General features: G+C 33.0%; 1 non-coding gene and 1 pseudogene across 1 annotated transcript; both read right to left on the bottom strand.

Annotated features, from left to right (window-relative positions):
* Positions 1-7,899: 7,899 nt before the first annotated feature.
* On the bottom strand, positions 7,900-8,003 carry LOC130835439 (U6 spliceosomal RNA). Its single transcript, XR_009048923.1, has one exon. It is a non-coding gene; the product is annotated as a U6 spliceosomal RNA (small nuclear RNA).
* A 12,797-nt stretch (positions 8,004-20,800) lies between these two features.
* On the bottom strand, positions 20,801-21,262 carry LOC130835202 (ORM1-like protein 2; annotated as a pseudogene).
* Between the last annotated feature and the right edge of the window lie 50,827 nt (positions 21,263-72,089).

A 72,089-nucleotide genomic window follows, 5' to 3' on the forward strand; every position in this document is an offset into this window, starting at 1 on the left:
AAGGTTAAGATGTCAGAAACCTCTGCATATTTGACTCTTTTGACTAATTTTGCAGATTTTGGATCATTTAAACACAAATTATGCAAAAATGTTTAAATAGATATGAATTTTAAATGGCCTATGACATACTTAGGCAGTTTTACTTGTTCCCCCCAAATACTGGACAATACGCTTGTGAATTCATACCATGGCCTGATTTTTCTCAAAATAATTACCACACTGATGATAACAACAGCAACAACATCATCAATAACAAGAAGCCATGAAAATTAGAGGCACCTTTGTGATTTTCTATCTGTGAAGGACATGTGTGCATGGGTGTGGAGATGAAATAGAGGGAGGCTCATAAACAAATCCATCATAGCACAGTATCATAATTATGGATTTATTAAAATGAATTTAGTTTTTAATGGTCAGTCAATATGCCAAAGAGTAATTCTAATTATCCTGTAAATTGTTTGCATCTGTGACTAATCCTACTGTAATACATCTTTGCCAATCAACTCACACCATTTCTGAATACTGTTTATTTATATCTTTGTCATTCTTCAGTGTAATTTTACACTACACACACACATTTTTCTTCTTTGTAATTATTTTTCATCGACCCTACATACGTAGCTATTGTTTTTCTACCGAAAAATCATATAGGATTTGAGTCAGATTTTTATAAGCTCTGAAATAAAGTTATGTTGTGCTTAGTTTACTCTTGTTTTTAGCTTTGGAAGCATAAGTAGAGACCACTTATACATATAATTAAAATCCAAAAATATAATTAAAACAGCTATTAAAATGGGGAAGACTTGCACATTGTTACATCAGCATGTAAGGCAGCTGAACAACTCAAAGCTCTGAAATTTATCATCTTCTTTAAGGTTCAGCAATGCTTTCTTGGAAGACAGAGAAAGGCATTGCTGTAGATTAGCTCTCTAAGGTCTCCTGAAAACCTGAAACTCAAGAAAAGGAAAAGGAAATTTCAGTATTAATAAATAAACAAAACCTTCCTGTGGGTATTTCTGCTTTCAAGAAGGGAACAAGAGGATAGCTTTGTACCAAGCAAAATAAATCTATAAAGTGCTCTCTTATGCTTATAAAAAATGGTGGGGAAAGAAGCCACTCTTCACACTTGCTACTTACCAAGAGAAAGACATTTTTTTCAAAGTTTAGGCCTTTTCTTTTTTTTTCTGGCTACACCACGTGGCATGCAGAATGTTAGTTCCCAGACCAGGGATCGAACCCATAACCCCTGCAGTGGAAGTACAGAGTCTTAACCACTGAACCAGGGAAGTCCCTCTGCCATTTTTTTTTCTTTTGGTATTACTAATAGATAAAACTCCTTATGATCATGAGCAGAGAAATAAACTACAGTTACACTCCTTAATACTGTTTGGGATGTATAAAGGAAGGTCCAGAACTATGTGTGACAAAGGGAGAGAGAGACCAGAATAAATTAGGAAAGCTGGGGGGGGGGGGGGGGGCTTTCAACTTCTGGACACAACCAGAGTGAAACAGATGGAAAAAACAACAAAAAGAAATTTCCAAGTTAAACATACCCTGTAGCTGTCTATGTGGAGGGCCATGAGACTTTGAAGAACAAGGATATATATTATTCAATTTTACACTTTTAAAATCAGCTGTTTATGATACTATAACCCCTGTGTTCAGCCTGAATCTTAGCAAAGCTGTCCACAGAGAATAAGCCTTAGAAGTTATTTTGAAAGGACTGATTTCCATGGGCACAAGGAACTGACCAAAGAGCACATCTGGAAGTAAGCTACAATAAGTATGGAATATTTACTAGAAGTAGAAAATTAAAGCAGAAGTTACTCTGAGAAAAAGAAGTACTCTGAATATCTTTTAAAATATTGAAAGAAATATGGGCTTTCATTTAAAAAAGTAAAGCAAGCAGTCTCGTGACAATGGAGATAACGAGTGAGGTGATATCATCTTATAATTTTTAATCTGCCCTGAGCACAAATAAACATTTTTGGTTTCTATCTAAATAATTTGGATAGAGATTCACCAAGAAGCTACTCAGAAGCTTTCAAACTTGGGGGTATTGGTATTTCCCAATTATATATTCTTTTAGTTATGACATTCTGGAATAAGGTTGTAGAATAGATGCAAAGAAATTTCAATCCAAGAGAATATTTATAGTTAAGACAATTGTAACTAGTAGTGATTTCAAATAGTAAAGAGTTGTCTGTGAGTTCTAATCCTGTGACCTCGGGCCATCCTGCTCCATCCTGCTTTTGTCAAGCTGACTCGTTTCTTTTCTTAAGTCACAAGAATATGCACACCACCATGTCTTGATCAAAGCAAATCACAAGGTCAAGCCAGATAAAAATGTTACGGGAAAGAATACCCTTCTATGGTGGTGCAAAGGCGTGTTTGGTGAACAGCTATTTAGTCAACCTTCCAGTACAATCTAGGTTTGGGAATTTCCTTTTAACAACGTATAGCCTATACATTTTTTTGGTACATTTAATTTTGTGTCTCCCTGAAGGTTGAAGTTTTAGGAGGAGCTCTCATATCATTAACTTATTTACTCACCAGACCCATTCAGGAAGATTAAAGGTATTTACTTATCTACTTTTAGGCAGAAAAATTTTTACTTAATTGTTGTATCATAATTTGTGTTGTTGCTGATGATAAAAACACAAAATATTTCTGACTAATTACAAATTTTAATGTGAGCACACTTAATATCTATCTCCCTAAGTGGTTAATATGACTTTGTTTAACTGTTTCCTAAAAGAAATGTCCTGCAAATTTTTTTCTAAGAAAATTTCCACTCATAGGCTAATACCTATATTCATTTTACTGATAAGTTCAGATGATAACAAACAATGCTCAGAAATATCCTATTCAAACACAATATATCAATTTAATTTATACTACTAATACAAGTTATTATTACAGGAATAAATATACACATGCTCAGGATAGTAGAGGTTGACACAGTCAGTAAATCACAGATCTGGATTTACTTCTGCTCCCCAGACTAACTTTTTGCCCTGATGTAAGGCAACATAAAATTCTCAACAGCTAGTTGTCTTCGTTTATCTAATGGTAGTAAAAATAACTGTTTTATATTATTGTTGTGAGGAAAGAAAAGAGAAAAGGTTTTTAGCACAGTGTCTGACACAGGTGAATGATGCTGATGGCTTACATGGTCATGGTTATTATAATTACCACAATTAGCGTGTATTGATTCCTCAATTTTTGTTACGTACTCTGCTAAGCAACTTAATAAGTTAGTTTCATTTATGTACCACCCCTTCCCTCAATAAAACAAACACAAATCCTTAGGTAGGTACTAATAGTAGCCCCGTATTAAAAATAAACAGGCACAACAGAGTTAATTGGCCAAGTTTACATGGCTAGTTAATGATACAAGTGGGTTCCCTGATAGCCATCATTAAAATTTCTCCAGGGCATGGTGTATGAATATTTAGCTCAGGAACAGCCATGGCTCTACTTTGTGTCCTTGCCTATATCAGTAATTAGCCAAGGAGTGCTTATTCATTTAGCCTACACGTGCTGCAGGTCTTGTCAACCCAGGCCTCCAGGCAGCCACTACCAATTAATCAGGGTTTGTATTTAATTTGAAATATGTTTATCATCTGGCTCTGAAAGGATATAATTCTGTTAATTAACATTTTTGTATAACTAGTAACCAGCCCACTAGCTCCCGTCAATCCCATTTGTACTCTGCATTTGGACTAGTTCCAGATGGGATTTTACAAACTGGGTGTGAAGCGCTAGAAGAAAGAATCAGTTTGGTCATGCATCAGGGCAGTAAGATCAGTGCTCTCATATTTTAAAATAATGCTCTCTAGTCATTGATGTTAGGTGGAGCTCAGGTACCCTATGATCACTTTTGAATTAGAAAGATTTCTGGTGGGGGGAAAAAAAGCTGATTTTTTTTTTTTAAAGAGGTGGATTGTTTATGGAATTATTGTGTTAGTTAAAAGGACTAGAAGAAAAAAAGAGTAAGTCAATAACATCTATACACAGAAAATAAAGTTTTTTTTTTTTTTTTCAGACAATCAGAGAATTCTGGGTGGAAAGCATGACCTGCCAAACGTTGCAGAGGAAATGAATCTGTGCGATCTACCAAAGAAACTCTGACAACTGCAACCTTGTATGCATTTGTTCTTTTTTGTCCCACTTTATTCCTACTTTTTTGGATCATTTACCAAATAAGTTACCTACATCCGAATTAGGTACTGTTTTAGACCACAAACTAAATCAAATGATTGCATATTTACTTAGGTATCCATTGACTTTTTTTTTTTATAAATTGTTTGCTTAAGAACAAAATGAAAACTTTTACACCTTATTATCACTGATTTTTTTTCTAGTTTCTATCTCAAATTCGTATACCAATAAGTGCATGTAAATTGTTTTTTTTTCTATTAAACATCTTCATTTCAATACATGATGTACTAAAAGTAGAAAATATTGGGTTACATTTCTATATAACCTCTTCATTTCTCCACCCCTGTGCCAGCCCTCCATATGCTTACTTGTTCTATTGAACTACAAATGACTATATGGGCTTTACCTGAAACTTCTCCTATGCCCCTAAAGCACAGAAGAATTTCATATAACAGTGGACATGTGTGTGGTGTTCTAAAGATGCTTTCTTCATTAGGCAACATTATAACTTTGCAAAGAAAACATATATTTTCAATGTTTGGCTTCCACATGTTTTAGACGGGAATTGTCATCTGTTGGTCAGTTTCTGCCACTGGTCATGTACAGAGACCACAATCATGTGCAGAGCACATAGTACATTATTCTGTATCAGTAGTTGGCAAATGATGGTCTATGGACCAAATCTTGCCCACCACTGTTTTGGGAAAAGTTTTATTAGTACACAGTCCCATATGGTTATGTATTGTCTATGCTGCTTTTATACCACAAAGGCAGAGTGGGGTAGTTGTGACAAAGTGTGACATGAAAGCTAAACATTTACTATCAAGTTTTGTAAAGAAAAAGTTTGCTGACCTCTGCTCTACACTATAACTCTGAAATCTCTTTTGTTCCTTTTGCTTCTACTTGTCAATCTTTATGTTATATCACAGGGAGCTGTGGATTTATCTTTTATTCTCCAATTGCAAAACATAAAATCACTTTAATAATAACTTCCAGGATGGAAACTTTTGGACATGTATGAAAGAGAGGACATCAAGGACAGGAATAAACTGAGGCTTTTAACTATCTTTGCAGGTTTTACTATCCTTGTTACACAGTTCTGTGAATGCTCTGATGAGATCTCTCAAGAGAGAACCTGTTTCTAGGAGTGTGTTTAGCTGATACATGCTACATATTCAGGATCCAATAGAGCATCCAAGCCAAGCCCATGTGTTCTTCAGTCAATGACTGAAATCACGTGGGTACTCTGGCACTTCTCTTGGGACTGGGTGAGTGTTTCCCAGAATTTCCCTGCAATCTGAGTCACTTCCCATTCAGCCCTGTGTACCTCCCTCTGCCCTTTTACAGGAGCCAGACATGCATTGTTTTCTGAAAGTTGTCTCTGCCCAAAAGTGCTTCCTTTCCCCTTTATCTATAAAAAGCCTTTGCTCCCAACAAATATCTTGCATGTGTAATTCTGTCAACACCTATTTTTTAGAGAACCCAATCTTACATACCTGTTCTGTTCTTATTTCCATTCCACTCAAAGCAAACAAACAAATGAAAACAAAAGGAAAGTTATAAATATTAACAAAATAAAGCATACCTGGAGAGTGACAGTCTCTGAAAATTATTTATCAGATTATAACTTGGAAAATCTATTGGGAGATCATGTCCATTAGTCTCTTGCATTTCCACATATCTTACAAGCAGAGACTTTGCTCTCTTTTTCTGAACTACAGTTTCAAGGCTGAAAATAGGGATAGTTTCTTCCTGTGGGGTAGATAGTAATGTGATTGCTGTCCAGGATAATAATGATAATCTGTCCCTCCAGGGCACACATTAGACAGGTTTCTAATAGATGCTTTAAAAGATTGGGATTTCCTAAGCATATATTTCTCAGTTGTGATACAAACCACCTGTGTGGGCAGCATCTACCTGAGTGGCTCCACATTGCCCCGTAAGACACAGGAACAAAGAGAACTAATGGACACATGCAGCTCCTACTGTATGCTGTGCCATGAAGAACAAAATCTTCCATCCCTGACCTGGAGCCTCTTCTACATCCATGAAACTGTGACAGACTAACTTGTTAGCACACAGATGGCAAAATCTCAAACCCTTCCCAGTTCTTGAAAATGTCTAATCAAGAAATTTGAAGTAGGACTTCCTAGGTGGCACAGTGGTTAAGAATCCGCCTGCCAATGATGGGGACGCGGGTTCAATCCCTGCCCCAGGAAGATCCCACATGCCGTGGAACAACTAAGCCCATGTGCCACAACTACTGAGCCTGTGCTCTGGAGCCCGTGAGCCACAACTATTAAGCCCATGTGCCAAAACTACTGAAACCCATGCTCCTAGAGCCATGTTCCACAACAGGAGAGGCCACCACAATGAGGAGCCTGGGCACCACAATGAAGAGTAGCCCCTGCTCTCCGCAACTAGAGAAAGCCCGTGTGCTGCAACAAAGACCCAACATCAGCCAATAAATAGACTAATTTATTAAAAAAAAGGATTCCCTGTATTGACATTATAAAAAAAAGGAGGAAATTTAAAGTATAAAAAAAATTGGCAAAATGATTGAATGTGGAATAAATAACCATTGTCTCCTTCACCCAAATACAAGTTTTGATATCTTAACTCTGTGATAAGGTAAATACTCTTTTATTGCACATTAGACTTTAAAATTCAATAGATTTGTGAAAGCCATTTTGGGTCACTACTTGAGAATTCAGGAAGGAAAGAAAAAGAAAATTGCCAGCAAACATATAAAGACATCACTTAGGATTTCATAATATTTTTATCAAGCAGTGTGCCCATTGATTTAGGAAAATAGATCGCTTAAGTATTTTTATTCCTTCAAAATCCACACCATTACTTTAGATGGAAGCAGATTTCTGGTCTAAATTATGGCTCTATCAGGCATTGAAGAAATGAATGACAGGACTAAGCACCTCATGTAGGAGTCTCCTCGATTACCCTTCTGCAGTGTAGCTGTCTGTATGTTCAGCTCATGTTCAGCCATGATGATTATTTTATGCTAATAAAGTAATATTATGTAGTTTTTACCAAGACAGGAATAAGCAAAATGAGCCTGGAGAGGACTCTGCAGCTGTGTGGAAGGAATGTGTATGGTCCTTGGGGGATGTGATTATCCGACGACTGAATCATCATTAGGATAATTAGTGCACTTGGCAACTGCATTAGTGGAATTATTGTCATTGCTCACAGCTTGTCAGTGCAGTGTTTTTTGATTTGGTAACATTCATTTTTACAAATGCAACTGACCATGTGAATGAAATCAAGAGAAGTAAAAACTTTCATTATTTCTATTCAGTCAGTTACAGAACTAATAAATGAAAAGTGAATATATTTAAGCCTAAAGGGGGTATTTTTTGAAATTAAATGGTTAACTTGCAACTGTCCTGAATGTAAACTTAAATAATTAAAACAAAATCTAGTATTTTTTTATGAACCAATCATCTACTTAATTTTCATCATGACAATTCTTAAAAGATAGATACTGAGGCCATTTTTTTTTAATTGAAATATAGCTGATTTACAGTTCTGTGTTAGTTTCAGGTGTACAGCAAAGTAATTCAGTTATATATATATATATATATATATTCTTTTCCAGATTCTTTTCCCTCACAGGTCATTATGAAATATTTTGTATAGTTTCCTGTGCTATACGGTAGGTCCTTGTTGGTAATCTCTTTTACATATGGTAATGTGTGTATGTTAATCCCAAGCTCCAAAAATATGGAATGCTTCATGAATTTGAGTGTCATGCTCACACAGGAGCCATGCAAATCTTCTCTGTATCATTCCAATTTTTAGTATATGTGCTGTTAAAGCAAGCATGAGCCCATTCTTATATATCCATCTTAGTTATTAGTTAGTGGGATACTCTTTGGGCCTGCCATGACTGTTCACAGGTGGCTTCCACTCTGTAGATTCTATTTTGGAAGAAATTATACATTGAAAAAGTATAAAAAAAACTGTTCACATATCGTTAGTGCCATTTTGTTTTGTTTATTAAATAAGCTGAAGTTCTGTTTAAGGATAACTGATCTCTAATAATTCTGATGACCCAACCACAATGGAGCACTGACTATTCAGGTTTGACAAAACCATCTGTTCTACCCTAGAGAATGACAACTTTGATCCACATGGTGTTTATGACTGTTTTCATTAGACTGAACCTTGAAGCACAAGCTGTCCTGTTTATCATGTTTTGCTTCTTTCATGGGATTGATAGGGCGAGTACATACTATATGGAAACTCAGTTTTCCCAACTTCTATTGAAAAAGTTTATCTACCTTTTCTCAGTAAGAAAGTGAAGGACCACGTGTCTGTCCTTACTGAAAAACTATGAAATATTGCTGGAAATCATGTTATTTTTTGTCATGTATATTTGGGCCTTACATTGTTTTCTGGACCCTCTTTTCCTTCATTTTTTTTTTTTCCATTTCTCCTGTCCCCATAAGAGTAGTCAGTCTTGGCAAAAGTCACAGAACTGACTTGTGTTCAAGAATACAGGGAATGGGAAGAAGCTCCTTGACGTTGGTCTTGGCAATGATATTTTTGGAATTTGATACCAAAAGCAAAAACAACAAAAGCAAACATCAACAAATGGGACTACATCAAACTTAAAAGCTTCTACACAGCAAAAGAAACAGCTAACAAAAAAGCAACCTGTAGAATGGGAAAAAGCTTTTGTAAATCATATTTCAGCTAAGGGATTAATAACCAAAATATGTAAAGTACTTCTATGGCTCAATAACAACAAAAAATCCAATTAAAAAATGAGCAGAGGAACTAAATATGCATATTTCTAAAGAAGATATCCAAGTGGCCAATGGGTACATGAAAAGATGAAAATATCACTAATCATCAGGGAAATACACATCAAAACAACAATGATCTGTCACCTCATACCTATCAGAATAGCTATCATCAAACAGACAAGAGATAAAAGTGAGGATGTGAAAAAGGGGAACCCTTGTATATTGATGCTGGGAATAAAAAGTGGTGCAGCCACTATGGAAAACAACATGGAGTTTCCTCAAGAATTAAAAATAGAACTTCCATATGGTCTAGTCATTTCACTTCTGGGTATATATTCAAAGAAAATTAAAACAGTATAGCTAAGATATATTCATTCCCATGTTTATTTCAGCATTTATTATAATATCTGAGATATGGAAACAATCTAAATGCCCATGAACAGATGAATGGATAAAAGATGTGGTGTATATATATAGTTGACCCTTGAACCAATGGGGGTTAGAGATGCCAACTCTCCTCACAGTGGAGAAACAGAGTATAACTCTACAGATAGTCCTCTGTTTCCATGGTTTCATATCCTTAGGCTCAACCAAACTTGGATAATGTAGTATGTATGTATTTAGTGAAAAAAAATCTGTTTATAAGTGGACTCTGGCATCTCAGACACATGTTGTTCAAGTGTTCACTGTATATACATTGAAATATTATTCAGCCATGAGAAACAAAGACATACTACCTTTCCCAATAATGTGGATGGAACATGAGAACATTATTCTAAGTGAGATAAGTCAGACAGAGAAACACAAATACTGTTCCATCTCATTTATGTGTGGAATCTGAAAATGCCAAACTCATAAAAACAGTAAAATGGTGGTTCTAGGGCAGGGGGTAGTTGGATAGGACAAATGCGGTTTAAGTGTACAAACTTGAGAACAAGTGGTAAATAAACCCTAGAGATCTAAGGCAGAGTATCATGAGTATAGAGAATGATATTGTATTATAATCACCAAACTTGCTAAGACACTAGAACTTAATGATTTCAACCATTAAAATGAAATGATAATTATGTAATTTGATAGAGATTCTAATTATCACTAGAATGGTAATCACATTTCAATACTTTAATGTATCAAATTAATATGTTGTACACCTTATAGTGATACAATGTTATATGTCAAATAAATTTTAAAAATAAGTTAGTGGAAGCCGACAATGGGACACAGGAATATCAGAATCTGCTCCTCAAACTTCCTGTCTTTTTATGGAAGGTAAAAAATCACTTACTGGATTTTCTGCTTTAAAAGAGGATCCAGTATGTGTAGTTTGAAAAATATTAAAAAAATTTTACCCAACAAATAAAGATCAAAACCAACCAATGTATAAAAAGTTAAATATTTAGAGGACAAAATTCAGACATTTATAAAGGCTTGTAATAAGAAGTGATATTTTTCACTTGTGAGGAAAAATAAAAACAGAAATAAAACATTGAAAAACTGTTTAAAATATAACCCACAGATGATGAACATTACAACTCATAATAGGAATGGATTTGAAAGTGAGCATATAACATAATTCTGTGTCCCCAAACAGGGAAAGGGGTACATGCCTAAAGAAGACTATACTCCTCTCCCTGTTTATTCAGGGATTATTGAAATGAAGCACATTTTTACCTTCTCTTTTTAACTTCAGCTGCTTTCATGATACTCTATTGCATACAAAAAGAGCTTACTAGAGTCGAGACATTAAAAAACATTTAGTAAACAACTAGATGAATATAAGTAACTCTGGTTCGGTTCTATATAAATTAATTGTTAGCTCTGAAAATCCAACTGTAGCTAAAGTGCAGGCATTTTCCCAGCATGAGTCATTTTAGTAGGAATATCAATATTCAATGGTAAATGATTTGAAAATTATACTGACCATATCACTGCAGGCTACTAAATATTCTACTCAGAATGTCTACAATGTTTCATTTGAAACCATTCATACTTGTTACCATTTAGAGTCTGCTATTCAAGAAAAGTGTTTTTTCATTAGAGGGAATTAATCCTCTTGATAAATTCCTCCTATACGTCAGGTACTTGGGCACTGTAATTTTTATTTTACCTAATCTTTTCTTTATTGTAACTGTTATGTGTAATGGATGAGGTTAGTCTTTTTTCTTTGCCTTTAAGTCTGAGTGGATCTAGACACAATTACCACAAGTGAATGTGCAACAGATACTTTTGTATGTTACTTTATATACTGAGTTAGAATGTATGTACAAGAAATTTCACACATCCATAGTTAACTGTAAAATAAAATTTAGAGAGAGAATCACAAGTATCTATATTATCTATGAGCTTATGTTTTTTTTTTCAGTCACCCTGCGCAGCTTACAGGATCTCAGTTCCCTGACCGGGGATCAAACCCATGGTCCTAACCACTGGACTGAAAGGGAATTCCCTCTATGAGCTTATCTTGTTAGATATCATTGATGAATATGCTGGTATTGGTTGCATGCAGACTTGCTTTTTCTTTTCTTTTTTTTTTCTTTCTGAGAATGTTTTCACATCTGAATAGGTTCAAAATGCCTTGACACTTCTGGTATTTCCCTGAATGAGTTAGCTCTTCATCCTACAGCTTTCCCTATAGCCAAAACTCTGTCACCAGTGAATTCTTTAAATCCATAGACAAAGACAATAACATGCATCTGTATCTGAGACCTAGAGTACTAGTTATAGAAACCAAAGCCCTTATTTTTTTTTAAATTATGCATGTGGTTTCTATGGTTCCATTTTCTTAAATATTTGAGCCACATTCAGATTCACGATTGATTATAATCTTAGCCTTGATCTACAGATAGAGAAAATCTTAGACCTAACATTGCATAACATTTATTTTGCTTACGTACTCAGAGCCAGATATTTTATATATTATTTATTTATTCCTCCTGCACTACAGTATTATTATATCCATTTGTTCAGCTGAGGAAACAGTCTCAGAGATGCAAATGAGCTAATTTATGATCCTGCCGCTAAAATTGATAGGAATAGGATTTAACATTATTTCTGTCTGGCATCATAGTCCATGTTATATACATTTTGATATTAAACATGTACATGCTAGTACTGTAAAATAGATTGTGGTATCCATGAGACTGCACCTGGCAGACTGCAATTACAGTGAGTGTCATTGATCAAGGGTCCCAGTCACTGGGCTCTGAACCCACTGAGACATTTGCATGGAGGCCAGACTTTCCAGTCTAAGAATGAGCATGCCAGGGATACTGAGGTGAATCCACTTCTAGGAGACACAGTTCTTTTCTGAAGGCTGATATTGGCTTGAACACTCCCAGTGCCTTGTTGGACATTTCTTAGACTGCACAGCAACCTAGGACACATTCACCTCACCTTCTCTTCCTCTCCTTTCTTCAGTGTGACCTGCTTTGCTATCTTACTGGTGGCTCTCATACAGACATTTTCCCTAGTAAAATCCTTGCACATTAAAAAAAAAAAAAAGTAGCTAGCCATTTCCATGAAATTTTTAAAGTTCCAGTGATCAGAAGTTTGCTAAGTTATCCCCTCCAAAGTAAAAGACAAGGGCTCAATCTTGCATCCGCCATCAGAGATAGATGCACAGGGCCTGATGGGACATTTTTGGATTCTAGACCTCACCAAGTGCTTTGCCAATAGTTCTTAAAACTGTGTGACAGTCTAGGGAGTTTCTTCCCAAACTTCTGTCCTCTCCTTCACCTGGAATCACACTTATGTCACTATCTGAGACTCTTCCAGTCTTACTTGTTTTCTTCCCTAACTTGTCTCACAAAGGCATTTCTCCTAATATAAAACTTGTGCACTTTAATTCTGTCTTGGCATCTGCTTCTTAGGAGACCCTGACTTACATATATTCAATGTTAATTAAAAACTAGGTTAAAATTGTATGACTTTTACTGATGAAATGATTAGACTTGGCAATATAGGATGAACTATACTAATAAAAGAAATTTCCTATTTCATATGCTGGTTAAACTTTGTTATAAATGAGTTAAGTAAGATCACTAAAACCATGAAAGTGATGGATTAATGGGAAATCTGTTTGCCACAAATATAAAAACCAATGAAAAACACTGTTATTCAATAATCTACATAAAAATTGTGAGAACTACTATTAAAGTGTTTAAAATTTCTAAGCAAAGGAAATAACTTTCTTTTTTATTATGGGGGACCAATTCAACTCACTAGAAATAATTAAAGACATGAAGTAGGTCATATTAGAGATATGAAATAGGTTGTATAAATAATGAAAAGGTCAAGAGACAATTTGTTGGCAAACAGTTCATTTATTAACTTTCATTCCTGGCTAGCGTGCAGTGAAATGGATATTCTCATAATATTTGTCAGATCATACTTTCTCATTAATAATTTTCAAGCATTTATCAAGAACTATAAAAGATTCATACCATTTTCCCAACTATTTTTTCCTTGAAAATCCTTAGAAATTAATTAAAAAGGTTTATCTGAGTTTATAGATGCAGGTGTGTAATAATAATTATAATAATAATAATGTGTAATCAACATATTAGAAGCAAAATAGATGTCTCAGGAAAAAAAGTAATTGTATTGTTGACAACAGATTGTCAAGTGTAAAATTCATATAGGGCTTCAGGGTACATGAGGGTTTTATCTGTGCTTATTCACAACAGAACTACAGAATCTGAATTTTTATAAGCAATTAATAAATAATTAGGGAATAAATTTACAAATTGTTAATGACCAATTAATGAACATGAGATAATATAAATGGAAATAAATAATATGACTACTCCATGTTTAAGCATATAAATTAAAATGTGACATGCAGTAACCAAAAGTCATTATTCCAAAGTTACAACTTTTACTTTCTAATATACAGATTATTTGTGATAATTTCCTTTGCACTAGTCAGAATTTTTTTTCAATAAAATTGGGTTATCTTAATTGAACAATAACATATTGGTAAGGAATTAATTAAAGAGAAGGCTTGAGAAATAGCTTTTCGTGCAAAATCAGGAACAAAGAAACAGTCTGCTTAGAACACCAACATTGGCTCCTTTGTCAATGAGAGAAACCCCTTTACCCAAGCCCCTATAAAAAACTTTAATCCTGCCCGAGCCCCAAACATAAATGTCCTAACACTGAGGACTGTTCATTATATGATTTAAAATCCACTGTACTGTTAGTTCATCTGTATTAGTCTTCTAGGGTTGCCATAATAAAATACCAGAAGATCAGGCGCCTTAAACAACAGAAATTTATTTTTTCACTGTTCTAGAGGCTGGAAGTCTAAGATCAGGTGACAGATTTGGTTTCTCCTGAGGCCTCTCTCCTTGGCTTGTAAGTGGTCATCTTCTCACTTTGTCCTCACGTGGCCTTTTCTCTCTCCATGCACATCACTGGTATGTCTCCTTTTATAAGGATATCAGTTCTGTTAAATTTACAGTTCCACTCACGACCTCATTTAACCTAAATTGTCTCCTTAAAATCCTTATCTGCAATAAAGCCACATTGGGAGTAAGGACTTCAACATATGAATTTTGGGGGAAGACAATTCACTCCATAATAACTTCCAACTTCTGTTTTGTGTGATTCTGTATATAATCAAAGTTATTAATTCTTTGTGGAGCAACAATTCTGTGTGAAAGTGGGCCTCTTAAAATTTTTAATCCAAATTTCCTTTCATAACTACAATTCAAATGTTATGTAAAGTTTTAACCTGTCTATCCATAGTTCTCAATGCAAACTTTAAATTTTTGCCTATAGGACTCATTTTGCATTCTCAGCAATGACTTAATTTTGTATACAAATTTTAGAGACTCTGAAGGTTTATTTGACCCTAGTATGGTATTTTAGGTCACTGTATCATTTGATATTTTAAAAATTTGAGTAGACATTAGAGAAAATAAGCATTATTCCAGTTCTAAGACATTGTTGCCCTTGAGGATGAGAGACTTGAGTGAGGGAGAAGCTAAGGAGCTGATCATAGTATAATAGTGTCCTCAAATTCATGTTGGTCTGTGTAGGATTTAATAGCCTGAATTTTAATAATGTAGAACTATAGGCTCTAACTTACCACATCATAGGGACAAAACAACTTTCTCAGAGCAGTTTAATATTCTGAATTCTAGCATAATGAGCACAGATTACTATGCTACTATGCTATGGATTTCTTTGTCTCTTCAAGTCATCTAAGAGGATCCATAATAAAAACATAGCTTTATTATAATTATTATGTACATATATGCATATATATAAATAGATAAACAGATATAGAGACAGATAAATGATACAGAGATGGGAAGAATTTTTTCAACAGGATTTTTGCTTAATTGGGGCATAGTTGTTTTACAATGTTGTGTTAGTTTCTGCTGTACAACAAAGTGAATCAGCTATAGGTATATGTATATCCCCTCCCTCTTGGACCTCCTTCCTGCCCCTACCTCCCTCTCACCCATCTGGGTCACCACAGAGCACTGAGCTGAGGTCCCTGTGCTATACAGCAGGTTCCCATTAGCTGTCTGTTTTACACATGGTAGTGTATATATGTCAATCCCAATCTCCCAATTTATCTGACCTATCCCCCACCCTGACCATGTCCTGACTGACCTATCCCCCACCCCGCCGTGTCCATATGTTTTAGTTGGATTTTTGAAAAGTAAGAACTCATGTAAAACTCACAGGTAGCCACTAAACAGCAGAAAACTGGTGAGGAACTGCATGTTTCCTGAGTATATCTGCAAGAGTAGTGAGTAGTACAGTAATTGTAATGTGTGATGCTTCATTTTAATAGCCAATGAGATGGTTATTAGGGCATCATGTTGTTCAGTAACATCACTGCAATAGCGAAGGCTGTTTATGACAATTCTCTGATGAAAGCTGTCATTCTACTCAGTTTAGCAGCACGTGTTCCACCCCCCCACCCCACAATGGACCCTTTTATAACCTGTGAGAATTCTCAAAAGAACCATTGAATAAATATTTCAAAATAATGCATTTGTTCTCCATTGCATTATCCCATGTCTGTCCCTACACAATAAATGAATGAAAACCAAATCCAAATTAAAAAGTAGCCCAACTATATGTATCAAAAGAAAGCACATATACATCCAAAATATTTATTTTATGTGTATGTGAAAAGTTAATTATTATGTGGCTCTTCAAAATAAGTTAAAATATTAAGTACAGAAGTTATAGGCTAGCCAGTCCAGCTGTGTTATTTCGTCTTTATACAAGAGAAAACTAACAGCATAGAAAGAGATTCTCTCAAAGCTGTGATGAAAACAAGATGGAGGTTTAGAAATTTCATTAAATTAAGCAATCTCCTAAATACAAGCTAGAAATTTTAGTAGAGATGCTCAAGAAAAATGAACCGAGAAATGAAAAATGATACAGATTGGGGAAGAATTTTTTTCAAAGGAGAATCTGAAAGTTAAAAACAGATCAGTTGGACACATCAAGGGAAACACAGTTACTGTAAAATCAGCTAGCTGTTTACTTTAGATAAATGAAAACTTATGTTCACATAAAACTGGGCATGAATATATCTTAAAATCAGTATAAACCACTCACAAAACAAAAGTCCTTTAACAGGTGAGTGGATAGACAAACTGTTGTACATCTATACAATGGAATGATACCCAGAAAGAAAAAGGAACAAACTATTGATAAACCCAGTAATAGTGGTGACTCTCAAAGGCATTTTGCTGAGTGAAAGAAACCAACCCCAAATGTTACATACTATATGATGCCATTTTATATGATATTTTCAAGAAGGCAACACTGTAGGAACAGAGATCAGTGGATGTCAGAGGTTAGGTTTGGAGGGAGTGTTGAGGGCGATTATTTCAAAAATTGCAATGCCCCATGGACAACATGTGCATGAGCTTCATAAATTTTATATCATTAAAAATATTTTTATTGTTATAGCTTTGAAGATATAAGCAGTGGTGTTTTTTTGCTGTACCACTAGAGGCCATCATACCCTTTCTTAAACAAATAAGTGTGTATGCAAATCAAAAACTTAATTTTAGAGTCATTTATAAGTAATCTAGAAGAATTCATATGTTATATAACAGGATGGATGCCATGCAGATTCAGGGTGGATCATTCTCTACTCCACTGCTCTACATACTTGATTTGATTGCTAGCTATAACTGAAGGCAACTTGATTTTCTAGTAGAAAGACTGACTCTCATTATAGTAAATTCAAAGAAATAAAAAAAAATAAAAGTAAAAATAGCATGAGAGTATTTCAGAATTAACCAAAGATTTTGTCATATAAATTGTTTTTGGTTGCATTTTTTGTAATGTAACTGTTGTGTAACTTTGAAGAATAAAATTCCAATTGATTGAATGAAAAACATTAGACTTCTTGAGGTATATTACCTTATAGTGTGAAATGATGATAATTGACAAGTTATGGCATTTATTTCTCTTGGGAAAATCTGTGTGAGATATTTTTAAAGAAATATATAATGACATCATGCAAATATGAAGAAAAAAAAGTATTAAAATACTGAAATAATTCCAAAACTTCTCATGTGGATTTATCATAAAATTTCCATCTTATTTTTAATTTTAGTGAACTTAGATTTTATGGTTTGCATAATAGTCTCTCAAGCTGTTTTCCTGAGGTTAGAACACACAATCAAAATGTTTATTGCTATTGTGCCTTTATCATTAGGTGGTCTTCAAGAGCTAATCTAAGAGAAATTTATATTACTTATTTTTATGACACATCATTTATTTTTATTATGAAGTTAACTCTTCCCAAAAAATAGTAATGGGAAAACAACATTATTAAAATCAGTATCCATATTTACAGAGTATATATGGAGTATTTTTTGAAGATCAGATATAAGAATTAAACCATAAAATAATTCTTGTAATAATTACAGCTATCTTTTGAACATGATCTATATTATTGCCAAGCATAAAAATCATTTGAAATCATGCTATTATTTTTAGCAAAGAGTAGTGTTAAACCTTAATGACCCTGATTAAGTGATACAGAAAAATTAGTTACCTCCACCATAATTTTACATTTAATTTTATGTAGAACCACTAATATAAAATATCACTGAAACCTTCTTAGATAATTATAGGAGGGGTAGGAGATTTTCAGAGGCAAAAAGACTTGCTCTTGAATTTAGGAAAATAAAACCAAACCATTTAAAAACAAAAACTGAATCATGTGTTCCTGGGTTACATGATGTATTCAAAAAGTTAAATCTGTGTTAATGGGGAAAGGTCTATTATAGATTGTTTTATAGCCCAAAGTAACAAGACTAATGCATGTTATTTTAATAGCTGGTAGATAAATCTTTTCTTAATGTAATCAATGCTGGCTTATAATGGTAGAATTTTTCATTAAAATGGAACAAATATAAATTCTTATGATTTCACTGTTTGACAACGTCTAAATCTTAGACACTAGCAAATGTAGTCAATTTAAAATGAAGCTAAAAATTATGAAATTACAGCAGATAACTTTTCTTTCAATTTTTAAAAAAATCCAAGATAAAGAATATAGCCAAATTAGGTCTTTTGTTACTATCAAGAAATAGGAATTTATTAACTTACTGTTTTCCTTATCCATTCATCTGTTGATGAACACCTAGGTTGTTTCGTATCATCTGGAATGAACATGGGAGTATAGATGTCTCTTGATATCCTGTTTTCGTTTCATATGGATATATACCCAGAAATGGGATTGCTGAATCATATGTTAGGTCTGTTTCTAAATTTTTGAGGAATCGCTATACTGTTTTCCGTAATGACTGCACTAATTTAGGTTCCCAAGAAGAGAACATGTGGGTTTCTTTTTATGCACATCCTCCCCAACACTTGTTATTTTTCTTCCTTTTAATGATAGTCATTCTAACAGGTATAAAGGGATATCTCATTGTAGTTTTTATTTTCATGTCTCTGATGATTATTGGTGTTGAGCATCTTTTCAGGTACCTATTGCTCATTTGTATGTCTTTGTCAGAAAATGTCTACTCAGTTCCTCTGCCTATTTGTCAATCAGCTTGTCTGCTCTTTTGCTATTAAGTTATGAGTATTTTATGTATTTTGGAAATTAATCCCTTATCATGTGTGATTTGTAAATATTTTATCTTATCCCATAGGTTGCCTTTTCATTTTTTGATGATTTTCATTTTTTGATGGTTTCCTTCTGTTGGGCAGAAGCTTTTCAGTTTGATGTAGTCCCACTTATTTATTTTTGCTTTTGTTGACTTTGCTAATTACATGTTAGTAATTTCTGGAAGTCTCTGTCCTTCCCATTCTTATTATGTTAGTTCTCTTTAGAGAACTGGGGAAATTGTTTTACTTTTGACCTAACTTTTTATAAGACTTCAGGTGATTTTTTTCCCTCAATAGTAGGAAATAAATCTGATTTTCATCAGTTGACCCAATAAAAATATAGTACAGAAGCCAATGGTAGCTTCAGTGGAAGTAATTTAGAATGTTCAGTAGCAATTGCTTTGATTTCCATCATCTTCTTTAGCTATGTATGTGACTTTGTATAGACATTTCTTCATATTGCTCTGAGTTGGTCAGCATCAAGCATAAAGAATAGACAATATTTTCATGATATTTCATTGTTTTCTAATCTAGTCAGGTATGATTCCAGATGGAAAAAGAAATGACCTAGTCACCATCTGCTGCCAGAGCCTTGTCATTCATTATCTTGAGGGTGGAGTGGTCTATGCTCTTTTATGGATTTGTCTACATGATATCAAGCTAACACTTTGGAAATTAATTAACATGAACATATGGAAGTGGGTGTTGGTTTCATAACATACAAACTGGTTCAGTTTTACAAAATGTTTCATCCAAATATTTCTTCCAGTGTAGATAAAATAGGCTCTTAGACTCATTTGGAAACTTGAAGGAAAATATGCCTCAGTGATTCAGACTCACTAATTTTGATAGAAGATAATGCCTGGTCATGAAAATCTTTTCTAAGACAAAACAAGAGTTTACCCTGAATTACCCAGATTTAATTGCTGTTCGTTCTTTTTTTAAATTGAAATATAGTTGCTTTACAGTATTGTGTTAGTTTCAGGTATACAGCAAAGTGATTCAGTTATACATGCATATATATCTATTTTTTAGATTATTTTCCCTTATAGGTTATTACAAAATATTAAGTATTTTGCAGTAAACATTAGGTCCTTGTTGGTTATCTATTTTATATGTAGTGGTAAGTATATATTAATCCCAAACTCCTAATTTATCACCCCCCCTTTCTCCTTTGGTTACTATAAGTTTGTTTTCTATATCCATAGGTATTTTTCTGTTTTGTATATAAGTTCAGCTTGTATCACTTTTTTTAGATTCCACATATAAGCAATATCATGATATTTGTCTTTCTCTCTCTGGCTTACTTCACTTAGTATGATAATCTCTAGGTCCATCCATGTTACTGCCATTGGTGTTATTTCATTCTTCTTTATGGCTGAGTAATATTCCATTACATAAATACTTATCTTGACTTACTTTTATAGACTGACTCTCAATTTTTATACTGATAATTTTTTTTATGGCAAATAATCTAATCTTTGCTTTTGTCTATTTTAAATAGTCAAAACTTTTGAATTAAATAAAACATTTTAAACTAGTGAAATAACTGGGATATTTTTACAACTACATGTTTCCAAATAACTGATTGGATTAATTTTTCATTTGGGCTGGGTATTTATTGGTGAAATTTGGGAAAGTTTGAGTTTCCAGTGGGAGTTTGGGAAAGGTTGTACAGTTCTCAGGCTTTCAAGATATAGAAGACAATATAGGAAAAGAAGAGATGTTACAGCCCTTTGCTCCAGCATCCCCAGCCCCATCCTTCAGTATCTGTTGATGCCAAAGAGATGAACCCCATGGAACTGCGGCAGCTTGGGCAGCAGTACACTAAGCAGTGAGGCTGTATTGATAAGGAAGTGAGCTGCATCATACTTGGTGTAGAAGCAGGACAGGAGGTAGAGTACAATGGGAGAGATGCTGAGGAATTTTCAGGAAAAGGTAAACTGGAGCCTGTAGTCCATCTGTTTCCAGTGTGTCAGTAGACGAGCCTTTCCTTGGTCAGGGGTCTCAAAGTGTGTCCCTTTCACTGTATATAGGAAGACATACATAGCCAAATTATGGATGACATTGGTCAAGGTTCAGAGGACAGGAATGCTGAAGAAGGGGATGCTGAGTAGAACCACATGCAGCAGTCTTACCAAGATGATGTAGGCCAGCCAGATGCCCCAGCTATTCATCACTCGCGTGTTGGGGTTTACTTCGTTGTGTGCCATCCCCACATTCATCCTCTACACCTGCGGTCAGTGGGAAGTTGTTGTATAACAAAGGGAATCCAACTCGAGGATGGAAGATGCCTTAGAGGACTGGGGCAGGGAGGTTGGCAGGGACTCAAGGGGGGGAGAGTCAAGGAAGGGAGGGAATACGGGGATATGTGTATAAAAACAGTTGATTGAACTGGTGTACCCCCCAAAAAACAATAAATAAAATAAAAATAACTAAATAAAAAAATGTGGAAATGATAGCATTAAAGTTATAAAATCATCACAGAATATCATTTAATTGAACACCAGTTCTGCCTTTACTTCAGTTAGATCCAACTTACCCACCAGCCTTCCTTTGAACATATTTGTGGGAACTAATCAATACCTCTGCGTGAATCTAAGCTACATTCACCCATTATGATCCATGGTCTGTCCAAGTCAAGTTTCATAACAAGGGTTGCACTAACATGATATTATTTGTAGATAGATTTAAGAGATTTGTACATAAGAATACAACATTTTTAAATGAGATGTATATTGATAGAGAGAAATTCAGTTTTTAAAAAATTTCTTTACTGTCTTTATATATCTTTGTGTAATATACTCTTTTAATGTGTTCTCATTTGAAAATAGAAAAACTTTTTTCTTTTTTTTTAATATTTATTTATTTATTTGGACGTGCTGGGTCTTAGTTGTGGAACGCGAGCTCCCTATGTGTGGCATGCAAACTCTTAGTTCTGGCATGCCTGTGGGATCTAGTTCCCTGCCAAGGGATCAAACCCCGGCCCCCTGCATTGGGAGCTCAGAGTCCCAACCACTGCACCACCAGGGAAGTCCCAGAAAAGCATTTTTTAAAGTGGCTATTTTGTCTCAGAAATAACGTATTTTTAGTTCACCACTGGAAAAGTGTTTTCCATATTAAATTCTAAAATCTTTATTTTTTTAATGCCACTAAGGATAAACATAAATAAACAAGCTTTAAAAAATCTTTTTTGACCCTTGATTATTTTGTAGTACTAGAATCTGTATAATACATAAGAATATCAGTACAAATAGTAGTGGTAGTTTGCTAGAACTATTAAAAATAGGATTAAAGTAGTTAACCTGCGCTGTTTTGTAGGGTATGCTATGTTTTATGAATAAGAATTCTATAGTTGTACATACGTTAGATATTTATTTCTCGTTTCATACAAAATTAATGTAACAGTTGCTGCCTGACCAGCATAATTATAGCAAATTGCTGCCTCAAAATAAATTTTCATAAACGAATTCACTTTTGGCATAATGAGTGACACAATGAACCTTTAACAAAGGTTTGGCCCCATAATCATTTTCTGTGAGAGAGAAAATATGTGTATACAACAAAATGGAAATCCACATTCCACTATTAGGAGCAAATATCATTGAGCACATTTACCAAGGAAGAATGATAAAAAAGATGGGGAAGCACTTATGGCAGGTAGAAGTCCCTTGCAATTTCTAAAGCTGTAATCTGATGGACTGCAGGGCACCAAACCCAGGGGCTTCCATTTGTCCTAGACTGAGCATATCTGCAGAGACTAGACAAATTTGTAACTGTAGTCTGCAGTCAGGCAGCATACATGTCAGCCTATATTTGAGATACATATCTTCCGTCTCACACTATTCTCCCCTCATCTTGTTTTAATTAATTGTTAAATGCTGGTTGTGTTACTTGATGTAGATCAGTACATACATATATAGGCATTTATAAAATGTTCTATTATTAAGCACATATTTCTACTGTGCATTTTAAAGTCATTTGGTTTGAAATAAACTTTATAGTTTAGCACAGTTTTAGATTTACAGAAAACTGGAAAAGATAGTACAGAGGGTTTCCATCTTCCTCACAATCCTTTTTCCCTATGTCAGCATCTTGTATAGTACAGCATATTTGTTACAATTACTGAATCAATATTGATACTTTATTATTAACTAAACCCCAAGCTTTTTTCAGACTTCCTTTATTTTTGCCTAATATCTTTGTTCTGTTTCAACATCCCATCCGGGATACCGCTTTACATGTAGTCATCATACCTCTTTCTGCCAAGTATTCTTGGCTGCAACAGTTCCTCAGACTTTCCTTGTTTTTGATAATGTTGACAGTATTGAGGAATATTGGTCAGATATTTTGTGGGATAGCCCTGTATTAGAATTGGTCTGATATTTTTCTCATATTTAGATTGGGGTTATGGGTCTTTAGGAGAAAGAACACAAAGATAAAATCTCATTTTTGTAACATCATATCAAGGGTTAATACTATCAACATGATTTTCACTACTTCCATGACTTGGTCACCTGACTTAGGTAGTATTTGACAAACCTCTCCACTGTGAAGTTACTGTGGAGTCAATTTACTCCACATCTTCCACTGGAAAGTTATATGTCCGGTTTCCATACTGTACTTTTTGGAAGAAAGTTACTATGTGTAGTTACTATGTAGGCTTACATTTACAGAATGAGAAGTTATGCTTCACCTCCTTGAAGGTAAGGTATCTAAATAAATTATTTGGAATCCTTCCACATGGGAGATTTTGTCTCTTATTCTGTGATGTATTTATTTATTCAATCATTTATTTATATCAATGTGGATTCATGGGTATTCAGTTTTCCTTGGGTTATAAATGAATACTAATTTATTTCTTTGGTTGCTCAAATTTTTCTGCCTGTAGACATTAGCTGTTCTACTCAGTTGTCTGCTTTGTAACCCTTTGACATAACCCCATAGATGTAGAATAATCATGAGTCCATAATGATACAAAGAAATTTTGAGTAAGAAACCAGGTGAGGGGGAAGAGACAAACTTCCTGATCAGAAGAATTCCAAACAATTTACATAGATATCTACCTTCAAGGAAATGGAGCCTAACTCCCCAGTTCTTAAGTGTGGACTGTGAATAGTAACTTCCTTTCAAAGATTCACTATGAAAAAGGGAATAAAACTAATAATTTCATAGTGGAAAACTAGAAAAACACTACTTCATCCAGATAACTAAGGTCAACTTTAACAATACCAAGTAATGTTGAATAGTATGTAGTCTTGATAGTATAAAGTTTATTTCTGAAGTCCTCCTTCTCAAAATTTATAACCTAGGTCTAAACATGAGAAAAGCTTCAGACAAATTCCAAAGAGGGTCATCCTGCAAAATACCTGACTGGTGTTCTTCAAAACTGTCAATATCATCAAAAACAAGAAAAGTCTAAGAAACTATCACAGCCAAGTTGCTAGCCTAAAGAACTATGATGACTAAATGTACTATGTCATCTCAGATGGAGTCCTAGAATGTGTCCTTTAGGTACACAATTTACCTAATGTACTTAAAAGACATTAGTTTTTACCATGTTCTTCAGTTAATAATAATATATTTACATTATTTCATCAATTGTGATAAATGACCTTTCTCATGTGATGTTAATAATAGGAGAAATTAGTGTGAAAACATGAAAACTCCACAATTAATAGATTTTTCTATAAATCAAAAATTGTTCCAAAAATAAAGTTTATTTAAAAATAATACAATGTCCTCTAGTCAGAGCAAAGTTCATATAGAAGTTAGTAATAAACAGATAACTGAAAATTTCTTAAATATTTAGAAATTTAATAACATACCTCTAAATATGAATAAAAGAAGAAATTACTGGGGAAATTAGAATATATTTTGAATTACAAAACATTGAACAGTCAATACTTTAAAATTTGTGGGGAGCAGCTAGAGACCTGCATAGGAGAGTATTGATAGCACTCAATATTCATATTAGAAGAGAACTATGGTGTCAAATCAATAATGTAAGTCTCCAACATAGATTTTTTTTTTTAGAAAGAGCAAAATAAACACAAAATGAGCAGAATGAAGGAACTAGTAAGTATTAAGAGTAAATGTCAATCAAATTCAAGACAGAAAAACAATAGAAGAAAAAATGAAACTGAAACCTGAAGTTGTTTTTGGCTTGTTTTTTTGTTTTTTGTTTTTTTGTATTTCTGGTGCTGAAACCCAGGATTGAAAGAAAGCTGAAGTTTTGAAAGGATCAGTAATACTGATAAGCCTACTCAAACTGAATAAGAAAAAATAGAATCCACAAGTTACCAAAATCAATAATGAAAGAAGAATATATGTACATAAAATATACAAAGTGTGTATATTTTATATATATTTAAATATATAAAAATAAAGTATATACACTTTTTATATATTTAAATATATAAAAATATCAAAATATATAAAAATTATATACATGTAATTTTTATGCATTCTGGTATATAGTTTTGAGGTTCCGACCAGATATAGGTCAATTCCCCTTCTTAAGCAAATGATTGTCAACAGATGGGGATTTTTTCCCACACTGACCGATTCTCTGACACCAGCTGGGTCTCCTACAATTTATTTTAATTCTGACAGTATCTACTTTCAGTTAGCATCAGATCCCACCAGTTAAGGCAGGGCTCAGTCCCACAATGCTGGTCCCACTCCCGATACCAGTCACAAGTCTCAGGTTCTCTCTCATATTTTGGGGGGACTAGCAAAATCCAGATTCCCACAACTCCTTCCTTGAGTTCAGACATTTGCTAGAATGGCTCATAGAACTCAGAGGAAATTGACTCATACTTATCAGCTTGTTATATAATAAAGGATGTGACAGAGGATGCAAGTGAATAGCCAAATGAGGACATACATATCACAATATTATTAGTTGCTGGGAAGATAAAAGTTTTTTAAAAACCCCACAACTACTTCAAATCTATGAAAGGGGCTGATACACACAACACTAAAAGGGTTGTCCATGAGTACGTAATTGATAAGCTTATTTAATTGCCATTGATAACTCCTGCTCTTCAGCAGACATTAACAAGGGAATTAGAATATAAGCCACAGGCTGGGGAGAAAATATTCACAAAAGACACATTTAATAAAGGACCATTATTCAAAATAAACAAAGACAAACTCCAAAATAGGAAAAGAGACAACCCAACTAAAAATGGACCAAAGACTTTAATAACTCACCAAAGAAGATATACAGAGGCATATAATCATGTGTAAAGGACACATCACATGTCCTTAAAATGCAAATTAAAACAATAATAAGGTACTGCTAAAAACACTCATTAGAATGGCCAAAATCCAGAATGCTGACACCACCAATTACTGGCAAGGATATGGAGCCACAGGGACTTTCATACATTGCTGTTGGGAATACAAAATGGTACATCCACTTTGGAAGACAATTTGGTGGTTTTTTACAAAACTAATCATACACTTACTACGAGATCCACCAACCACACTCATTCATATTTACATAAAGAAGTTGCAAACTTACATCCACACAAAAAACCACACACAGATATTGATAGCAGTTATATTCACAATTGACAAAACTTGGAAGTTACCAAGATGTCATTCAGTCAGTGCATGGATAAACTGTGGTGCAGGCAGACAATGGAATATTATTCAATGCAAAGAAAAAATGAGCTATCTGATAATGAAAAGACATGGAAGAACTGTAAATGCATGTTTCTAAGTGAAAGAAACTGATCTGAAAAAACTGCATACTGTATGGTTACAACTATATGACATTATGGAAAAGGCAAAATTACGGAGATAGTAAAAAGATCAGTTGTTCCAGAGGTTGTGGGAGGTGGTTAGGGTGAATAGGCAAAGCAGTCAACTTTTAGGGCAGTGAAAATACTCCATATGATATTACAGTGGTGGATATATGTCATTAAATATTTGTCCAAACCCATAAAACATCAAGAGTGACCCCTAAGGTAAACTATGGACTTTGAATGACTATAGTCTGTCAATGTTGGTTCATTCATATAAAAAATGTATCATTCTGATGAGTAATGGTGATAATGGGGGAGGTTATGCACGTGTGGGGGGCAGGAAATATGCAGATAATCTCTGTACCTTCCACTTATTTTATTGTAAACCTAAAACTTTTTCTTAAAAAAGTAAAGTCTATATAAAACAACCACCACAGCAAAATGACTACAAAGTGCATTATGCTGAGAAAAATAATTTTGTTAGAAAGTGCTAAAACTTGCAGTTTTAGAGACCTTTAGCTCACAGATGTAATAATTAGAAATTCTGGTGTTAATTATATGCGTAATGTTCCAGATATTCAATGTCTGACCCAAGTCCTTTGATAAGCACTAGCAATAATAATAGGTGAATGACCTTTTCAATTTTGGAGTCACTAGTAATATATAAAAAAATGAAAAATTAATAAAATATATTTTAATGACTACCTAATTGATCATGATTATTTAAATTCAGATTTATTTAAATTTATATTTGATAATGTAATTGGAATCTATTAAAAGGGCTTATTTTTGCTAGATTTTTAGATTAATAACAAAAATTATAGGAAGGAAAGATTATTGTTACTTTATCTTTGGTACTTTTATGTTGTAATATTGCTCTTCACACTGACTATATAAGCATGACATATTTATATATTATATATAATATGAATCTGTATTATATATTTTTTATTTCCAAGCCAGCCTTACTGCTTTTGTCAACAAATCCATGCTAAGAAACACTTTCTAATTTATGAATAGTTCATATGTTTGAATTTTTCCCACTAATATTGCAACACCAATGATCAATTGAATTGCCTACCTGAAAGTCATTTTAGTAATTTTATTTCCTCAGAAAATTGATATTACAATATAATATTAGAGAGTATGTGACTACCCTAATGAGTTGGATTTTAAAAGGCTGTTACTAATACTGATAAAATGACAAAGGTAATCTACCTTACCTTAGCTTCTGTAGCTTTCCAGAAATTATTCTCATATCTTTAAAGAAAAATGGCTAACACTAAGATCAAGAATACATTTTTGAGATTAGACTATTATAATTTTATTTTATTTTTCTTTTTACTGATCTTTTAAGGTTAAACTCTGCCTTTAAAATTCATGATGACAAAAGTAGAAAGTAATTTGAAAGGACTTCAATGTCATTTTTAGCTAAAATGATCATTTACTTGAGTCTCAAAAATTTGTTTAAAATGCTCAAAATATTATTAGGCATATCATTTAAAGGACTCAAATGAATCTTGAAAGTGCTAAGCTTATGAGATTTGCAAAATTAACTTTGTAATTACTGTGTGTCACAAAACACAGTGCTGACAGGCATTTTCCAACTGAATGAAGCTCACTTTAAAGCAATGAAAGCTATGCATAACAGAATATCAGTAAATAATTTTGGCATCACCAAACCTTTTTTGTATGAATGAATCAGAAAATAAGTATTCAAAACTTTTGTATAAAATTTATAAAATTTATTTATCACCTGATTTGGATAGTCCCCTGAAATATCTACAGTAATTAAATCAAGTTTATCACGTGTGCTTTGAATAAAAAAAACTTTCATTTCTTTTTGAAATTTAGTTTTACTTGAATTATCAAACTAAAACTGTCTTTAAACATGTTTTTGTCTGTATTGATTAGTATATTATTTATTTATAAAGCAGATGATATAAATAATTATAGTTTGATGAAAGTTTGCTTCACTACTGTTTGTTTAATACTGTAATAAACTTGAAGCAAACAAAATATTTTAATTTGAAAAGTTAATATTTTATGATTTTTAATACATTTTATTATTTACTGAAAAACAAACATCCACTTTTTCTATGTCACTGTGCAATACTACTTACCTTGAAATATTGTAATAGAAAAACTATTTTTCTATTTATAATCTTGATTTCTAATCTTATAACCTTACATATTAAAATGGGAAATCTAATAGTATGACATGAAAATAATATAAATTTTTAAAATTAGTCATGAAATGCAGTGCAGATCAGGTTATTGAAGTGAAATAAAGTGATTCAACTTATTTTACCTTGTTTTATTTTTGACACTTTAAAATAGACTGTAAAGAGTTCCCCATCACATATATTCAGTATGCATTTCCTCCCTAATCAATAAGTCAGACTTTATATTTTAGTAATGGTTGTTAGCATAGATAATATCTTTAAAATAACCTTCAATTAAAGTTTATGATATGAGCTCTGTAGGTGTTTTACGTGACCCTGAGAAATACAGATATCAAAAGCATTTAAATAATATACTGATGGGTAGTTATCTTGAGAACACTGTAAGTAATGTTATCCTATTCTGACTCACATCAGAAAAATCCAAATACACCACATCTTTTACTAAACACTCAGGCCATTTCTGGAATAGAGCAATGTGCCTGTCTAATTTAAAAGGACTTAAAATATCCTGAGTAAAACTTTAATTCCTCAGGCTTTTTCCATTACTCCTTGGAATTTACAGACCTAAACTTTTGTAGTTGATAGAATAATGATTAGAGGTAAGTGGTTCAAAACTAAGATAGCATAGGGTTAGTACAGTGATGTAAAGTAATTTTTCTCTAGCTAAAAAAGTCTTATTTCTTATGCAGAAATGACTGCTAAAACATCATGTTGTTCTCAAGTCTAGAACCTACACATTCAAAGAAAAGCATGCAGAGAAAAGTTACATTTTCAAAGGGGGAAAAAGACAGGTGGACATTGTTTATGTTTTTGGTCATATGTGTATTCTCTCAGTGTGTTGATCTCCCTACATTTCATAAAATGAAGTCCATTTTGGCATATGCCTTTCCACTTGGCAATAATTACCTCTAGGGATGTTTTCTTTAGAAAACACTACTACACAGTGAATAGAATGAACTGTAGAATTAACTAATTTTAAAATATTCTTCTCTTCTAACTCTTCTCTTTTCTAAAATCCTTCTATTTTCTGAATAACCCTAACAGATGCAAAGTTGCAAAGAAATGTTCTTCAATTAGATTTATGCAAAATTCAGTGACTGAAACAGCAATTCATCTACTTAGAGAAACTTTTTTATTAGTTGAGATTTAAAATGTGTTGTTCTGAGTGGTTCCCTTCAGAGCTGCCGCTAGGACCAGGAGTCAGGAAGACTTCTACAAAGTCATAAAACGTGGGTTAAGGAATAGAACTTATTGAGATCGGAGCATAATCACAAATGCAGAATCAGCAAGGCAAAGAATCATGCAATTCCTCAGTCTCCACATCATCTAACAGAGTGTTGTACTAAGGCCAGAGTCTCAGCTGCACTTAGCTGCAGAGGAACCCCATGTCACTCTGTGGGTCTCCTTTAAAATGTGAAAAAATGGCCTTTGTGGCTGTTTGGTGCCATTTAGTGTGGATTTCTTGCTATTTAAAGGAGTTGCTTGGGAACTCTGGATACAATGCATCTGAAGAATTAGGTCCTGTGGTACCTGTGTAGTGTTACAGCCCCATCCATGTTAGCATCATTGTGTAGGGATGGAGATGCACAACGGGAAAATGTAATGTTGGCAGACCACACAGGTCATTCTTGGGCAGTTCCACACCTGACACAATCAATGTTTTTCTTTGCTTGAGTAATTAATGCAATAGCTATATAGCAAATTGGGGCTTCTGTGGCCACTTTCAATGACTATAAATTTTAGTTAAGAAATTATGATTCATGAGTGGCATCATTGCATTTTTATACATGCTACAACCTCTGTTTCAGAAGTCAGCATTTCATCTGACCCTCAGGGTGTCAACTGGTGCTTGAAATCTTTCTTAAACAGCTTACCCTCCTTCTTTTGCATTTTCTTCCCTGGACAGTAGGTTCCTTGGCTCTCCATGTAATATCTGGGCCAAAAGGAACAAATTAGGCCACCTTTCTGCCTGGTCATATTAATTATGCTATTTCCTCCTGGAACCCATCTGCCTAGAAGTCTCCTACCAGAGACCCAAGCCAGGAGTGGGCTGAGAACTCCTCAGCCTTTCCAGACTCTCCTCTTTTCTTTTGCTAAGAAACACCTAAGCAGCATATTTTCTTTTCCATTCCCAGATCTCCCCCTATGCTTTTCATATTCCCTTAAGTCTTGAGAATTTTTTTCCAAAGACTTTTATGAAACACCCACATTTCACATGCACTTAATAGAGAAAAAAAAAGGAGATCCCAAAGTTGAATTATATTTCCTTTGATAGAATAATTCAATTCAAGTACATTTTTTATGTTAGCCTAGTAAGAGAAAGTCAGAAAATACAGTCTGGTCCAATCATTTTAACTTAAAAAGAAATTAAGACCTAATGGGTAAACTTCATCAGAAAAGGGAGAGAGAGTCTTAAAATCTCTCCCCCTCTCTGCCTTTTTGACTATACAGTAAGTCCCCTGCATAGGAACCTTCAAGTTGCAAACTTTCAAAGATGTGAACGTGCATTCACATGTCCAATCACATAAGTTAGTTCACGTGTCTGGCGTACATTGTCACAGGTGTGTATCCTCTATAAGTGGTTGTGTTTTTGTGTACTTTACAGTAATATATAAAATACCTTTACTTCAAGCCCAGGATGTCATCTATGCTCTACCATCTCCTGCCTCCTTTTTTTCTCCAGTCAGTAACTCTTCTGGCCTATTCATTCAATGCCAGCCCCTGTATTTCAACTGTTGTACTGTACTACTGTACTTTTCAAGGTACTGTACTATGATTAAAAGCATTTTCTTTATTTTTGTTTGTTTTTTATGTATTATTTGTGTGAAAAGTATTATAAACTGATTACAGTATAGTACTATATAGCCAATTGTGTTAGGCTAACTTTGTTGGACTTATGAACAAATTGGACCTACAAACATGCTCTTGGAATGGAACTCGTTTGTATGTAAGGGACTTACTGTAGGGTCAGTATTTTCTCTTGTTATCAAAAAGTTCTAGGATCACAGTATAGAGAACACGCTAGTAGTTTCCACTGGGGAGAGGGAAGAAGGGAGTGGAAATATAGGGGAAAGGGATTAAGAGGTACAAACTATTTTATATAAAATAAGTTATAAGCATACATAGTACCACACAGGGAATACAGCCAATAGTTCATAATAACTATAGATGGAGTATAACCTTTAAAAATTGTGAATCACTATTGTACACCTAAAACATATAGTATTGTACAGCAACTATACTTCAATAAAAGAAAAAAGTTTGATAGAGCATGCTAATAAAAATGCTTTTTATATTTAATTTGAAAAAAGTTCTAGGATTCTGTGGACTATGTGTATGTCAGGTTAGTAAAACATTTATATATGAATTTTCAGCTAAATACATTTCCACAGAGGTGACCATACTTAGAAAATGCTATGCAGAGTTCATGTGTAGCATTCTGAAATTAATGTTTCAGAAAACAGCAACAAAATTCTATGCAGCATGACCAAAACAGTGGAAAACTGGAAGATTCATGGGCATCAAAGGAAACCCATTTTCCTCTGTTGAGAAATCAAAACTCTAGAGCCTTCTCTCATGTGGGAGGCTTGAATGTTTTCACCATATAGTAAAATAAATAATGAAAAATCCATTCTTATCTACACGATTGCAGATATATAAACCTTAGCGTTAACTGCAAAATACTAAAATTCCAAAAAGGACAAGCAGTTAATCAACAATACATGTGTTCTCACACTATCTTTAAAATCTCATGATGCATTTGTTTATCAACATTTGAGAAATGAATAATCAAATATTTTTTTTCAATTCTAATAAAATAAAAACTAAAGTATATAACTATATTAGCAGTAAAATACACACTTCACATTTTCACTCCTTGAAAGAGTTTTTGGTTTCACAGTTCGACATATTCATAATTTTTTTTATTCCTACTAAGATCCATTTAAATCCATAATTGTCTCATTTGAGCTCAGCATGGTTACCATTTAAAAGCTTTTTTTTAAAGGTGTCCATACTGCTCTAGTGCATAATAAGCTGTATGCAATCTTGTGATAACGTGGTGAGACCCTCACTTGAGCCTAGAATGATTGCATCTTTGCTCACTATGAATGCTGTATTGATGCTTTGTATTTCATACTTTGAAAAGAAGAAACAATAAATTAAAATAGCAATTGAAACCCAATATACATTTCAGATTTCAAACCACAGGTGCTCTATGTGCCTTAGATACAAAGTGCTAACTGAAAGTTTATTTCATGTGAAAAATGATGTAATTAGAACATGTCTTTCATTAAGACATTATAGTTATTATTGAATTATTTGGTTTAATCTCAAGTAATGTATTGGTTATTCAGTTAAGCATATTTGAAATGTTAACTGTAGCTCCAGAGTATTTTAAATTAGCTTTTTTATTGAATCTAAAAGTAAGTATATTATTAAAACAAATACATGTAGTTAATGAAGTGTGATAGTAAAAAAGTAAAGTATTTTATATTCACATGTATGATTATAGCTACATGTTGGTGTCATTTTATTAATCTATATTTTAAAGCAATTTTAATTTTTTCACTAAAATATGATTTTCAAGTCAAATAAATCTCTTAAAATCTATTTCACTTTAATCAGTGATTAAAAAAAAACTTTTTTCTGTGTAAGTACTCTTCAGAGGATAGAAAAAATGAGCAATGGGAAAGAGCATATTCCATTACTATTATTTGACACCTTTTAGTTTTGTGTTTCTTGAAGACATACTTTTTCAGAATAGCAATAGCTAAAAAAACCTTAATAACATTATTTTAATACTATGTAAAGATGTCATACAAAGGAAAAATAAGAGTTCATCATTTAATTTATTTCTTTTAGATCATTAAAATAGAAAGTAAATGGAACTTCCTAAAGTTTAGGTAACTTTCTTTATCTGGAACTTATTCAAGGTATGACTCAGTGTATAACTAAGAAAATAGAAATCACCTGAGAAGGCTTATTTAACACAAAGGACTGTTTTTTGAGAACATGTATTTGTCTCATACAAGCACAGAATATAAAAAGATACTTTCAAGATATAAATTTTATGCAATACACGTGTAAAAAAGTTTCAGCTTATCAAAAGTATTTAATCTTCTATTTTAAGACATTCAGTATATTCAGTAATTTGGCATAATTTTATATTACATAATACATCTCTTTTTCTCCTTTAATTGCCTTATATTTACATTTTCATAACGCATAATTCAGTCTTCCTCCATTTTACCTGAACTCTTCTTATTTACAAGACATGTAAAGTGGTAGAATTGGTTATCAGGGGAATCTTATTATGTAAGTAATTAATAGGTGTGGTTCTAAACTATAAATAATCAAGTGATACTTTATAAAATATGTAAAAATAGTATGGGGTATGTTTTGAAAGTAATTTATAATCTAAAATTTCTAAAGGCTAACGATGTTTATTTTTATTTATTTTTTATTATTTTTTTTGGGGGGGTACACCAGGTTCAATCATCTGTTTTTATACACATATCCCCATATTCCCTCCCTTCTTTGACTCCCCCCCTCGAATCCCCCCCACCCTCCCTGCCCCAGTCCTCTAAGGCATCTTCCATCCGATGTTTAAATGAAAGGAATACTCTCGTATATTTTAACGGAAAAAAATTAAGATAAATAGTTTTAACCCATTCTTACTTTCCTTTTTCCTTTTCAAAATGGTGCTGTTAATTTAAATGCAACATTGAAGTGCTTTTGAAAATTATTGAATGCAACTATACATTTTCACTCAGTGTGTACATAAAAGATGCTTCATTTAAATTTCCTTTGCAATTTCAGAAATGTTTATAATGGTCTTCATTCTAAATTAGAGATCACATTGATTAAGAAATTGTTTGATATTAATACCAGTATACAGATTTTAGTCTTTCAGATACATAATTTAGACTGTAACTTGAAAGACAAAAGGAAAATAGAGGTTAGTTATTCTTTCCAAATATATTAGTAACAAAAAAAGAGACATTTTACTATGGAATGGATGATTATATTTTATCAGGGTGTCTTACAATCTTGTATTCATTGAAATCTGTTGACAGTAAAATAAACAAACATGTCATTATTTTTGAAAACACTAACCCTAACAAATCCATCAATATGCTCCAAGCACAAAGAATCTATTTGTAGGTATCACTTAAATTTTTTGTTTGTTTGTTTGTTTGTTTAGAAAGCAAAATTAAAAAGAAAACCAAAATTTCAGATACCCTAAAATATTTCTTGTTTCAATACCTTGTATGTAGAATCCCTGTCATTTTCATGAGAGCAACTTATGATATATGAGTTGCTCTCATATGTTTAAGAGGAAATATATTACTAAATTATTTCAGACTCATAAAAGTTAAGGCTTTTTTTCATAAATTTTGAAAATGATTTATATTTGTAAAAGATCTATATACAGCAGAGTAGATGTCCTATTTCCCAGTGACATCACAAATAAGATCATTTTTAACTACATGCCTCATTATGCAGTTTTATTTTAATTTTAATCCATGGTTAGTGTGAGTTTCTTACTGTGTTGCATACAGGATTAAACCTTATACCACACACCAGATGTAAAATAGCATTTTTCCTCAATAAATCATAGTTTATATGCACATTTTATTTCCTGATTAATGGAGTACCAAAATTACTATGCATAATTTCTGCATAATATCTACAATTGTATTATTAAAATCTAACAATTCCATTTTATGGCTGAAATAAAATATAATTCAGCTATACCAGTGGGAAAAAATAAAACTACAGATATTACTTTAGGTGATTTTAGAAGGGATAAAATTCTATAAAGTCATATTAAAATATAGCTATATCTATTTGTATTCAGAAATAAATTCTTTTTTTGTTTGTATTTAGAAGTGTATATCAGTAAACCAATTTTTCCATCAAAAATGGGATGCCCCCTCCAGTTAGGTTTTAACAGTTGGTTTCAAAACTGTGCTGTGTTTTTTTGTATCCCACAGTTCTTAACAACATGTAGTTATTCAATATCTATACTTGGAATGGGTGATCATTTTCTTTTTAAAAATATACAAAATGAAGAATATTAACTTTAAATTAGAATAAATAATTGTAAGCAATTATTTCCAGCCTTAGATTACTATTTTTATGTGTGGGAAGACATTCTGGAACCTTTTTGAAACATTGAAAATGTTGAAGTATGTGGGCCGAGCGATGGGATTCAGAATGTCCTGCTTGAGCAGTGGAGTTGCTGAGGGTGCGGGGCGTGGAGACTAATATCACCCTGTTTGGTCCTGAGGGATGGCTGGTTAGCCAAAGACGGGTAAGATTCCTCAGAGGAGGAACAACCTAAGACAGGCACAGCCGCAGAGGGGCCAACAGGGTTGGTGCATAGAGCCTTCCTTGTATCACCGTGTTTGGCCCTGGAGGATGACTGGTTAGCCAGAGACGGGTAAGATTCCTCAAGGGAGGAACAACCTAAGACAGGCACAGTCGCAGCGGGGCCAACACGGGTGGGGCACAGACCCTTAATCCTTTTGAGAGAGGTCTCCTGCCCCCAGGGCTGCTTTGCTCTCCACGCCCAGCTCAAATCAGGACCCAGGAGGCAAACAAAGATCATTGCGCCCAGTCATGTGAGGCCTTTGATTGTTTATGGGATTAACCTGGGAGTGTTAGACCCTTAGGCTATGCCGAGAACTCAATAAAAGCAACGTGGGATCAATCAGCAAGGCTCTTGATCCTAGAGGTCTTGAGTCCCCCGGTCCCATCTTTCTCTTCAGTCTGTGTCTGTGTGTTCTTCAAGCTTGCGGCACCCGTCACTCACCTCGAGTCGCCGAGTTGATCACGGCATTTATGTCTTAACAATAACAACAGAGAACATTTTTAAATAAAAAATCACATCTATTTTTATAAATATTCAACATATAAATAAGTTATAACTGTAACATGTATCAGGACCTAATATAGATTTTAGAAAATACCTTTGTCCATACTTTCTTACATTAAGTGGATTTGCATTTTGAAGAATTGGATAGATGCCAACTTAAAATTATTTACATATATGAGAAAACTATTAAAAGGCTTCTGCTGCCTGATAAGTAGACAGAATAAAATTAAACTGAAGTGAGCTGGCAGATTAAAATTGGTTTCTTTCTGGTTTTAACTATTTTTCTGAGAATAATGAAGCTAAATAACAACTCAAATGACTTTACTGTTGGTATTGATTACTTTTGACAATTACCACGTAGCACTCTGAATCCCCTATTACTTAGGATCTCTGTTTAGTGTTCGACACTTGACCATTTTCTCCAACTTGAAATTCTTCATTCCTTTGATTTCTATGATAACATTATTTCCTACTTCACCTTCCTCCTTAACTCCTGCTTTTCAGTGTTTTATGTCTCTTCTTTTACTCAAAACTTAAATGGTATCTTTTAATATTCTAGTTTCCCATTTTTTGTTTTTACTCCTTTTAATTGTTTTTACTCCTTCCAGTGAGTTCCCTTAAAGATTCAAAGTTTCCATCAAGCCCGATTTCATGCAATTCATAAATGAGTACAGGCAGAGTCTTGCCTAATATCGAATACATAATTATTTAACAGTAGGTATATGGGATGTGAATATACTATCCAATTAATTCAATATGGTTCTTCTCAAAACTTTTTCTCATTTTATACTATCCATTTTGGTTAATAAAAACACCATTGGATTGGTTACCCAAGTAAGAAACCCACTATAAATATTAATTATAAAATTGTTCCTTCAATATCTATACTCAGTCACTTATTAATCCTTTTGACTTGTTTCTATTTCCTTACCTTTCACATCAGCCCCCTTCATTTCTAGGTCTGCTGCTTGTTTCAGATCATGACTTACTTCTGCCTTTAGTAATACAAAAGCAAAATTGCAAAAAAACTGACTACAGGATAAAAACATTGCCTATTATACTAGCTAAAATTTATTGAGTGTATCTATGGCCCAGGCACTGTTGTAACTGCTTTACATTGTTAGCCTTGATTCATCCACAAAACTACCTATGAGGCTTTTATTATCTCCGTTTCACAGATGAGGAAACTGGGACCTTGAGTAATTACATAATGGGTATAACAAGAGGTAGAGCAGAGATGAGAAATGAGACTGGGATTTCTATACTGAATTCTTGAACCCTCCTCTATGTGATCTCTTATTTTAAGAAGCTAGTTTCCTTAATGTGAAGATCTTCCATAATTAAATGGCTACCTCTCTCTCATAAGTCATCATATACCATAATCTCTTTCTTAGGTCCTCATCTTAGGCACTGCATGCCCATATATATATTTCCCTGAATGTGTATAACATTCTTTCTTGTCTCCATATATTATCATTTGTTTTTGCCTCTGAAACATTGTGTATTCTCTTCCCCCTAAATGCCTCTTGAACTTTTCTCCACTAAGTATCCTGCTTATCTTTGACCAACTATAGCATAGTTTATCAAGGTTTTCTTTGCTATGCTGTATCATTGTTCTTATAGCAATACATTTACATCATTTACATATCTTCCTGATTCATCAACTTAATATAGCACAGAGGCATGCATAATATTCATCTTTGTACTCTTGCAAACTATAGACATTCAATAATATTTATTAAATGAGCTCCAGATTTCTCAATTATATTTTTTTTTCTAGCAACAGAACTAGCACTATTTTATTTTTATTTTTTAATTAATTTTTACTGGAGTATAGTTGATTTACTATGTTGTATTTGTTTCTGCTGTACAACAAAGTGAATCAGTGATACATATATCCATTCTTTTTTGGATTCTTTTGCCATATAGGTCATTATGGAGTATTGCACAGAGTTCCTGTGCTATTCAGTAGGTCCTTATTAGTTACCTATTTTATATATATTAGTGTGTATATGTCAACCCTAATCTCTCAATTTATTCTTCCCCCCTTTTCCCCGTGATGACTATAAGTTTGTTTTCTACATTGGTGACTCTATTTTGTTAACAAGTTCATTTGATTCCATCTATAATTGATATAATATGATATTTGTATTTCTTTGACTTCCTTCACTAGGTATGAATCTCTAGTCCATCCATATTGCTGTAAGTGGCATTATTTTTCATTCTTTTTTATGACTGAGTAATATTCCATTGTATATATATATCACATCTTCTTTATCCATTCCTCTGTCAGTTGACATTAGGTTGCCTCCATGTCTGGCTATTGTAAATAGTGCTACAATGAACATCGTGGTGAACATAATTTTTGAATTATGGTTTTCTCTGGGTATGTGCCCAGGAGTAGGATTGCTGAATCATATGGTAGCTCTGTTTTTAGTTTTTTAAGGAACCTCCATACTTTTCTCCATAGTGGCTCTACCAGTTTACATTCCCACCAAGAGTGTAGGAGGGTTCCCTTTTCTCTACACCCTCTCCAGCATTTATTGTTTGTAGATTTTTTGATGATGGCCATTCTGACCAGTGTGAAGTGATACCTTACTATAGTTCTGATTTGTATTTCTCTAATGATGAGTGATGTTGGGCATCTTTTCATATGTTTTTTAGCCATCTGTCTGTCTTCTTCGCAGAAATGTCTATTTGGATCTTCTGCCCATTTTTGATTGGATTGCTTGTTTTTTTGATATTGAGCTGCATGAGCTGTTTGTATATATTGGAGATTGACCCCTTGTTGGTCACTTCACTTACAAACATTTTCTCCCATTCTGTGGGTTGTCTTTTCTTTTTGTTTATTTGCTGAGAACTAGCATTATTTTAGAAAAAGGCTTCCTGGAGTTACTGTACTTCTGATATTTCAGTCACATAATAATCTCAATTCATGAGAGCAAAGCTCTCTAGGTGAAAGATTCAGAACTAGTAAAATGAGAGGACGTACCCATAATACAATGAATGTGTGAACTCCCTCTTCTGACACATTCCTTCCTGTGCATATTCATGTCCTAGCTTACTTCATTGTTATTTTCACCTTAATTCTGATGTGATGCATTCTGAATCTGTAAGATGACTTACTCTTGTTAGTGATGATCACGTTAGCCTCCTCCTCCTGCAGTAAATTTCCAGGGCTTCATGACTTCAGCCAGCAAACAAAGGTCAAAAATAGTTTCTTCCAAAATATACATCCTCATTTATAACACTACTTGGAGCAATCAGCAGTTTTATATACTAAACATTTCAAGTTTTATGTGAACCTGAAGTAAGAGTCAGAGTCCCAACAGAGAATAAGTGAGTACATTATGAATAAATAAATGAATATAGAAATGCAAAATTTTATGCATTAAATAGAAACCCATATTTTTCCAATTAACTGATAACATAAAGTTATTGTGACACATGAATGTTTTTATCTCTATCATGTTAGGTGTTTATATAATTAATATTGATGAGCTAGAAATTATTTTATATCAGACTATGAATACATATTAAAGTTATTTATTTTTATTTTTATTTTTTAAGCTCTTCATTGGAATATAATTGCTTTACACTCTTGTACCAGCTTATGAGGTACACCAAAGTGAATCAGCTGTATTTATACACATATCCCATATCCCCTCCCTCCCATGACTCCCCTCCACCCTCCCTGTCTGGCCCTCTAAAGCATCATCTCCCATCACTGAGTTGATCTCCCTTTGTTATACAGTAACTTCCCACTAGCTATCCATTTTACAGTTGGTAGTATATATATGTCTATGCAATTAATATTGATAAGCTAGAAATTATTTTATATCAGACTATGAATACATATTAAAGTTTTTAAAAATGAACAAAGATATCATTTGGATATTGTACTAAACTACTTTCACTGTTTAGCTGGAGTTGCAGGTTTGAGAGTCTAGGCAATTCATTTTATTGTTCCATTAATTTTATAGTTTGGATGTAGTATTGCAGTTCTTATCTATAAAATCAAATGAGTTTTTGCTCTGTTATTGTTTTGGTTATTAATTGCTGAATAGCAAACTATCCTCAAAGTTTTTGAATTAAAATAAGAATCACTTTATTTCCTAATTTTATAGGTCAGGAAATTGAGTAGAGCTCATTTGGACAACTCTCCTCCACACAGCAAAAGCTGGATTCACTCGTGGTATTCAGCTGGTGCCTGGTGTAGTCTGGAGGGTCAAAAATAAATTAACCCTCATGTCTGATGTCTTGATGGTAACAAATGGATGGTTTGCCTCAATAGGAAGCCTCTCCCCCTCAGTGAATCTTGGGGCCTCTGTGCATTCTCTCCAGGGTGCATAGATTCTGAAAAGCCTCTCAGGGATATGAGAAGTGAGCTTTCCAAGAGGCCCAGGTAGAAACTGCAAAACGCTGATGACCTAAGTTTGGGAGTCCCAGAATATCTTACCTACCACATTCAGCTGGCCAAACAAATATCTACTCAAGGCCTGATTCAAAAAAATGAATAGATGCTGCTTCTTGATGGGGAAATGATATACCTGTTTAAGAATAGAAAGGACTGATGGCAGTCTTCTTGGAAATATTACCATAGTCAGCTACTCACAGCAAAAAGCCTGTAAGAACTGTAACCCAAATAGTCTGATTCCACTAAGATTGTCCTAAAACCTTATTTTATTTTTTTGTATTTAAAACCTTGCACATTTTATCAGTATTGTTATATATATGTATATATTTATATTCAGCAGTTCTATTAATAGAAAATTTCCCACAAAGCACGTTACTGTGATTTTTTTCTAAAGAACATGCTTAAAACTTAGCCCGCATGAAATAAAGGACATTATTTATATGTTCAATTTCTACTTGAGCCAAACTTTATTCTTTGTTGTCTTTACCTCTATTCTCCATCTCTTTGGGACACAGATGGCTCAAAGGGACAAAAATTTTAGTTTTGTTTTTCATAAACAAATGTGAGCATATTTGGAATTGTCTGGAACACCAAAAAGTTATTTTTTTCCTCTTTTCATCTACTAAGTCCAAAAATATTTTTGGCCACAGAGACTATGTTGAGGATGGATAGAACATAAATGAAATGTCTTCCTAAACTCCTCTCTGTGTATGCTTTTCGAACTATAGCATTTCCCATAATGTTAGTTTCCATTTGCTGTGGTCTTCACTATTTTCACCTATAGGTTCTAGAATTTCATTGGATTGATATTGTTTCAGCAAACGTCACTTTACATTTAACATAATTTTAAATTTTATCAGGTGAAACAAAACATTTGGGCTAATTCCAGTGTATTTCTTCATCAATAAATTGCATGTGGGGAGAAGTGGTACTATAAACAATTAATGAGATCAGTTAGCTTTGATCTCAGATCTTAGAGCATATCAGAGATCCACCAGTCAGTAATGTTGCAGATTTTAAGTACTAGGATCCTTATTTGTGTGGTAAAAATGCTAACATCCACAGAATTACTTTAATAAAAGTATTTACTGTAATAAATTTCCATTGTATCATTGCACTCTTTGAATAAATCCAATGTGATCGATATGCTGTTTCTTTTTTAAATTTAAATAAGAATGAATTCAATATTGAACATTTTTGTTTAGAACTTTTTTTTTTTCCATGCCTCTGAGTTTGATTGTCTTTGTCAGGTTTGGTAGCAAGTTTACTCAAGCCTTGTAAAAAATGGGAACTATTTCCTCCTTTTGTATTCTCTTCAAATGCTTGAATAATATTGAAGTTATGCATATGTCCATATTTATGTAATAGATTAATGGAATCGCTCTTTAGTCCCAAGTTTTATTTGTGGATTTTACCTATTAATCCATTTTGAATTATTATTTTTGTCTTTTAATTTTTTATTTTATCTTTTTCCCAGTAACTTTTATTGAGATACAATTGACATACATAAAATGCATATATTTAAAGTGTACAATTTGATATTTTTGTTATTACTAATGCACATATGGCAATCCCAATCTCCCAATTCATCTCTCCCCCCGCCCCCTGTTTTCCCCCCTTGATGTCCATATGTTTGTGCTCCACATCTGTGTCTCTATTTCTATTTTGTTAATAAGCTCATTTGTAAGATTTTTTTAAGATTCCATATATAATTGATATAATATGATGTATGTCTTTCTCTGTCTGACTTCCTTCACTTGGTATGAATCTCTAGTCCATCCATATTGCTGCAAGTGGTATTCTTTCATTATTTTTTATGACTGAGTAATATTCCATTATATGTATATACCACATCTGCTTTATCCATTCCTCTGTCAGTTGACATTTAGGTTGTTTCCATGACCTGGCTATTGTAAATAGTGCTGCAATGAACATTGGGGTGCATGTGTCTTTTTGAATTATGGTTTCCTCTGGGTAAATGCCCAGTAGTGGGATTACTGTGTCATATAGTAATTCAGTTGCTTTGTTGGCAAATATTTTCTCCCATTCTGAGAGTTGTCTTTTTATCTTGCTTATAGTTTCCTTTGCTATGCAAAAGCTTTTAAGTTTCATTACGTCCCACTGGTTTATTTTTGTTTTTATTTCCTTTACTCTAGGAGGTCAGTCAAAAAAGATCTTGCTGTGATTTATGTCAAAGAGTGTTCTTACTATGGTTTCCTCTAGGAGTTTTATAGTGTCTGGCCTTACATTTAGGTCTTTAATCTATTTTGAGTTTATTTTTGTGTATGGTATTAGGGAGTGTTCTAATTTCATTCTTGTACATGTTGCTGTCCAGTTTTCCTAGCACCATTTATTGAAGAGGCTGTCTTTTCTCCATTGTCCTTGCCTCCTTTGTCATAGATTAGTTGACCACAGTTTATCTTTCAGCTTTCTACTCTGTCCCATCAATCTATATTTCTGTTTTTGAACCAGTACCATATTGTCTTGATTACTGTATCTTTGTAGTATAGTCTGAATTCAGGGAGTCTGATTCCTCCAGCTCTGTTTTTTCCTCTCAAGATTGCTTTGGCTATTCTAGGTCTTTTGAGTCTCCATAGAAATTTTAGGATTTCTTGTTCTAGTTCTGTAAAAAATGCCATTAGTAATTTGATAGGGATTGCATTGAATCTGTAAATTGCTTTGGGTAGTATAATCATTTTCACAATGTTGATTCTTCCAATCCAAGAACATGGTATATCTCTCCATCTGTTTATGTCATCTTTGATTTCTTTCATCAGTATCTTATAGTTTTCTGCATGCAGGTATTTTGCCTCTTTAGGTTAGGCTTATTCCTAGGTATTTTAGTCTTTTCCTTGCAATGGTGAATGGGAATGTTTCCTTAATTTCTCTTTCTGATCTTTCATTGTTAATGTGTAGGAATGCAAGAGTTTTTTTTTTTTTTTTTTTTTTTTTTTTTTTTTGTATTCATTTTGTATCCTGCAACTTTACCAAATTTACTGAGTAGTTCAAAGAGTTTTCTGGTGGCACCTTTAGGATTTTCTATGTATAGTATCACGTCATCTGCAAACAGTGACAGTTTTACTTCTTTTCCAGTTTGGATTTCTTTTATTTCTTTTTCTTCTCTGATTGCCATGGCAAGGACTTCCAAAACTATGTTGAATAGTAGTGGGAAGAGTAGACATCCTTGTCTTATTCCTGATGTTAGAGGGAATGCTTTCAGTTTTTCACCATTGAGAATGATGTTCACTGTGGGTTTGTTGTTTATGTTCTTTATTATGTTGAGGTAGGTTCCCTCTATGCCCACTTTCTGGAGAATTTTTTATCATAAATGGGTGTTGAATTTTGTCAAAAGCTTTTTCTGCATCTATTGAGATGATCATGTGGTTTTTATTCTTCAGTATGTTAATATGGTGTATCACATTGATTGATTTGCATACATTGAAGAATCCTTGCATCCCTGGCATAAGTGCCACTTGATCATGGTGTATGATCCTTTTAATGTGTTGTTGGATTCTGTTTGCTAGTAATTGGTTCAAGATTTTTTGATCTGAATTCATCAGTGATATTGGTGTGTAATTTTCTTTTTTTTGTAGTATCTTTGTCTGGTTTTGGTATCAGGGTGATGGTAGTCTCATAAAATGAGTTTGGGAGTGTTCCTTCCTCTGCCAATTTTTGGAAGAGTTTTAGAAGGATGATTGTTAGTTGCTCTCTAAATGTTTGATAGAATCACCTACGAAGCCATCTGGTCCTGGACTTTTGTTTGTTGGATGATTTTTATCATATGATTATTTTAGAATTTAGATTATTTTTAGGTTTTATTAATCTTCTATTTTCCATCTCAGTAAGACTTTTAAGGAAATTATTTGTTTTATATATATAATTTTTCAAATCTTTTGAAGGAAAATATATCAGAGGATTATTGTTTTACTATAAAGTTGTTCATATATACATGAAGTAAACAAATAATCATAATTTAAAGAATAATAATAAAATAAATAGCATGATTCACATCACCCAGTAAAAGAAGATTAACCAAATCTTTGGAGCTGCCTTTCTTCCCTTTGGAATTCACATGTTTTTCTCCCTAAAAAAGCAAAATTTATTATAAATATAGAGAGCTATATTGCCTTATGTTGTTTTACAATATTAGTACATATGTATGTGACCATATAAAATAACAATTGTTTAGCTTTCTCTGTTTTTGGATATTTTATAATTAGAATTATACAGTTTGTGTGAAGTTAATTATATTGCACAGAAGTAGCTTTGAATGTGTGATAGGAAGAATGCCACCCCAAAGCTGTTCACAACCTAATCTCTGGAACTGGTGAATATGTTACATTCTATGGCAAAAGGGATTTTGCAGATGTAACTGCGTCTATGGATCTTAAAATAAGGAGATCACCAGGATTTTTTTGGTGGATCCAAATGAATTATGTGAGCCCTTAAAATGCTGAGAACTTTCTCTCACTGGATTTAGAGAGATGGGGGCAGAAGAACTGAGTGATGCTGAGTATGAGAAGTAAATGCACTGCTGCTGTTTTGAAGCTGTAAGGAGTTATGTGGAAAGCATGAGCAGGAAGAGAATTCTGTCAACAACTAGTCAGCTTGTAGGAGGATCACAAGTCCCAGAAAAGAACTCAGCCCCAGCCACATCTTGATTTTAAACCAGTTGGACCTGAGTACCCAGTTACATTTCCCAGGCTTCTGACCTAGTGAAATCATGAAATGATAAATGGGTATTGTTTAAGCCACAGAGTTTGATGATTTTTATGGAACAGTAGAAAATTAATGCTGATTGATTCATGTTGATTTGTGTTCCTGTGTGTATTTCATTTCACTGATGAGTAATATTCCATTTTGACAATCCTATAGTTTATTATCTATTCTGCCATTAGTGTGCATTTCTTCTGTTTACTTACTATGATGAATAATGCAGGTAGAAGTATCTATATGTTTAAAAATATGTGTATGCTTATATATATGCGTATATATTTCTCTAGGATATGTAAAGAAAGAGAACTACTGATTGTAGATTTTGCCTCTATTGAACTTTATATTTCCTAATAGTTTTTAAAAGTGATGTAAAAGTTTATACTCCTGTATTTATACCAATAAGCTTGCTTATTCCTTCATATCTTCTGCAACAACTGACAATGTCTTCAATTTTTTTGTGTGTCTGACTCTGACATCTATGTGGTGGTATCTTGCTATGATTTCAATTTAATTTTCTTATTTACTAGTCGGTGAAAGTATTCCTGAGAAATACCTCTATACACAGTTTAATACTGCCCCCCACCACCATTTTTGGTCTTATTCTTACTGATTTATATGTGCTCCTAAATATTCTAGATTATAATCATTTTTTCCAGGTATTATTATCTTCTTCCTGCTTGTGGTTTGTTTTTTTGTCTCTTTATGAAGTATTTAATAAACAGAGAAAATTAATATGTATTTTAACTTGGTAAAATGTATTTATATCTTCCCTTGTGGTTTGTATATGTGTTTTGCAGCAGAAAACCTCTGTCTTAATTTATAAAGATATTCCTAAATAAAGGTTATTAAAAGATTTAAAATTTATTTCACAGTTAGCAATTCATATATCTGGATATGGATGATTTTTTTGAAGCAGGGACTAATTCCCATTGCTTTTGAATATGAATAAAAACTGGTCTCAATACCACATATGCAATGTTCAGTTCTTTTCATACTAATGTTAACTGTCATGCTTCAATTTTCCATAGCTATGTGCTCCACTCATCCATTATTCTACTTGTATCTCTTCAACAACGGTATGCATTTTACTTACAGTAGTTTTCTACTTTGTACTGATATCTGGTACACCAAGTATTTATACCTGGTTCTTCAAGAGTATTTTGACTATTCTTATAGCCTTGCTTATTCATGTAAATTTTAAAATCTGTTATCAATCCCAAGGAAAATTTCTATTGGCATTTTATGTATTTCAGAAAATATGATATACAATTATACTTTCCTAACTACTATATCATTTTTGTGCATAATTATTTTAACTCTTAAAAATTGCAGGTAGACGTTATTTTTATTATCTTATTCAGTATTTTAAAAAAGTACCAGGTGTTTGAAGATTTATTTTGTCACCATTTCCTCGTGCGTCTCAGAACTTCCTTCTTAGATATCCTAGAGGTTAATTGAGTCAGATTTTGTTGTTGAAACATTCTCTGTACTTTAATCTATTTTTGAATGATAATTTACTAGAATTAACATTCTATTTCATGCAGCATTTTGAAGATACTTTACTGTCTTGCGTGTTTTAATGCTGCTGCTCTGTTGACTGCTGTTAGTTAAACTGATACTGCTTTGAAGATCATCTGTCCTTTCTAGCTGGCTGCTTTTAAATGCTCTTCTTTTGTGTTTAGCAATTTCCCTATGTTGGGTGAAGGTATGACTTTTTCAGTGGTATACTGGTAAACTAACTCTCCAGATAAAAACCTCTGACCTGTAATATTTGTTGAATTCCATTGTGTAAATATTTCCATCGTGGCCAATTCAAGTCACCAATCTTTCAGAGATCAGTTGGCAAATTCCTGAATATTTAACAAATGACTCTTGTGGGACAATATGAACCAGCCCCAGCACATCATTGGTGTTTTTTCAATTTTCCTGTAATGAGGCCATTGACTTACCGGACCAAGCCATCCTGAATTTCATCTATTTTGGAAAATCCTCAGTATCTCTTTGTGTTTCTAGCTCTGTCTTATCCTGAAACTTCAGTTAAATGTATATTAGACCTCATTCTGTGCTCCACACTCCTCCCTTTCATCAATTTCTTTTTCTATGTTGCACTTTGAATAATGTATTTGGATCTGTCCTTCTATAAATAAATTTTTAAAATTCATCTTTTCATTTTGCTTTCAGTCTATCAATGTCCCTAACTTGTTATAATATTGACTGTTACAACACCCCAACTAATGACAGACAAACATTTCATCTCCAGTAAACTATTAAAATCCAAGGCTCCAAATTACTGGTATCAGTAAAAACTTGCAGGATAACCTTTGGCTTTGGCTTAAGTGTTTCCTTTGAGCTCCTTTTATTCCTCTTAATTTCTCTCCTTGGTTTATTATTCTTGCTTGATTGTGATATGAGTCAAAAACATGAAAGTATATTTGTTGTATCATATTCAGCATTTCCAAGTGTTTGTAATAAAGTTTTAAGGATATTTAACCTGACACATTGCCAAGAGTAGAATACTAATATATTTTTACATGCAAATAAATAACAGATAAAATAATTAGAAAATTATGCAAACAGTAACAGTCAGCGAATGTTGTCTATGACATTGTGCATTATATGTATAAAGGTAGAAATGGTTTACTGCTGCAGACCTTGCCTTTATCCATTATGTACTTATTATGGTATAGTTACAGTTTTGGTATGTCACTTAAATTCGGGCTACAATTATTTACTTAGAATAAAACATGCAAATCATTTTTACATCAAGGTTCTTTGTGTTTTGGACGTTATTCGAAAAAGCAAATATTTAAAGTGGGCGTTATGTAAAGATATCAAGAAACTTGATGTGGAACAACGGATAAGTGGGTTTGTTTTTCTTTAGTGCAGGGGCAGGTTTAACTTTGTTTTGTAAAACTGTTTGCATTCATATATATGACTTATATTGGTGAAATGTGTAGGTTTTTTTTTAACATGATATATTCTGAAATTTTGTATACTTTGAGTTAGAACTTGTTATTTGCAGTTATGAAAATGTTTATTCTTTATTTTTTCTACTGTAATTTTATGTTGAGCCCCCAAGCTACATTCTATAAAAAGTTATGGTAGTATTTTGTATACAATATTTTGTACAATTTAGCATCATTTATAGGAAATAGAGAAGAGGAAGGTTTGACATGAAAGTCTAATACTTTATTTCTTAAAACTTGATACATATTTTGACATCATTATTCAAAAAAGTAAACTAGTGAGAATGAAGCAGTTTTATGGTCTCTTTTTCTTAATTGTCTTTTATTCCCACATGTAATACACAGATGTTAGACCATAAATTATTGTGAAAAACTGACTTTATAGTGAGCTATTTAGAATTGTCTCTTGAAAATAACCCAATGCTATTTGAAAAGAAAGAAGAAAAGGCAAATTAAGTTCTAGTTTCTCAAATTATTTACATGGACTGTATGACATTATCAAAATCAACACTCTCATTGAAAAACTCAGTACCTTGTTATATTCTGAATTACTAGCTTTTATTTAGTGCTTTAATATGAACATATTTAAATGTTTTAAATCAAAATTACAAGTGTATGCATAAAACCTTTCCCTAGAAAGAATGCAAAAGTACCCTATTACTGAATTAGAATTACACATCAAATCATTATAAAACAATAACCCCTCCAAATCCCTAGTGTGAAAATTCCAGTAGATTATAAAAGTTGTATTTTACTTCCTGGAGGAAAGTACATCAATCAGATGTGGCTCTCATAATGTAAATTTACAAAAAATTCAATACATCTTTTCTTATTGCCAGTTGGCCTCCTGAATCATAATTCTTCTGTACAGTTCTTTTTGAAAAAGAAAATACTTTTGTCAGTTATCTAATCCTTTGGATTTTCTTCCTAAAATGTCTTTTTAAAATTCAATGGTGAAGTCTGTATATTGTGGTTATTTACATTGCCTTTATTAAAGACACCCTCTATATTTTTGAATCTCTTTTACAGTCACAATATGATTCACCATAATAATGAGTGTATGAACCTCTCTGGATCCAGAATGTAGTTACATCTTACATGACCTCTCAGCTTAATATATGGGGTTTCTATCCCAATTTTTTAATGCTTCTTTTTATGTAGCTGAAATTCACATTATAATTTAGTGTACAATGCACAGTTTTGTGGCATTTAGTGTTTTTGCAATGCTGTGCAACTATGACCTTCTAGTTTCAAAACTTTTCACTGTCTCACAAAAACACCCTGTATGTTAAGCAGTTATTCTTCATCCCCCTCCCCACTCTGGTAATCACTAATCTACTTTGTGTGTCTGTGAATTTGCCTATTCTGGATATCTCATACAAAAGTAACTGTACAATATATGGACTTTTCATGCCTGGCTTCTTTCACTTTGTATAGTATTTGTGAGGTTCATCCAAGTTGTACAATCTATCAGTACTTCATTCATTTTTACAGCTGAATAATATTCCATTGTATGTGTAGCCATCATTTATTTATCCCTTTATCCATTGGTGGATATATAAACATAATTTTCTGTTATTTAAAATTTATTAATTTTCTATTTTAACTCTATATCCATACATAAGGAATGATTGCTGAGTGAGAGTTCCTAAGTCTGTTCTCTGCACTTTCACTCTAACTTTTTATGTTTACTTCCCCTTCAATCAAAGAAATACACACACAGTCAACACAGGCATTCTGTAACCTCCTGATAAGAGGGAATAGTATTTAATTTTTCTATTTTACAAGTAAATGTAGATATTCATAATCAAATTAATAACCTGCATAATTTTTCACTATTTAATAATTTAAAAACTATTCAATGAATATAAGTTTCTGAGACAAGAATCTAATATAATTAACACTACATGACAAGGCCTATATATGTAAGCAATTTATTATTAATAAATTTTAATTGTTAGTAACACACATTTGACATTTAACATATAAGCTACCATGCTATTTATATCAATTAACTCACTTATCTAATGTCAATTAGCAGTTTAAGGATTAATTACTATGAAATCAATTTGTCATAGACTACTGTTTAAATGTTAATGTGTCAAAATTCCTTGCAATTACAAGGCAAATATGCAATTTAGTCAAATGAACATTTATTGTTTATATTATGTGTGAAATAACCAATAGCAAATTAGTTTTTTGAATATATATGAATCAGATTTTAAAATAAAATATACAGAATAATCAAATTTTATGTCAGTTTTAAAGAATCAATATCTTACTGATAAATAACATTTCAGAACTTTTTAATTATCCATTGTATTATATGTCTTCATTACTGTAATTATTCTAAGAATATTTAGAACAATAGTGAAAACATAAGACAGAGGCAGAAGGTAAGTTTACGTAGGAATCAGTTAATAAGATCCAGAATATAACTTGGGATTTATTTGTAATCCTTTTACTGTGTTTATTTATGGCCTAGAAAACAGCTGCTCTGTATTGCAGTTGGCATTGCATTGAAACTATTTTACTGCAGCAAGTGGTAAGAACCCAATTCAGACTGGCTTAGATGAAAAGGTATATGTGTCATCTTACGTAAAATATGATGCCTGTGATCACACAATACCACAGCATCAGGAGAATAGGAGTCTCTGTCTCTGCCTCTCCTCTTGTCTGGCTTTCCTCTAGGTTGACATTACTCCTAGGCAGGCTCTCAGTATGACAGCTGTTCTCTAACCCAGGCTTAAATTTTCCTGAGTTAAAAATTGTGCATTGCTTTCTCTGCCAATTAATTAAAATTCTCCAAGTTGAGTTTCATTACTGTGGATTAAGTCATGTGCCCATCTCTGAACAAATAATTATGATCAATGAATAAAATATATATGTTTAGGAGGGCCATATGCCCACCACCAGTGGTCCCTGAAAAAACTGTTACTAAAAATCACAGAAGTGAAGGAAAACTAAGGCGGGGGGAACAAACATATAAAAAAACTCCTGCCAATCATAAAACTGGATTATTGATTTCCCATTACATCATTTGTCTCATGTGCTAATTGGTTTATAACTCACATTGTAAATATCAATACCAATCAAGAAGTATCTTCAGGAATATTTTAAATACTTTTAAGAGGAAAAGGAAAACATGCTGGGCAAGCAAAAACCACAGACATCCACTGTTAGAACAGGTCTCACCTAGGCCTTTCTAAAGCCATAATCCAGGAAAAAGAAAACTCAGTTCTAAACTGAAACAATAGAGAAATACCCTGTAGACTAATAAGACAGAGTTATAGGTTGAAAACACTGTGCCACCTGCCAGTTGGTGATTGTGTCATAAAAGTTCTAGGAGAAAATCATATATATATAGAGTTTGGTTTTTCTTATAGTAGAGAAATAGATTTATAGACATGTATCTGTTACAGTGAAATAAATTAAACCAAAGAATACTGATTAATAGGGGAAAAGTTTAGTAAAATGATATAGATAGCAGGTAGTATATTGCTAAAAGTAAAATGGAGTGTACTAGATGCATTCTACCAAGATAGATAATCCTCACAATGATTTATTGAATTTAAAGCAGGGTATAGAAAGTGTACAATTAAGTAACACACATGAAAAAAAAGCATATAAGAATACTATATAATTTGTATAGTGATGGGACTGGTTAGAAGATTTGTTGCCTCTGAGAGGAAAAAAAAAAGGAGACTAGGACAAAAGGAAGAGATAAGTCTCTACCATGTGTAATATTCCAGTTTTTCAGAAGGACTGAAATTAACTATTTTTAATATTGAATATTAACTTGAAGGTCATAAATGGAACAGAAGAAGAATGCGTAGACAGGGAAGAGAAGATGTAGTATAGAGCCTTAGGGAAACTCCGAGTACATGAAAGTGAAAGCAGGAAAAGGACACAGAGCAGATAAGAGAAGTAGCAGAGAGGTACAGGAGCAAGAAGAAGCAGATACTTGGGAATGCAAGAAGTTAAGATTCAACAAGATGGTCAAAAGTGACATGTCCTAGAGAATGAAGTGAAAGAACTGAAGATCCAAGAGACCAAGGCAAAAAGCTGGAATAAAAATGGCAAGTCACATCACTGACATTTTAAATAGAAAGGTGGAAAGGGAGATAGTCGAGTTAACAACAACACTCAGATGGTTTCAATAGTAAGAATGTTTCAGTTGTCTAAAGAGCACTGCATATATACCAGTCATTGGCCCTTGCCTTATGTATATTTAAACCTCACACAAAGTTGGGAGGTTGGTACTATCATTATCACTGTTTTTAGACATGTTTCAAACAAAGGTAGAGCATGATTAAGTAATTTCCCTAAGCTCTCAGACCTAGTTAGTGTTAGTGCCACATGCAAACTACAGAATCACTGTTTTATCACTATGCTATACTGAAAGATGTCAAATGTCAATTGAGTTAAGGGAGATAATTGGAGTTGGAGAGATATAAATTCCAATTACAGACCAAAATTAATTTTGTCTTAACTTTGCTTCTGTGAAGGGAAATTTGTTTTTGGTCATGGTAGACTGAAGAAATGATTCAAAGGAGAAAAAGAAGATCCAGAACATTTGAGTAAAACCTTGGATGTAGAATAGGAGATGGAATCAAGGATGTTTAAGTGGGGTGATTAGCTTTGCAGAAGAGGAAGAATAAGTCTTGAGAAAAGAAACCAGAGTAGGAGATTCATGTAATCATGAGCTCTAAGCAGAGAAACCAAAGGCTTTTTATTTCTATCTTCTTCACAAAATGGAGAGCGAATTTGTCTGCAGTGAGTGAGGGGGAGAATGTCGAGGAGAATGGATCATATTTAAAATTTGAAAAATATCTATGGGAGCCAATTAGAGATTATTGTCATTTTTTAAGAATAAAAACTCTGGATTGAATAGCAATGAATGTATAATGGAATCAATCAGCCTGGTTTTGTCATTTTTGCTAGTATCTATCCAGAGTGCTACAGTGTTAATCTTATAAGAATATTCAGTGAGAAACAAAAAATAGACTGACTGTATCAAACAAGAAGGGTGGCATTTTCAGTAATTTGTAGGTTTCTATGCAAATGATATTATTTTCTTCCTATATGGTATCTCTTCATTTACTCCATTATTCAGTCTCTACATTCTGCCATATTATCATGTAAACTAAACACATCTTAGTTTCTTAATGTTAAGTAACATATTTTAACAGGATGGAATTAAAAATTAACCTTGCAGAATAAAGCAGTTGAAGTTATAGCTTTATAATAATGTGTTTAGAGTAAGAAAATAGATTTATATTTTAATATATATTTTTTAGAAATATTAAAATGTTATTTTTAAATTAATTTTTCCTTTTTTCTTATTTTTGCTTTTTCTTATAAATTTCTTTTTGAAATATTTTAATTACATTGAAACAATATTTTTCAATACTACTGTATTTTTTAAAAGTCTTCAGGAAAGCTTCACTAATACATGCTACCCTAAAGGAAATTTATGTCTAAGAAATTGAAGATATTGAGCATGATAGTTCAAAGTAAAGATACTTGTTAATGATTAATGATTAATGACTGAGGTTTATTATAACTTTAAAATGTGTATCAGAAAACAAAACATAGAATTTCAGATTATAAACTATCTGTAGGATAGCCTTAACTTCACCATACAAATTCCTTATTATGTGTCACATACCGATTATATTAAAAATTGCCAACAGTGTCATATATCAATGTATGAATTGATACATATTTTTTCAACAAAGTATTTATCAAATTGTGGAAATAGAAAACTTAAAGTATACAAAGACCTAAGCACTGTATCTGAAAAAAATAATTACATAAACACTTGTACATTTCAACCACTGAACAAAATATTTGATCCTGAACTTTTTGTTTGTATAATATTCTTGCTAGTAAAGTTCTGTCTGTCTCCATGGCAGAGAATATGGACAAATATTTGGCATCAAGTGAAGTTAAACACACACACACACACACACACACAGAGGCATGCTGTTTCCTGACTGCCATCATGCCATTACTAGATGACCCTTAGTAAGTGGATAAGCCAAGTTATGACTATTCTCTCTTAGACTTGCCTTTCTAGCCATTTCCTGCTGACACTGTGTGTACTTGATGTTTCATTTTTTTAGTTATTTATTCTCTCAGCAATTACTGCCATGTTAAAACAAGATGCTACATGCTGGTAATCCAATACTGAGTAAAAATAGAGAGACTCCTATTGATAAGCAAAGTCTATGATAAAATAACTCTAGCCAGCAATAAGAAAATGGCAGGCTTTGTGTTAAGTGCTTTGCGTACAGTAATTCAATCATCATCATAACAAACCTCTGAGCAGTATGCTACTATTGCTGTGATTTTACAGTTGAGATCAAGTAAGTTCAGTAACTTGGTACCCTTACAGAGCCAGGAAATAGTAAAGAGGGAAGCTGGATTGAGTCAGCACAAATTCTCAATGGTCTCACACCAAACATACTTTTCACCAATTTTTAAATGTTTTTTTTTTCTGTCTGGAGTGATCTCTTTACTTTTATTCTCGGCACAGTCATTCTCATCCTTTCTATGGTAGGCTCAATAAATAGTAGCAAAATGAGTGAAATATGTTTGTTTATCTCAATGTCATATCTGTGCATAATGGTAAAATGAATTATCTAGTTCTAGGTGGTAACTCTGGCTCCCTTGTAAGACTGCATTTCCTTTTTGTCCCAAAGGCTCCTCATGGTTTGTGGCAAAGTACATAGTCCTTCAATGCATGGGTCACTGAACTTCTTCAGTCATTTTCCTATCAGTATAATAAATTTGGAGCACACCTACCTAACGTGTGTATGCTTATTATAAATTATATACACGTTGAAAGTATACGTCAAATACAAACAATCATATTCAAAGACTGAGATAAAGTTGAAAGTCTCAAAAAATATGTTTAAATGATTTGTGGGTTGTGAAGTTTGATGTTATCATAAACTAATTCTCAAGGCAAAATGCACTTGGAATGAGGTTCATTAACAATAGTGGATATTTATATCAAAATATATATCAAAACATAATAGTGTCTTTATATCAAAATGGTTTCTTAATTCCTTAATTTTCAGATCCCAGTAGATCACCAGTGTTTTTACCTTGTAGAGATGACTGATTATGAACTCAGAGTTAAGTTTAGAAATGTCAGCTCTACCATTGTCTTGCTTTCTTAGACTTAGATGTTATTATCTTCAACCCAGACTTTATTTACAAGAATCTTAAAATCACCTTTGCATTTTACGGAGTTTGCTTTCATTTAATTTAAAATAGATAGTATAACATATATTAGTACTGTAGATGCCATTGTCAACATCCCTCTTGAAGAACTTTCATTCTTCTCTCAAATTACGTTGAATATCTTACCTTAAACATGATTTTCTGAAATACACATCATGTGAGGACATCAGTGCAAATCTATGTATTAATTGTTGAAAAGCTTAGTTAATTTTTAATATGGAAACTACCAGAAATACAAATTGTTTTCTCCTGCATCCTAATGGCTCAGATTGCATATCACATAGTATGCACACCACTTTGAAGTCCACAACTTCAAGAAAGCATACTTAGGAGTCTGTAGTGATCAAATATTAGGCCCATTTCTACATGTTCTGGACAGCATCCTCAATTTGCCAACGAAAAACATGCGGGAGATTAATTGACCCAATCTTTACTGAGAATAGAACTGTTTGCTTACTGTGTTCATGTTCTATACCTTTGGGGACTATAGTTTATGTTGTGACAAAAGCTTATATCTGGACCCTCTATCCTGCTCACTTGGGCCTGACTTTATTAACCTGTCTGTTATACTACTTCCTTTCTGAGTTCCTTATCCTGGCACGCTGGTGTGGGAACCCAAATACTTAGGTGAAGGGTATGTTGGTGGAATAGCGCTCTAACATTGTAACTCTTGAAATATACTCTCTTTTTTAAACAGCCATTTTGGGTACTTTTTTTGTACCTATGATTAAAAGGGATTAGTGGTTTTTAAAACTCTCTTTATGTGTTGTCATAAAACAAAATCTAAAATGTTTACAAGTTGGCTTAAATCCTTGGAGGATTTACAGGGTGTTTACTATGGCATGACTCATTCCATTGAGGGAAATGTAATTTAGTTTTGGGGAAACATATAAAAATTTAATGATATCATAATTTCATTACCAAGAACTATTCCTTCATAAAACTAAAGCTAAAATTATTTCTATTAAATAATCAAAGTATAATTCAGTGTAAATTTTCAAAATATTTGCAGCAAATTAGTTATGACCTATTAAGGTATGTAAGTATGTGTGTGTTTATGTGTGTATGTAGTTTGTATATATATAGTAATAAAATATATAATATTTGTGTAAATAAATGAAATTAAATAATATAATTTAAAATCATACACATACACATATATGCATATACATAAACATATATATGAAAATATAGATATATATATGAAACATAAAAAATATATGACTATAGAGAAAGAGAAAGAGATTATATTTTCATTTTTTAGGTTAATATGCCTTTTCACTTAACCATTCTGCTCAGTTACTCATGATCAGGATTCTACCTTATTAGTTCACCTAATATAAGAACAATGTACTTATCTTTTATGTGGGCTACATCCTATGTGTCTGAATTTGGTCAGCCAGGTAGTTTATCCTGGCCTTCAAGAAATGAATACAACCCAAAGATGAGTAGAAGAAAATATGTAAGATTAAAGGCAGGATACAGATGACAGAGAGCTGGGTTATTTTTTTTTCTTGGACAGACCAGAGAAGATACCCAATGTGCTTTTATGCAGGGACATAGATTCCAGAGTATGTTAGCCTGTTAAAATAATAAAGTCAGGGAAGAAAGTCTTTTCTAAGGTACTGCATGGCTATAAGCAAAGCCTCTTTCAGGAACTTCTCTTTCTGTTGCCTGCCTCTTCCTTTATTGCTTTTCTGTATGTTAGCTGTATCTCCTCTGAGCTTCCTTAACTAAATCATATCATTGTTCTCTATCTCTAAATATTAAACATCCTTGGTGAGAACAGATTCTCTCTCTTTTTTTTTTTAATTATTTATTTATTTATTGGCTGCATTGGGTCTTTGTTGCTGCATTCAGGCTTCCTCCAGTTGCAGAGAGTAGGGGCTACTCTTTGTTTTGGTGCACAGGCTTCTCATTGCAGTGGCTTCTCTTGTTGCAAAGCACAGGCTCTAGGCACATGGGCTTTAGTAGTTGTGGCATGTGGGCTCAACAGTTGTGGCTTCTGGGCTCTAGAGCACAGGCTCACTAGTTGTGGTGCATGAGCTTAGTTTCTCTGCAGCATGTGGGATCTTCCCGGACCAGGGCTCGAACCCATGTCCTGCATTGGCAGGTGGATTCTTAACCACTTGCGCCTTCAGGGAAGCCCAGATGCTATTAAGTTTATGGGTAACTTCCTGTCTTTCAATAAATACTCATTGAAAGTCTTTATATGTCAGGAATACAGTGAAAATATATTATTATATTTTATATTTTATTTTCTTCAAGAGGGGAAATCATGCTGAATCTTTTGTTAAAAATGGAATGAGCCATGCGCTATTTCCATGTTGGAAGCCATTGTGCACTCACAATTATGATTTGATCTTTGTAATATTCTTCAATGGAAAATTTTACTTATATACATCAAATTCACAACTTTGAGAATTTTGGTTGCAATAGACAGGGTTTGCAAGTCATTCCTATGCAGGGTTATTCAAAAAAGATCTAAAAGATGTGTGTTTAGGGGTGGGGGGGGGACAGGGAACAAAATCATAAAGCTGAACAGGAGGCTATGGTTGTGTCATAAAATATGGAAAAACATAAAAGAAGCTGAAAAAGAGGAAATGGAGAACTTACCCATGCACTACTGAAAGAGCTGAGGTGGAGGAAGCCTCTGTTGGCTTTAAAGGTTGGACAGTTTGTACAGAAGAGCTGTATTTCTGAAACCAGGGGCCCAGGGAAGCGCTTACTTATAGAGTGGATCTCAATTAATCACAGCCTCAGACAAGATTCAAATATTTGGCTTGAGGGAGAAACAAATAAGCATAAGTCTTCAACAGAAGTAAGATAACTTTACTAGAATCTCAGTATAACTAAAAGGAAGAGAAACCTTAAGACAATTTTTAGTGAACACTGAGTTATAAATGTGGTTGCAGATTCAAGATGCCAATTTGCTGATTCTTTGGTTACAGTGTAATAGATTAAAAATCACTTATAAAGTATTAATGTAACTTTATGAAAATTATCTCTTTCCTTCAACAATATCTTTTTTAAGATCTTTTTAAAATTAAAAAAAAAGCTTCATACTACTTAAATTCATGCGTATAATTCACTAGGGCCTTTAAACACATAACTAGAAAAGGAATAGAATACCTACTGTGATTACTCTGTATCTAGACATTCTGAATTTTAAGATCTAAGTGAAAATTTTCTTATAAAGATTTTATCACCAATATATTTCATGAGATCAATAGATCTTATATCCAGTGCATGTTTCACATATAAATTTGAAGTGTTTCTCTGCACCCTGAACCTTTTGTGAATTTAGACCTCATTTATTCAACAAAGATTTGTTTTCATGAGCTGTGGGCCATGTACTAGGAATTTGTATATTGAATATGCTAGATGTGTTGCCTGCCATAAAGGAACTTAGAAACTATTGGGGGAATTGCCTCTAATTCTGAAGTAAAAAGGCAATTACAATATAGGACACTACCAGGGCTCATAGCTCCCGAGAAGCCCATTTGGTGGTTAATAATGACATCTGGAAGGAAGTAGTGTCTAAAATAAGATCAATGTAAGATGAGTAGGGTTAGTTGATAGGTTAGGAGGAGATGAGAATATTTCTAGTAGAAGAGTCAGAGCAATATTGCTTATATGTGGAATCTAAAAAGTATGATGAACTAGTGAATGTAACAAACAAGAAGCAGACTCACAGATACAGAGAACAAACTAGTGATTATCAATGGGGAGAGGAAAGGAGGGAGGGGCAACATAGGAGTAGGGGATAAAGAGGTACAGATTATCATGTATAAAATAAGCTACAAGGGAATATGGCTAATATTTTATAATAACTATAATAGAGTATAACTTTTAAAATTTGTGGGTCACTATACTATACACCTGTAACTTATATAATATTGTACATCAACTGTAACTCAATAACAAAAATTAGAAGGCAATAATTATAAGGGAACTCAAAAGCAAAAATTATAAGGGTTTTGCCTGGATGAAGCAGAAGGAACAGATGGTCCATGCCAGAGACAAGTGGGAACCAGACTAAGAGTGTAAGAAAAAAAGAGGACAGATCATGAAAAACACATGGGTTTCTTGTTTAAGCAATTGGGTGAAATTGATGGGTGACTTATTGAGATAGAGAAGTTAGAAGAAAGACTATTTAAAGAAAATTTCAACTAAGGATTTTGTATATATTTGGATGAAGGATTTTGTGATCACACATGTTGAGATGTAGGTGCTCAGGTATTTCATTATAGAATATTGAACTGGAAGAAAAAATGTTGCACTCATCAAGAAATAGATGGTAATTAAGTAATGGCTCTAGGTATATTTCTGCATGGGTGCAATGGAGAATAATAGACATGGGAATCAGGATATAATTCATATAACACCTATATTCATATTTAATTTTTCTGTACAATTTGTTTAAAAAGTCATTGTGAAAATGAGACTGTATTGTTGACAGTCAAGTATTCAAACTTATTCATTATTTTATGCTACTACTGTAGGCTCCTTGTCCAACAGTTTAATAAAATAACTGTACCTAGTTACACTAAAAATACAGTGTGTATTTAGGAAACATACTGAATTCTAAATAAATTTTGCTTGACAACATGTATTTTCCATTAAGAAAGTCTTAATATTAAACAGAAGTGATTTTAGTTTACCAAGATGTTAGTAGATTTGATAAAAGTAAATAATAGGAATATCTAAATTTAGCCTTCAAGCTCTTCTTGCAAAATGGCAGGGTAATTTCTTTAGCCTGTATCATTCATGTAATTGCTTCATCTCTTCAATTTACCTGTGTAGAAATAGCTTTTGTGTCTCTGTGTGCTAGAGATCTGAGGATTAAGTCAAAGCCTCTTTCCAATTTCAGAAGTCTCTAGATACAAATATAGTTTCATTGTATATATTAGTTTAGTGAAACAGTTTGATTGTTATAACTGTGTCAAATATATTATTGTGAAAAAAATTGCACCCCACCGGTATAAAGTTAAGGAATAATATTAAACCTTCAAATCTGCAAAGCTTTGTGTCCAGCATATTAAAAGCATGTTTCATCTGTACTCTTGGGTATTTTTTGAGAAATGAAAAATATTATGTCACAACTAAAATTAGATACATTCAACTGTAAAGTTTCAAAACCTAATAAAGACTAAATAATATAGTGAAGAATCAAAAAATAGTTTTTCTATTCCAAATAAGAAAGACAGAGAAAGCATCAAGTACTAGTTCAGGTTTTTTAAAAATAGCACGGTTAATAATATAGAGGTTACGGCTTATGCATCTAAAACAATATACTTGTTCATACTTTCTTCTAGAAAGAAGAATATAGAATACATATTTTAAAATTAGGATCATTAAACTTTTGCTCCAAAAATATCCAGGTCTTTATAACATAGTGGAAATATTAGTAAATACAACATTATGTAGCATACATTTTAACTTTCTGTATAATTATATAGGGGTAAATAGTTCAATGTCATTTCCTTATATGTAAATTTTAAAATTTCATATAATTGGGGAATATTTGAGTAAAAATAATATCCATTACTTTCTGTCCATACATTATACTATACTTTGAATGCTAGAATTCAAAATTTTAAATATTATTTTTTAGCAAATCTATTTTCATAGATAACATTATCTTGAGCATTTTATTAGTGAAATAAATACATGGTAGTTCTAAAATGTATTTTAACTCTGTATCATAGTGGCACATTAGGAAAAAAAGATGTATGTAATTGATCAAGCTATCAAGTTTGATTAATTGAATACCTTTAAAGAGTATTCAATTCATTTAAATTGTCCAATTTAAATTGTCTAACTGGACTCTTGCAACAAATGTCTTTCTTAAATTCCTGAGGTAAGTTGTAAACTGAACAAGTATATTTCAAATTTCTCCTATGTATTTTATTGATCAAATACTGAAAGAAAGAATACATAAATTTGGTTTTAGTGTAGGTTTCCTCAAAGTTATAAAAGTTTACCACTGGATTTAGTAATAAACTTTGAAGTGCTGGAGGTATGGAGAGATGTCATACACAAGCTCTAAAGAGTCTGAAACTCAAACTTTTATTTTGCTGTTTATTCAAGGTTGTCACAGAAATACATGTAGTGGTGCTGGTGGTGTCTATGTAAGTGTTGTGGAGAAATATCCAAAGTTAGTTATTTATGTTCTCAAAAATATTTACTCTGCAACCTACTTATGTATAAAACTGCATTAAGTAATATTGTGTATATAATAGTTAAAAATAAGAGAGATGCAGCCAGAGAACTCTAATATAAATGTGTGTGTGTGTGTGTATACACATATAGGCATATACATAATATACATTAAAGGAAAGTCATTTGTCATGAGGAAATGTATAAGAATGCAATTTTGTAATTTTCAGAGTTATTTAAAGTAAAAAGGTTTATTTCTGAACCCTTGCTCATGAGACATTATTCACACTGGTGTAAGAAAATAGGTATCGCTTATATATTGTTTATGTATTAGTTTTTGAACCAAATTATTCTATTTTCATTAATCTGCTTTCACTACATCCTAAATAATAGAGGTTTATGTATTGAGTTTACATTTTTTTTCTTTTTCTTTTTTTTTTTCAGATTTTGCAGTCAGCACCATTGGAGGAAAAACTGAGAATTAGGAAGAAGTACAGGGATTTCGTATGAGGTAAGTTACATGATGAAAAGTTCTTAAATTTATTGCTTTATAGTCATTTTGGTCTCATGATCTCTTTCTTACAAAAAATGGAAACAATCTCATTTCTCTCTTTCATGAAAAACAACCAGGTCATTATGGTCTAGATTTAATATTCTGATACTTTGTTTTACATGCAAATATAAGCATTGCATCACAAATAAAATCATTTAATAATCGTTTACAATTCTAGATTGTGTAGTAAGTGTTTTACACAGATAATTTAATTTAATCTCCACAATAGCCCAATATCATTTTATCTTACCCATTCAAAATGGAGAAAACTTAGAAATTATCTAAGATTTAGTTACAAAGTGATACTGCATCACCATCTTTATCATTTTATTCATCTGCACCATTGTGATAAGTAGAATTAAATCATATGATGTAATGAAATGTATTTTTAAACACAAAATACAGGCTTATTTCTCTAATAGATTGCAACAGCTAACTTTAATATTTTGGAATAAATGAGTTCTTTTGACATCTTTCTTGTTACTAAAATAAATACCGATAAAGTGCTGTGAGAGATAAAATTCCGTTGTTAAAATAAGAAACCGTCTTGAAAAATAGAGCATTTGGACTGAGTCTGAAATATGGTAATGAAAGAGCACAGGGATGTGTGTAAATCTGTCTAAATGACTGAGAAGATCCAACTGAGTGACACAGCTTGGGTCCAGAGTTTTCATTAATCTTCATTGCCATTCAAGAACATGGTGTTGGTATTGAAAAGGAAGCACCAGGATACATAAACTGGGGGAGAACAATAGTAGGTAATACAATAAATATATATAATTATGTATGCTAAATATATATAATAAATAAAATAGTAATGGGAAAGTCACAACTCGGAGTTTCCTAGCAGTCTTCAGCAATGTTCCATCCACTGGTCTGCATTTTAGTGGATTCTTTACAAAGCCCTAATTTCACTGCAGCATAATAATGTTTCTGCAGTAGGAATTTAGTAATGAGGTTAAATCTTAAGGCAACAATGAATGAAATACCAAGGACACAAAGAAGCTAAGTCCATCTCCTCTTAAAGAGCTTCTTTTGAGGCTGCATATGACTTCTGCTCACATCTCCTTCACCAGAATTGACCACTATCATCTGCAAGGGAGTTAAAATGAACACTTCAATTGGACTAAATGCTGCCTCAGGGATATTAGATTTCTGTAATAAGAAAGAAGGACCAAAAGACACCAGCAGTGTCTGCTGAAATTGGGATATGAAGGGCTTTTGCAATTCAGAAGACAAATGAGAAAAGAAATGGAATTTATAAAATGAAAAAAACCCTGAAGTGTGGTAGACACACCATCCTCAATTAAAGCTAATAAAGCTTGAATTTCAGGTTCCTCATTTATACAGTGCCTTCCAAGGCCTTAGGGGGCTTAGCAGTGTATTCTCATGATTGTATATTTTTATAAAGTTCTCAGTATTATGATATTTAAATCAGAACTGGTTAAAAGTATTCATAATTTTTCCTCTTATATTTCTTTTTGTGCAGGAAAGCATTTTTAGTATTCAGCTAAAGAAAATTGGAATAAAAAACAGGCCATAGTAAAAATATTTTGGAACATCTCAATAAAGCAATAGGAAATTATAGACTCCTAATATGTTCATTATAAATCACTTAAAATAACTTATTTGGTCCCCTTTTAAATTATTTGCTATAAAATTGAAAGTAAATATATAAAGTAGAATAAAAATAAAGAAAAGCAATAGCATCCATAGATATTATTTGGAAATCAAGAAAATTGGTATATAAATTAGGTTAGTTCAAAAGTAATTTATTAAGTAGAAGAGAGAGTTTTTTTTAAAAGAAGATGTTAACAAGAAAGCTGAGCAGCTAGGAGATGAGGCCTTAGAGGACTGGGACGGGCAGGGTGGGGGGGAGTCGAGGGAGGGAGGGAATACGGGAATATGTGTATAAATACAGAAGATTGAACTTGGTGTACCTCAAAAAAATAAATTAATTAATTAAAAAAAAGTATTCCTAAGCTTAGGGCTGCCTAGAGACAGCAGCAGTTTCCATTTATGCCCACCAGGGGGCAGATGCAGGTGAACCAAAACCTTGGACTTTGCAGATTCCAAGTTACACAGGTCCCTGTTGTCTGGTTGGTAGTTGCAAAGGGGAAAAATAGTAGCTAAAGCCAGAATAAGCTTTAGAAAACTCACAGGATATCTTGGAAATGGAAGAATTTCCAGGTACCTATAGCGGCATTAAATTAGAAGAAATCAGACATGAATGGGACTTTGAAACAATGGGACTTTGAGGGCACAGATTCTGATGCTAGACTGCTTAGATTCAAAGCGGACTCCACTGCTTATAAGCTGTGTGACCTTTAGCAAGTTGCTTTAAATTTCTTTTTGTCTCAGTATTCTAATTTTAAAATGAAATCACTAATAGTACCACCCTTATGGGGATGTTATAAGGCTTCGGTGGTTAATATTTGAAATTAGAAAAAAAAAAAAAAAAACAGCTTAGTACTGTTGTGTATCACATGGCAAACATTCTGTGAGTATTAGCTATTATTAGATCCACAATTAACTTTGTGGCCTAAAGATGGGAAATATAGTGAAATAGACAGCTTTTGGTACAAGATGCCTAGCCCCCACTCCCTACTCCTGGAAATGAACACACAGCCCTACATTAAAGACAAGGGAAGCCCTTATACCAAACTAGGTAAAGTTTCTGCTATTTGCATGGAATGGAGGCTTAAAAAAATTCAGTTCAATATACAAATAAAATCTACTTTCATCTCCCCTTGAGTTTGTGGACCAAGTTAGTATCCACCAAAAGATTTGTGACAATTATAGGATACATATGAATTGCACATCAGGGAAACCTAACTTAGTTTCAGACACCAGAGAATGATTCACAAAGGAAATTATTATAAGCTGAGTTCTAGAGGGTGAGACTAAAAATTCTCAAGGCAACAAGAGATTTCTTTTTTTTTTTTCATCAAAATGAAACCTATAAGTTCCTGCCTAGATAAGAGCAAAAGAATTATAAACCCTAACAGCCGAATCCAGAGTGTTTTGAGCCTCCAGGTATTCAGGGAAAAGTCCTATCATTTCTACATCCAATATTTATTTTAAATGCACCAACTTACTTCCATTTTCACAGCTACTAAACTGGTTTCTGACCTAGATTTCTAGAACAACTGTAATTGGTCCTCATATCTGCAGAACTGCTCTCATCCAACCCAGTCTCCAAATCACACAAGGCAAGGACTGTAGGGAATGAATATCTGAGGCTTTTCTTTTTTGAAAAATTCAACAGCTCCCCAGTGTGTTTAGGATAAGTTTCAGAAGTTTTGATATGACATAGAAAGTTCTCAAAATGCTGATCTCTTGTGTGACTCTCCAGCTTCATCCCCTCGTCTGTCTCTGTTCCAGCCCCAGTAGAATGCCTCCCCATTAAGCCTATTTTCAAAGAAGCCAAGTGTTAGCTCATCCATTGTATCTCAGAGACTGTGGCTCCTGCAAAGCATCATCAAAGACCAGCATATTGCCTGGGCTGATGACATGATCAATAATTTTTTCTTGAATTTATATGATTAAGATGTTCATACCCATGTGTAAGTTCCTGTTCTCCTCTTCATTTAAACATTAGGAGCAGGGGCTCTGTGATGTTTTACTGACACTGTTAGATATTTTATCTAAAGAAATCTAAATAAAGATCATTCCCATAATTTGTTAAATCCAAATGAAAATATAGTAGATATAAAAAAACCAACTACCCATCTTGCTATGAGGGGCAGAATGAAGGGAAAAAGGAATGAATTACCCACACCCTGAGCTGTGTGGTATTTTTTGCACTTAATCTATATTAAGTAGGAGTGACAACAGAATTTATTGCACTTTATTTTTCCATTATTTCTCAACAACGAGGGGCGGGCAGTCAAGGAAGGGAGGGAATACGGGGATATATGTATGAAAACAGATGATTGAACCTGGTGTACCCCCCCCAAAAAAATAAAATAAATAAAAATAAAAAAAAAATTCTCAACAAGTGTTTGCAAATATTTAATTATTTGCATAAAATTTAATTTCAACTATCAGTAAGATATCATTAATATTTAATGATCAATTTGAAAAAGAATCATGGTAGTTTTCACTGTAGATGACTGAATAATGTAAAATATTCATTTATTTATTTAACTATCATTAAACAATAAGTATTTGCCATAAATTAAACTATATTAAGCAGATACAAAACAGATAAAATAGGGATTCATTCTCCATGAGCTTATTATTTGGTATGTTGTGATCATTTTTTAAAATATGAAAAACAAATGTAGTCTACTTTGTATTCGTTAATGAGCACTTATTTCCTAAAGATAATTTTTTGAGTTATCTGAGCAATGCAAATGTCAAATATTATCCAGATTATTTGTAAAATAAGTATAAAATGTTAAGGTAAGACCATCTTTAGTGAAAGAAAATGATTTTTGAAAAGGGATAGCTAAGAGACATGAATACTGAGAAAAATGAAAGTAGGCACTAAAATTTTCATTTGCTTGTTTGATATTGCCCCTGCCTGTGATTTGAAACTAACCAGTCTTTCTAATTTCATTCCTTTGTGATTTGGTACAAGCAGAAATTTTCAATTGTCTGAAGTAAAAACTTCTTCAAATGTTGAGTAATCACCCCAAATGCAGGGGTGATTTCCTCTACACTTCACATTGACTTGGCCACACATGGAAGTGAGATCTGTGAATCCCAAGAAGACCAGTGACCGGCAGGCAGCAAGAGATCCAAGGTCAATGGTGTTATGTTACAGTTGCCATATTTAGTAAGTAAAACATAGGAACATTCTATTAAACTTGAATTCAAAATGAAGAACAGATGATCTTTCAGTATAAGGATGCCCCAGGCAATATTGGGACATCCTTATACTAAAACATAATTTGTTGTTCAATAAAATTCAATTACACCTGGATGGATTTCTTGTGTTTTACTTGGCAAACTAATTATGTTTTACCTAGGAATTTCAGATCCTAGGCTACTAAGAGTTCTTTCACCAAAGAATTACATATTCCAAGTTTGGTAATAACAATAATGAAAATTCACAGAACAGTTTCATCTTGTGATGCATCCTCACAACAGATTGTGGATGTTGTTATTATTTCCTGCTTCATGGTGAAGAAACCATGAAAAGAAAAGCTAGAAAACTTACCAAAGGTCAGTATAGTGTAATCAGTATTGTAAGGGCCCCAAAAATGTCCAGGAGTTTTGAACAAGGGAGAGATTCAGGGCACTGACCAAGCAATCTGACCACAGAGGCTGCTCTTGTAAACAGGCTTGAGCATCCAGGATGCAGGTGTGCTCCTGGACATGATGGACCTTTGGGTTGGGAGGATGGCCAGTTTAGGGATCATCACTAAGTGATGACATCAGGGTCCTTCCCTAAAACTTCCAACTTCCTATGATTCTGAGATCAGGATGTGGCTGGATAACTCATTGATGAATGCTAGAAATTTTGTGTTGTGGACTGTTTACCAGGAATTGGAGCATGCACTTACTGAAGACATCATCAGGTCCCTGTCAATGAGTTGTGTGCAGGTAACACATGATTATGGAATCTCAGAAGGCACTGTTGATGTTAGATATCTCAGCAGATTGTGAAAATACCTAATTTAGATATAACAAGATTTTGGAATGCTGGGCAAGTAGAGGATAGTCAGCAGAAGGAAGCAGGAAGCATAGTATTGTTTGACTCTGCTAGGAAGTACCATATCTCTGAGATTCCTAAAAGAACATTTAGAACTGGAATGGACATTTAACACTCAGGTGCTTTCCTTCAATTCTTAAAAAACAAAAACAAACACACGAAAAAATTCAAATCCATCAATAGCCTAAATTCAGACATACCTCTGGAGGTTGGACAACCATGCTAAGACAGATTGTCAGATAGCCTATGCTGAAACAGTAATCTACCAATATTGAGTTTGTTTTCTGGGAATAGGATCGCTGCCATAGAATAAGAGATGCCCCTCCCTACCTTCCTCCCTCCCTCCCTGCCTCCTTCCCATTCACCCTCTTTTTTGTTTTTCCTCCTCCCTCCTTCCCTCTCCCCCTCCCTCTTTTCTCTTAATTCCTTCCTTCCTCCCTCTCTCACTTCCCTTTTTTCCCTTCCCTGCCTCCCTTTCTTTCCTTTCTTTTCTATCATTTATTTATTCAGCAAATATTTACCAAATTCCTTCCATGCATTAAGCAACATTTTAAGTGCCTGAGACAATACAGCAAAAAAAAAAAAAAAAAGGAAAAAAATAGACCAAAATTTCTGGACTTGTGGAGTTTACATTCTAGTAGGTGGACACAGAAAAAAAAAAAAAAAAAAAGATACATGTCAATAGTGTTCAAAACTAATAAAGGCTAAAAAGAAAGCTGTAGAGCAGGTTGTAGTTCTTAAAAGGAATGTACAGATAGGCTTCCCTGTGAAAATCATATTTCAGCAAGGACTCTTAGAAGGAGATGAGGAAATTATCAATGGTGTTTTCAGTTTCACATGTCTACCTCCCATTTCTCTTTCCTTTCCGATATTTTCATTCTGGCCACAAATTATTCAGAGTTAAATTTCAGTTGAAATTGCTACGAAGAAATTTTTTAAAGGACTAACAAATTAATTTTACTTTGCCATCTAACCTTGTTATGAAATTACCAAGCATATTCATAGCCAAAAGCCCAAGATATTGCTGGAATTCATAATGCATTTTGAGAGTACCTTTCAAGTAGTGCTAAATACTCTACATTATAAAGCCATATGTACTTTCTTTGATTTTTTTTTTCTCAAATAAGATCAAAATACCTACAGTTTTCAATCTGAGTTTTACTTCAAAGACAGAGTGATAAAATCGATTTTCTTTTATCTAACTAACTAATGCACGCACACACACACACACACACATCTTTTGTTAATTATGTTTTCTCTATATACGCAAAATTAGTGTGGGGAATGAGGTAGATTTAACTACTGAGTTTAACAATTACAAAAATTAAGCAAATACTCTTCTTTCAAACTTCACCCTTTAAAATACAAAATCTATCACAATCTCCCCCCCTGCATGGTGTTCAGGCTGTGGTTCTTTTACATGAGAACTTCTTGTATTACCTCATATTGAATTTGAACTTTTATCACCAAATAAGAATCAATGGATAGTGGAGGGAAAGGAAACACATGGCTGTAAATACATACCTAACTACATACTTACATAAATAAGAACTCTCACACCATTTAGGCTAAAACAAAGGTAAAATACTAAAATCTCTGGATTTTAAGTATATATCTTTAATGGGAATTGATCAAAGATAATATACAAGAAAAGCAAGATTTTTTTAAGGAAAGAGGATCAAATATGGATAATTAGAGAAATGAATGATTGCAGTGTAACAATAGATATGGCTTATATAACAAACTCATAATCTTAAAATATTTACCCTTGAGATTCAAGTTCAATTTAAAACATTTCAATGTAGATGATATGGCTTACAAAAGGTGGAGCAGAAACATGAAAATGTAACCTCAGATTTTTCATGAAGGCTCTGGTTTAGAATATCCTTTGTTTAATTATCTGATATTGTTTATCACAATTTTTCACTAAAATATTAATAAAAGAAGGCAAAATATGTTAATCCATAGCAATCTTTTATGTTTTAGACTATGTAGAGATAGTCCTCATAGTCTAAAATAAACAGACAAAAGAATTCAGTTTGCTTATTGTTTGATGGCTTTTTCCAGAGGTAATACAATGAGAGGTTAGTTCTCTCATTGTTGGTTACATGGCAGCCAAAAATGTAGACTGTCATATTTCCAGCCTGTGGACACTGCTTTGGTTTAGACTGCATTATTGTATATCACCCTCTCCTCATACCAAACAAGTATTACTTTTTTTTATATCCATTCAGAATTCAGAGAAAGAAATGATTTAAAATGTTGTGGAGAAATCAACCTTGGACATGAAATTTCTAGAAATAAAATTTTAAGAGAGAGCCCTGAGCCCACAGAGGAAAGCATCTTAGAGTTATAGGTTCAGAAGTGTTTTTGACCAGTTCAAAGGGTCAGCCATTAAAACATTTGAGATAGGAAAAAATTGGAACATGAGTTCTGAAGGAATTTACTGAATGAATTTTTGCCAGGTATTGGAAATTAGTATGGAAATTATTTACTACAACATTCCTTGCAGCTGTGGATGAGAAAAGCACATTTAAACAGTACTGAAACATAAAAAGACCATGACAAATATCTGAAATATTTTAAAGCACAGTAATAAATATAGAGATTCCAGGCCAAGTAATATAACATTACTCTCTATAAACCCCCAATATATTGTTTTTTTTTTTATTTTAGTCTCTTGAGATATCTTAGCCTTTACACTTTCATAATACATTTATCATTTACCTTGCTCTCAAAAGTTGTGATTTTGTTTGAAATTCTATTGATTTACAGATCAAATTGAGAAAAATCTAATATAATAATATTATTCTCCCTAGAGACACATTTCTATTTATTTCTACTTATCAAAGTATTTTTTAGTGACTTTCAATGAGGGGAAAATATGTATTCATTATACTCATTATAAAGGTCTTGCATTTCATTTTTTTTATTTATCTATATCATATGGATTTTATGGTTATTTTAAAAAATAAGGATTCTGCTTGTTGGTGTATACAAAGTATGTGCAAGTGTATTTTGTGCATATATATCATTAAATTCATATATATTGAAACACCTCTTTTCATTTATCACATCACCAAATTATCAATAGTATCAAACATAAGAATTGCAAACTATATTTGCAACTCTAACTGAGGGTAATTTAGTAGTATTTCACAAGATAACAAATGCATATACTCCTTTGTTGTTTATAAATATGGAGTTAATTCAGTTTAGTATAGAACATAGTGGAATATAATGCAATCATTAAAGAAATTTAAAAGTATCTTTGTATATTGATAAAGAAGGATATCCAAGGTAAATTATTAAATGAAACAATGAAGAACAGGTTTAATGATATGCTATTATTTTGTGAAAGTATTTATATAGCTTTCCCTTTGTGTATAAAATGTACCTGTGTTACCTCCAGAGAGAGGGATTCAGTGACTTTCAAATAAGCGTGAGAGGGAGTCTTTTCACTATATTTTTCTGTAGTTCCTAATTTTTAAACATAT

Source organism: Hippopotamus amphibius, chromosome 13 (genome assembly GCF_030028045.1).
Source record: "Hippopotamus amphibius kiboko isolate mHipAmp2 chromosome 13, mHipAmp2.hap2, whole genome shotgun sequence".
Taxonomy (NCBI): Eukaryota; Metazoa; Chordata; class Mammalia; order Artiodactyla; family Hippopotamidae; genus Hippopotamus; species Hippopotamus amphibius.